Below are 72089 nucleotides of genomic sequence, written 5' to 3'. Positions count from 1 at the left end.
CAGGTGAGTGCTAGCTCACCCCAGAGATCTGCATAAATAACGCCTCCAGCTACAGGCTGAGAGCAGCAGGCAGGCAAGCCACAGTTGCAGATACCACTCTCAGAACTGCCTCCAGACGCTTTTTTTTCTTTTTCTCCCTACCTTTGATGAGAGAACAACCGAATTACACCTGCAAGCCGAAAAACTTACTGAAATTATTGCATTTGAACTGGGGACACTTGGTGGGGCTTTTTTTTTATTTTTTCTTCTGTGTGTGTGTGAGTGTAGTTTTGTTCTACTTTATGCATCCCCTTTGATGAGACAACTACAGAACAACATCTGAGGCACCAACTCCAGGACTGGAGATTAAGACGGACATCCAAATTATTAAGACTGAAATTGCACTGCATATAAACTTGGAAGTTTTTTGGTTTTTTTTTTTTTTTTTTAATTTCCTATTTTCCATTTTATTTTAATTCATTTTTATAAATAGATATTACTTTCATATACTTATTTTTTATTTTTTTTATCTTTGATTTTCAATCCTCTCTCTGTCTCTCTATTGTCTGTTCAGCTTACTGTCGATTAGTACACTAACACTCCCTGTTTATACCTTTGAAACTCTCTTGTCTGAAACCTTGTTCTGCTTTCTCCCTCTTGTCTGTATATTTGTTTTCCCCTTTTCTTTAACTTCTTGCTTTCCATCTCAGCTCACTCTTCCATTCTCAATATTACCATTGTTATTATTACAAGCTAGAAAATACTTAATTACACACAGTACAGGGACAGTAACAACACCAAGGACAATGACTGGAAGACAGAAAAAACAAGGAAACCAGTTTCCCCACAGCAAAAAATTAGTACAGGAACCAGAGGGGAATGAAGAGAACAGAAAAACATAGCCAGACTCCAACAAAATGAAGATAAACTATGCCAAAGGACCCAATGAAGCCTACAAGAATAATTTAAAAGAAGACATACTACAAGTACTCAATGAGAATTTTATAGAGATGATACTGGATAGGGTCAACCAAAATGTACAGGAGACACTCAAGAAATTCCAAGACAATAAAAATAGAGAATTTGAAAAAGCAAAAGAAGAAATAAAGGAAACCATAGAAGCACTGTATAAACACCAAAATGAAAGAGAGAACACAATGAATAAATGGATAAATGAACTCAGGACAAAAATAGACAACAATAAAGAAGAAAACAGCCAGGATATGGAAAACCTCAGAAAAAAGAACGAAACAGAACTACAAAACAAAACGGAAGGCCAATCCAGCAGAATAGAACAAACAGAAGACAGAATCTCAGAACTTGAAGATGAAATGGTAATTAAAGGAAAAACTGAAGAACTACTAATTAAACAACTCAAGACCTGTGAAAAGAAAATGCAAGAACTCACCGACTCCATCAAAAGACCAAACTTGAGAATCATGGGCATCGAAGAAGGAGAAGAGGTGCAAGCGAAGGGAATGCGTAATATATTCAACAAAATAATAATGGAAAATTTCCCAAATCTAGAGAAAGATATTCCCATACAAATGCAAGAGGCCTCTAGGACACCAAACAGACCAGATCAAAATAGAACTACTCCACGACATATCATCATTAAAACAACAAGTTCAGAAACTAAGGAAAGAATATTGAAGGCTGCAAGAGAGAAAAAACAAGTAACATACAAAGGTAAACCCATCAAAATCACAGCAGACTTCTCAACAGAAACATTAAAAGCAAGAAGAGCGTGGGGTGAGATCTTCCGGGCACTGAATGAAAATAACTTCAACCCCAGGATACTCTACCCAGCAAAGCTATCATTCAAAATAGATGGAGCAATAAAAGTCTTCCATGATAAGCAGAAACTAAAACAATATGTGACCACAAAGCCACCATTACAAAAGATTCTGCAAGGGATCCTGCACACAGAAAGTGACACCCAACTTAACCATGAAAAGGCAGGCAGCACCAAACCACAGGATAAGAAAAAGCAAGACAGTAGAGAGTAACATCACGTTAGGTACACACAATCAAACCTTCAAACAACTAAGATAACTAAATGGCAGGAATCACCACATACCTATCAGTACTAACACTTAATGTTAATGGACTTAATTCACCCATCAAAAGACACCGTTTGACAAAATGGATTAAAAAAGAAGACCCAACAATTTGTTGCTTACAGGAGACTCATCTCACCGACAGAAATAAGCATATGCTTAGGATGAAAGGCTGGAAGAAGATTTACCAAGCCAATGGCCCCCGAAAACAAGCAGGAGTAGCAATACTTATCTCTGACAAAGTAGACTTCAAACCTACATTGATCAAACGAGATAAAGAAGGACATTCCATACTAATAAAAGGGGAAATAGACCAAAAGGAAATAATAATCATCAATCTGTACGCACCCAATGTCAACGCACCCAATTTCATCAAACATACCCTGAAAGACCTAAAAGCATATATAAACGCCAACACAGTGGTTGTGGGAGACTTTAACACTCCATTATCATCAATAGATAGGTCATCCAAACAAAAACTCAATAAAGAAATCCAAGATCTAAAATATGCAATAGATCAAGTGGACCTAGTAGATGTCTACAGAACATTTCATCCAACCTCTACACAATATACATTCTTCTCAGCAGCCCATGGAACCTTCTCCAAAATAGATCATATCCTAGGGCACAAAGCAAGCCTCAGCAAATATAAGAAAATAGAAATAATACCATGCACACTATCTGACCACAATGCAGTAAAAGTAGAACTCAACAACAAAAGTAAAGACAAAAAACATGCAAACAGCTGGAAACTAAATAACTCATTACTTAATGAAGAATGGATCATCGATGCAATAAAAGAGGAAATTAAAAAGTTCCTAGAAGTCAATGAAAATGAAAACACAACCTACCGGAACCTATGGGACACAGCTAAGGCAGTCTTGAGAGGAAAGTTTATAGCCATGAGTGCATATATTAAAAAGATTGAAAGATCCCAAATCAATGACCTAATGATACATCTCAAACTCCTAGAAAAACAAGAACAAGCAAATCCCAAAACAAATAGAAGGAGAGAAATAATAAAAATAAGAGCTGAAATCAACGAAATAGAAACCAAAAAAACCATACAAAGAATTAATGAAACAAAAAGTTGGTTCTTTGAAAAAATAAACAAGATCAATAGACCCCTGGCAAACCTGACTAAAATGAGGAGAGAAAAAGCCCAAATTAGTAGAATCAGGAATGCAAAAGGGGAGATAACAACAAACACCATGGAAGTCCAGGAAATCATCAGAGACTACTTTGAGAACCTATATTCAAATAAATTTGAAAATCTAAAAGAAATGGACAGATTTCTAGATACATATGATCATCCAAAACTGAACCAAGAGGAAATTAATCACCTGAATAGACCTATAACACAAAATGAAATTGAAGCAGCAATCAAGAGTCTCCCCAAAAAGAAAAGTCCAGGACCTGATGGATTCTCTGCTGAATTCTATCAGACCTTTAAAGAAGAACTGATACCAACCCTCCTTAAACTGTTCCATGAAATAGAAAGGGAAGGAAAACTGCCAAACATATTTTATGAAGCCACTATTACACTTATCCCAAAACCAGGCAAAGACACCTCCAAAAAGGAGAACTATAGGCCAATCTCCTTAATGAACATTGATGCAAAAATCCTCAACAAAATAATGGCAAATCGAATTCAGCAACACATCAAAAAGATTATTCACCACGACCAGGTAGGCTTCATCCCAGGGATGCAGGGGTGGTTCAACATACGAAAATCAATAAACGTAATAAACCACATTAACAGAAGCAAAGACAAAAACCACTTGATCATCTCAATAGATGCAGAAAAAGCCTTTGATAAGATCCAACATCATTTCATGATAAAAGCTCTAAGAAAACTAGGAATAGAAGGAAAGTTCCTCAACATTATAAAAGCTATATATGACAAACCTACAGCCAGCATTATACTTAACGGAGAAAAATTAAAACCATTCCCTCTAAAATCAGGAACCAGACAAGGATGCCCACTATCTCCACTCCTATTCAACATAGTACTGGAATTCCTAGCCAGAGCAATTAGGCAAGAAGAAGGAATAAAAGGAATACAAATAGGTAAAGAAACTGTCAAAATATCCCTATTTGCAGACGACATGATCCTATACCTTAAAGACCCAAAAAACTCTACTCAGAAGCTTCTAGACATCATCAATAGCTATAGCAAGGTAGCAGGATATAAAATCAACATAGAAAAATCGTTAGCATTTCTATACACTAACAATGAGCAAACGGAAAAAGAATGTATGAAAACAATTCGATTTACAATAGCCTCAAAAAAAATCAAATACCTAGGTGTAAACCTAACAAAAGATGTGAAAGACCTCTACAAGGAAAACTATACACTTCTGAAGAAAGAGATTGAGGAAGACTATAGAAAGTGGAGAGATCTCCCATGCTCATGGATTGGTAGAATCAACATAGTAAAAATGTCTATACTCCCAAAAGTAATCTACATGTTTAATGCAATTCCCATCAAAATTCCAATGACATTCATTAAAGAGATTGAAAAATCTACTGTGAAATTTATATGGAAACACAAGAGGCCACGAATAGCCAAGGCAATACTCAGTCAAAAGAACAATGCAGGAGGTATCACAATACCTGACTTCAAACTATATTACAAAGCAATAATAATAAAAACAGCATGGTACTGGCACAAAAACAGACATGAAGACCAGTGGAACAGAATAGAGGATCCAGATATGAAGCCACACAACTATAAGCAACTTATCTTTGACAAAGGAGCTAAAAATATACGATGGAGAAATAGCAGCCTCTTCAACAAAAACTGCTGGGAAAACTGGTTAGCAGTCTGCAAAAAACTGAAACTAGATCCATGTATATCACCCTATACCAAGATTAACTCAAAATAGATCAAGGATCGGAATATCAGACCCCAAACTCTTAAGTTGATACAAGAAAGAGTAGGAAATACTCTGGAGTTAGTAGGTATAGGTAAGAACTTTCTCAATGAAACCCCAGCAGCACAGCAACTAAGAGATAGCATAGATAAATGGGACCTCATAAAACTAAAAAGCTTCTGTTCATCAAAAGAAATGGTCTCTAAACTGAAGAGAACACCCACAGAGTGGGAGAAAATATTTGCCAACTATACATCAGACAAAGGACTGATAACCAGAATATACAGGGAACTTAAAAAACTAAATTCTCCCAAAACTAATGAACCAATAAAGAAATGGGCAGGTGAACTAAAAAGAACTTTCTCAAAAGAAGAAATTCAAATGGCCAGAAAACACATGAAAAAATGCTCACCATCTCTAGCAATAAAGGAAATGCAAATTAAAACCACACTAAGATTCCACCTCACCCCTGTTAGAATAGCCATCATCAGCAACACCACCAACAACAGGTGTTGGCGAGGATGCGGGGAAAAAGGAACCCTCTTACACTGTTGGTGGGAATGTAGACTAGTACAACCACTCTGGAAAAAAATTTGGAGGCTACTTAAAAAGCTGGACATCGATCTACCATTTGATCCAGCAATACCACTCTTGGGGATATACCCAAAAGACTGTTACTCCAGAGGCACCTGCACATCCATGTTTATTGCGGCACTATTCACAATAGCCAAGTTATGGAAACAGCCAAGATGCCCCAGCACTGACGAATGGATTAAGAAAATGTGGTACCTATACACAATGGAATTTTATGCAGCCATGAAGAAGAATGAAATGTTATCATTCGCTGGTAAATGGATGGAATTGGAGAACATCATTCTGAGTGAGGTTAGCCTGGCTCAAAAGACCAAAAATCGTATGTTCTCCCTCATATGTGGACATTAAATCAAGGGCAAACACAACAAGGGGATTGGACTATGAGCACATGATAAAAGCGAGAGCACACAAGGGAGGGGTGAGGATAGGTAAGACACCTAAAAAACTAGCTAGCATTTGTTGCCCTTAATGCAGAGAAACTAAAGCAGATACCTTAAAGCAACTGAGGCCAATAGGAAAAGGAGACCAGGAACTAGAGAAAAGGTTAGATTAAAAACAATTAACCTAGAAGGTAACACCCACGCACAGGAAATCAATGTGAGTCAATGCCCTGTATAGCTATCCTTATCTCAACCAGCAAAACCCCTTGTTCCTTCCTATTATTGCTTATACTCTCTCTTCAACAAAATTAGAGATAAGGGCAAAATAGTTTCTGCTGGGTATTGAGGGGGGGGAGCGGGAGGGGGTGGAGTGGGTGGTAAGGGAGGGGGTGGGGTCGGGGGGAGAAATAAACCAAGCCTTGTATGCACATATGAATAATAAAAGAAAAATGAAAAAAAATAAATAAAAAAAAATAATAATAAAAAATAAAAATAAACTCAAAGGGCTGGAAAAAAAAATAAAAAAAAAAATAAAAATACAATTAAAAAAAAAAAAAAAAAAAAAAAAAGACCTGTGAAAAGAAAATGCAAGAACTCACTGACTCCATCAAAAGACCAAACTTGAGAATCATGGGCATCGAAGAAGGAGAAGAGGTGCAAGTGAAGGGAATGCGTAATATATTCAACAAAATAATAATGGAAAATTTCCCAAATCTAGAGAAAGATATTCCCATACAAATGCAAGAGGCCTCCAGGACACCAAACAGACCAGATCAAAATAGAACTACTCCACGACATATCATCATTAAAACAACAAGTTCAGAAACTAAGGAAAGAATATTGAAGGCTGCAAGAGAGAAAAAACAAGTAACATACAAAGGTAAACCCATCAAAATCACAGCAGACTTCTCAACAGAAACATTAAAAGCAAGAAGAGCGTGGGGTGAGATCTTCCGGGCACTGAATGAAAATAACTTCAACCCCAGGATACTCTACCCAGCAAAGCTATCATTCAAAATAGATGGAGCAATAAAAGTCTTCCATGATAAGCAGAAACTAAAACAATATGTGACCACAAAGCCACCATTACAAAAGATTCTGCAAGGGATCCTGCACACAGAAAGTGACACCCAACTTAACCATGAAAAGGCAGGCAGCACCAAACCACAGGATAAGAAAAAGCAAGACAGTAGAGAGTAACATCAAGTTAGGTACACACAATCAAACCTTCAAACAACTAAGATAACTAAATGGCAGGAATCACCACATACCTATCAGTACTAACACTTAATGTCAATGGACTTAATTCACCCATCAAAAGACACCGTTTGACAAAATGGATTAAAAAAGAAGATCCAACAATTTGTTGCTTACAGGAGACTCATCTCACCGACAGAAATAAGCATATGCTTAGGATGAAAGGCTGGAAGAAGATTTACCAAGCTAATGGCCCCCGAAAACAAGCAGGAGTAGCAATACTTATCTCTGACAAAGTAGACTTCAAACCTACATTGATCAAACGAGACAAAGAAGGACATTCCATACTAATAAAAGGGGAAATAGACCAAAAGGAAATAATAATCATCAATCTGTACGCACCCAATGTCAACGCACCCAATTTCATCAAACATACCCTAAAAGACCTAAAAGCATATATAAACGCCAACACAGTGGTTGTGGGAGACTTTAACACTCCATTATCATCAATAGATAGGTCATCCAAACAAAAACTCAATAAAGAAATCCAAGATCTAAAATATGCAATAGATCAAGTGGACCTAGTAGATGTCTATAGAACATTTCATCCAACCTCTACACAATATACATTCTTCTCAGCAGCCCATGGAACCTTCTCCAAAATAGATCATATCCTAGGGCACAAAGCAAGCCTCAGCAAATATAAGAAAATAGAAATAATACCGTGCATACTATCTGACCACAATGCAGTAAAAGTAGAACTCAACAACAAAAGTAAAGACAAAAAACATGCAAACAGCTGGAAACTAAATAACTCATTACTTAATGAAGAATGGATCATCGATGCAATAAAAGAGGAAATTAAAAAGTTCCTAGAAGTCAATGAAAATGAAAACACAACCTACCAGAACCTATGGGACACAGCTAAGGCAGTCTTGAGAGCAAAGTTTATAGCCATGAGTGCATATATTAAAAAGATTGAAAGATCCCAAATCAATGACCTAATGATACATCTCAAACTCCTAGAAAAACAAGAACAAGCAAATCCCAAAACAAATAGAAGGAGAGAAATAATAAAAATAAGAGCTGAAATCAACGAAATAGAAACCAAAAAAACCATACAAAGAATTAATGAAACAAAAAGTTGGTTCTTTGAAAAAATAAACAAGATCGATAGACCCCTGGCAAACCTGACTAAAATGAGGAGAGAAAAAACCCAAATTAGTAGAATCAGGAATGCAAAAGGGGAGATAACAACAAACACCATGGATATCCAGGAAATCATCAGAGACTACTTTGAGAACCTATATTCAAATAAATTTGAAAATCTTAAAGAAATGGACAAATTTCTAGATACATATGATCATCCAAAACTGAACCAAGAGGAAATTAATCACCTGAATAGACCTATAACACAAAATGAAATTGAAGCAGCAATCAAGAGTCTCCCCAAAAAGAAAAGTCCAGGACCTGATGGATTCTCTGCTGAATTCTATCAGACCTTTAAAGAAGAACTGATACCAACCCTCCTTAAACTGTTCCATGAAATAGAAAGGGAAGGAAAACTGCCAAACACATTTTATGAAGCCACTATTACACTTATCCCAAAACCAGGCAAAGACACCTCCAAAAAGGAGAACTATAGGCCAATCTCCTTAATGAACATTGATGCAAAAATCCTCAACAAAATAATGGCGAACCGAATTCAGCAACACATCAAAAAGATTATCCACCACGACCAGGTAGGCTTCATCCCAGGGATGCAGGGGTGGTTCAACATACAAGAATCAATAAACGTAATAAACCACATTAACAGAAGCAAAGACAAAAACCACTTGATCATCTCAATAGACGCAGAAAAAGCCTTTGATAAGATCCAACATCATTTCATGATAAAAGCTCTAAGAAAACTAGGAATAGAAGGAAAGTTCCTCAACATTATAAAAGCTATATATGACAAACCTACAGCCAGCATTATACTTAACGGAGAAAAATTAAAACCGTTCCCTCTAAAATCAGGAACCAGACAAGGATGCCCACTATCTCCACTCCTATTCAACATAGTACTGGAATTCCTAGCCAGAGCAATTAGGCAAGAAGAAGGAATAAAAGGAATACAAATAGGTAAAGAAACTGTCAAAATATCCCTATTTGCAGATGACATGATCCTATACCTTAAAGACCCAAAAAACTCTACTCAGAAGCTTCTAGACATCATCAATAGCTATAGCAAAGTAGCAGGATATAAAATCAACATAGAAAAATCATTAGCACTTCTATACACTAACAATGAGCAAACGGAAAAAGAATGTATGAAAACAATTCCATTTACAATAGCCTCAAAAAAAATCAAATACCTAGGTGTAAACCTAACAAAAGATGTGAAAGACCTCTACAAGGAAAACTACACACTTCTGAAGAAAGAGATTGAGGAAGACTATAGAAAGTGGAGAGATCTCCCATGCTCATGGATTGGTAGAATCAACATAGTAAAAATGTCGATACTCCCCAAAGTAATCTACATGTTTAATGCAATTCCCATCAAAATTCCAATGACATTCATTAAAGAGATTGAAAAATCTACTGTGAAATTTATATGGAAACACAAGAGGCCACGAATAGCCAAGGCAATACTCAGTCAAAAGAACAATGCAGGAGGTATCACAATACCTGACTTCAAACTATATTACAAAGCAATAACAATAAAAACAGCATGGTACTGGCACAAAAACAGACATGAAGACCAGTGGAACAGAATAGAGGACCCAGATATGAAGCCACACAACTATGAGCAACTTATCTTTGACAAAGGAGCTAAAAATATACGATGGAGAAATAGCAGCCTCTTCAACAAAAACTGCTGGGAAAACTGGTTAGCAGTCTGCAAAAAACTGAAACTAGATCCATGTATATCACCCTATACCAAGATTAACTCAAAATGGATCAAGGATCTTAATATCAGACCCCAAACTCTTAAGTTGATACAAGAAAGAGTAGGAAATACTCTGGAGTTAGTAGGTATAGGTAAAAACTTTCTCAATGAAACCCCAGCAGCACAGCAACTAAGAGATAGCATAGATAAATGGGACCTCATAAAACTAAAAAGCTTCTGTTCATCAAAAGAAATGGTCTCTAAACTGAAGAGAACACCCACAGAGTGGGAGAAAATATTTGCCAACTATACATCAGACAAAGGACTGATAACCAGAATATACAGGGAACTTAAAAAACTAAATTCTCCCAAAACTAATGAACCAATAAAGAAATGGGCATGTGAACTAAACAGAACTTTCTCAAAAGAAGAAATTCAAATGGCCAGAAAACACATGAAAAAATGCTCACCATCTCTAGCAATAAAGGAAATGCAAATTAAAACCACACTAAGATTCCACCTCACCCCTGTTAGAATAGCCATCATCAGCAACACCACCAACAACAGGTGTTGGCGAGGATGTGGGGAAAAAGGAACCCTCTTACACTGTTGGTGGGAATGTAGACTAGTACAACCACTCTGGAATAAAATTTGGAGGCTACTTAAAAAGATGGACATCGATCTACCATTTGATCCAGCAATACCACTCTTGGGGATATACCCAAAAGACTGTTACTCCAGAGGCACCTGCACATCCATGTTTATTGCGGCACTATTCACAATAGCCAAGTTATGGAAACAGCCAAGATGTCCCAGCACTGACGAATGGATTAAGAAAATGTGGTATCTATACACAATGGAATTTTATGCAGCCATGAAGAAGAATGAAATGTTATCATTCGCTGGTAAATGGATGGAATTGGAGAACATCATTCTGAGTGAGGTTAGCCTGGCTCAAAAGACCAAAAATCATATGTTCTCCCTCATATGTGGATATTAGATCAAGGGCAAACACAACAAGGGGATTGGACTATGAGCACATGATAAAAGCGAGAACACACAAGGGAGGGGTGAGGATAGGTAAGACACCTAAAAAACTAGCTAGCATTTGTTGCCCTTAACGCAGAGAAACTAAAGCAGATACCTTAAAGCAACTGAGGCCAATAGGAAAAGGGGACCAGGAACCAGAGAAAAGGTTAGATTAAAAAGAATTAACCTAGAAGGTAACACCCACACACAGGAAATCAATGTGAGTCAATGCCCTGTATAGCTATCCTTATCTCAACCAGCAAAACCCCTTGTTCCTTCCTATTATTGCTCATAGTCTCTCTACAACAAAATTAGAGATAAGGGCAAAATAGTTTCTGGTGGGTATTGAGGGGGGGAGCGGGAGGGGGTGGAGTGGGTGGTAAGGGAGGGGGTGGGGGCAGGGGGGAGAAATGAACCAAGCCTTGTATGCACATATGAATAATAAAAGAAAAATGAAAAAAAAAAAAAAAAGGAATGTACCTCAACATTATAAAGCCTGTATATGACAATCCTATAGCCAGCATCATACTTAATTGAGAAAAACTGAAACCATTTCCCCTAAAATCAGGAACAAGACAAGGGTACCCTCTCTCCCCACTCCTATTCAACATAGTTCTGGAATTCCTAACCAGAGCAATTAGGCAAGAAGAAGTAATAAAAGGAATACAAATAGGTAAAGAAATGAAAAAGTGTCTCTATTTGTAGAAGACATGATCCTATACGTCAAAGACCCAAAAACTGCTAGACACCATAAACAACTACAACAATGTGGCAGGATACAAAATCAACTTACAAAAATCATTTTTTACTGTACACCATCAATGAACAAATTGAGAAAGAATATATGAAAAGAATTCCATTTACAATAGCTTCAAAAAAATCAAATACCTAGGAGCAGACCTAATAAAGGATGTGAATGACCTCTATAAGAAAACTACAAACCTCTGAAGAAAGAGATCAAGGAAGACTACAGAAGGTGGCGAGATCTCCCATGCTCATGGATTGGTAGAATCAACGTAGTAAAAATGGATATACTATCAAAAGCAATCTACATGTTTAATGCAATTCCCATCAAAATCCCAATGACATTCATCAAAGATATTGAAAAATCTACCCTAAAGTTCATTTGGAAACACAAAAGACCACAAATAGCCAAGACAATACTGGGCAAAAAGAGTAATGCTGCAGATACCACAATACCGGACTTCAAATTATATTACAAAACAATAGCAATAAAAACAGCATGGTACTGACACAAAAACAGACATGAAGACCAGTGGAACAGAATAGAGGACCTGGATATGAATCCACACAGCTCTGCCCACCTTATTTTTGACAAGGCACCAAAAACATACCATGGAAAATAAATGGCCTCTTCAACAAATGTTGCTGGGAAAAGTGGTTATCTGCCTGCAGAAAACTGAAACTAGATCCATGTCTATCACCCTGTACTAGTATCACTCAAAATGGATCAAGGACTTTAATATCAGACTTGAAACTCTGACGTTAGTACAGAAAAGTGCAGGGAATCCTCTGGAAGCAATCGGTATAGGCAAGGACTTCCTCAGTAGAACTTTTCAGTCCAGCAATTAACAGAAAGCATGGACAAACGGGACTACATGAAATTTACAATAGCTTCTGCACAACAAAAGAAATTGTCTCTAAACTGAAAAGACCACCCTCAGAGTGGGAGAAAACTTTTGCCAGCTACACATTAGACAAAGGACTGATAACCAGGATGTACAGGGAGCTTCAAAAACTAAACTCCCCCCAAATGAATGAACTAGTAAAGAAATGTGCAACTGAACTAAACAGAACTTTTTCAAAGGAAGAAATCCAAATGACCAAAAAACATGAAAAAATGCTCACCATCCCTGGCCATAAAGGAAATGCAAATCAAAACCACACTATGATTCTACCTCACCCGTGTTAGAATAGCTAGCACCAAGAACACCACCAACAACGAATGTTGATGAGTATCTGGGGAAAAAGGAAGCCTCATACACTTCTGGTGGGAATGTAAGCTAGTACAACCACTTTGGAAAACAATGTGGAGGCTTCTTAAAAAACTGACCATAGATCTGTCATATGATCCATCAATACCACTCTTGGGGATATACCCAAAGGAATGCAACTCAGGTTACTCCAGAGGCACCTGCACACCCATGTTTATTGCAGCACTATTCACAATAGCCAAGTTATGGAAATAGCCAAGGTGCCCCACTACTAATGAATGGATTAAGAAAATGTGGTATCTATACACAGTGGAATTTTACTCAGCCACAAAGAAGAATGAAATTTTGTTACTCGCAAGTAAATGAATGGAACTGGGGAACATCATTTTAAGCAAAGTTAACCAGTCTCAGAAGACCAAAAATTGTATGTTCTCCCACATATGAAGAATTTAGACTTAAACAATTGTAGTAATATTATTGGAAATAGGTCAGACACTAAGGGGAGAAAGCGTACAGAAGGAATAGGTAAAGGGAAGAGAACATAAAATTTGAAAGTTTTTGATGTGCCCACTGTAGAGGAGCAAGTAAAGTAATCTTAAACTGACAGAAGCCACTATGGGAAGGTGACTGGCAAGTAGTGAAGAGGTCTGGTAGAGATGAACCAATTCAGTTGAAATACACATGTACATGGAAGCAACGCTAGGAATCTCTCTGTATAGCTATCTTTGTCTCAAGCTAGCAAAAATGTTATTATTTTCTCATTATCGCTTATGTCTTCTCTTCAGCAAAGTTGGAGAAGGGAGTTCTGCTTGAAAGAGAGGAAATTAGGGTAGAGAGGTAGGGGGTGGTGGGCAAGTGGGAGAGATGGCCCAAACAATGTATACACATATGAATAAATGAATAACAATAAAAATGATAAATGTATGAGGAAGTAGATATATTTAACCTGATTTAAACATTACACAATATCTACACATATCAAAGCATCATATGTTAACTCAATAATATACACAATTTTCACATTTTTGTGGCAATTACAATTTAATTCAATAATTTAAATTTAAAAATAAAAGCTGTAAAAACAACCAGGATGAGAATTAAATATTGTAATTCAATATCTAAACTTTAGAGGGTAGGAGATGGGAAACAACTGTGGTAAACTTGACCATTTCTTATCTTTCATGTCAAGAAATCTCCCATGGAGATTCAAGAATTAGAATAGCCAGATTGCTGCCCAAACTTTAACAGTAAACAATATTTGATATGCTATAAAGAAAAGCATGAAGTATTGCACAAAATTCAAATAAACCTCACTTAAATTACTGATATCTTTGTATCCTGCTGCTTTGCTGAAAGTGTTTATGATATCTAAGAGTTTTCTGGTAGGGTCTTTTGGGCCTCTTAAGTATAGGATCATATCATAAGCAAACAGGGATCATTGACTTCTTCCTTTCCTGTTTGTAACCCTTTCATTTCATTTTCTTGCCCCTTTTCTCTGGCTAAGGTTTCAAGAACTGTGTTGAATAAGAGTAATGAATGTGCACAATCTTGCCTCATTCCTTATGTTTGAGGGAATGATTTCAATTTTCTCCCATTCAGTATAATGTTAGGTATAGGACTGTTTTATATATAGCTTTCACTATCCTTCTAGCCCTAGTTTACTTGGGGTTCCTATCATGATGGGATGCTGAATTTTATCAGATGCCTTTTCTATAGCAATTGATATGACGATGTGATATTTGTCCTTGATTCTGTTTGTATGCTCATTTGATCTTATCAGTTTGCATATGTTGAATCCAACTTGTTTATGCTGCGTGATCTTTTTAATGTGATGTTGAATTCAGTTTTCAAGTAACCTACCATTTTCATTTTTTGTTATTTCCTTATCAGGTTTTGTTATCAGGGTAATACTGGCTTCATAAAATAAATCTGAATGCATTATTCCCTTTCTAATTTGTGGAATATATTGAGGAGAAATGGTATTCTTTTATTGTTGTTTGGGTCTGGTAGTAGAGAATTGAACTCAGAGCCTCACACTTGCTAAGCAATTACTATACCACTTTAGCTATATCATTAACACTTCTGTTTTTATTTTGATTTGAGGTAGGGTCTCACTAACTTTACCCATCGGGCATTGAACTCATGATCCTGCTGTCTCCAACTCCTGAGTAGCTGGATTTATAGGCATGTACCACCATATCCAGCATTGTGTTACTTCTTTAAAGGTCTATTAGAATTCAGCAGTGGATCCATTTGGTCCTGAGTTTTTCTTTCTTGGATAGTCTTGTTTGAATTTTGGTAGACCATATATATCTAGAAAATCAACATACAAATCAGTAGCTCTTCTATACAACAACAAATTTGATGAGAAAGAAACCATGAAAATGATTCCATTCACAATAGACTCTCCTAAAATAAAAGACCTAGGAATTAACCTAGCTAAAGATGTGAAAAATTATAAAGTGTTGGAGAAAGAAACTGAAGAATGTATTAAAAGATAGAAAGATGTCCCATGTTCATTGATGGAAGAATTAAAATTGTTCATCAATTCATTTGTTTATTGTTAATTAATTTGTTAGTACCAAAACCATCCACAGATTCAAATGCATTCCCCAACAAAATTCCAATAGCATTCTTCACAGGACTAGAAAACCAACTGCAAAATTTATGTGGAAACACAAAAGATGTCAAATGCCTAAGCAAATTTTGAGCAAAGAAGTAATGTAATAAGATATCACAATATCCAAGTTCTTATTATGCTATGGAGCCAAAATTCTAAAAAGTGTATGTTACTTGCAAAAAAGACAGACACATGGATCAATGGGAAAGAAAAGAGGACCCAGAAATAAACTTACAGAGATACAGCCATCTGATTCTCAACAAAGTTGTCAAAAAATAAATTGGAAGATGGGATGTCTCTTTAAGAAGTGATGCTAGGATAACTGAATATCCAGTAGAAGAATGAAACTAGATCCCTACCACTCACCCTGTACAAAAATCAATTCAAAATAGATCAAAGACTTTAACGTAAGACCTGAAACTTTGGAACTATGAGAAGAAACATAAGGAAAATACAGGACTCCAGGAACTGAGGAATTAATAACAAGAATTGACAAGGTATTGCATCAAATTAAAAAGCTTCTGCAACAGCAATGGAAACAATTAACAGTGAAGAAACAGCTTACAGAATAGGATACAATCTTTTCCAGCTATATTTCTGATGGGGGACTAATAGCCAGAATATTTTTTAAAACTTAAAAATTAAACATGAATGTATAGATAATCCAATCAAATCAGAAAATGAACTGAACATTTTTCATATGAACAAATACAAATGACCAATAAATATGTGTAAAAATGTTCAACATCTTTAGCCAATAGGGAAATGACTATCAATACTACATTGAGTCAGACACTTGCAACTCACATCTGTAATCCTAGCTACTTGGGAGGCTGAGATCAGGAAGATCACCATTTGAGACCAGACTGGGCAAATAGTTCATTAGACCCCCATCTCCAAAATAACCAGAGAAAAATGGACTGGAGGTATGGCTCAAGAAGTAGAATACCTTCTTTGCAAGCCTGAAGCCATGAGTTCAAACCCCAGTACTGCCAAAAAAAAAAAAAAAAAAGACTACATCAAGATTTCATATCATTGTAGTCAAAATGGCTATCATCAAGGAAACAAACAACAAAGATATTGAGGAAAAGGAGCACTTATACACTTTTGGAGGGAATGTAAATTAGTGCAGCCACTATGGAAGTCGGTATGGAAGTTCCTGAAAAAACTACAAATGTAGCTATCAGTTTACTACTCCTGGATATACCCAAAGGAATCAAAGCCAGCACACAATATCCATTTTTAATTTTTCCATTATTCACAATAGCCAAATTCTAGAAACAGACTATAAGTCCATCAGGGATGAATAGGTAAAGAAAACGCAGTGTATATGCATAACAGAGTATTATTTAAACCATAAAGAATAACAAAAGCATGTCATTTGCGGGAAAATTGATGGACCATCATGTTAAGCAAAATAAGTCGGACTCAGAAAGACAAGTATTGCATGTTTTCGCCTATATATGGAAGCTTAAAAAAAAAAGCATGAGAAAAGCAGGGGGACCATTTGAGAAAAGGAAAGGAACCAGAGCAAGAGAGAGGAGGAATAAATATAGGTAGTAGGGGGGTAGATAATATGATCAAGTTACCTTTCTTACATGTATGAATATGTCATAACAAAATCCACTGCTTTGTAAAATTAATATATATTAATTTTTTTTAAAAAGGCCATAACTGAAGTCCAGGAATTTTGAATAAAATTTGGGCTGGTAACAAAAATCTAACTTGCAAAGATATTTTTTTCAATTGCTGCAATTAAATGATATCTTTTAAGGGGTTAAGCACATGTAGCATGTTTATAAAGATTAACTATAAAGTCAAGCTAAATAGGTCTTTTTTTTGCAACTGTCCAACTCCTTAGTTTTGGATGTCTCATCACCTTCCTAATTTTTAAATGCATTGATTAACAAATGTGGGTAGATGTAAGCGAGACACAATGATATTGCTTATAATTTTCATTGGTGAATTTAGGATAGTGAATTTATGAGCACCTGACCTGCTAGGCAAGCATTCTTCCTCTGAGCTACACCCCCAATCTGTGCCTCCTTCATTCCTAAGGATTAATAAGAAGATTCTATAAGAAATTTTGTAATTGAACAATAAGTATCATGATATTGAATTAATAACTTATATTAAAGTAGAATTTAGTGTTGAAGACAAAAGGAAATGTATCTGCAGGGTAAAAGAAGGTGGTACATTTCTTGCTGTGATTCTCATATAAAGGATAAACACCTTGCAGATATCTTGGACAGGCATATGTAGTGACAAGTGGTCTCAGTGATAGAAGACTGATCTTGACAAGTTCCTGAAGCTTCTTGAGCTCCATTTCCATTTTGAATAGAATCATACTGTGCAACTTTAAATCTGTTGTGCTGGGTCTTCTCTTGACAGTGTTTAGTCTTCTTTATTGGCCCTGAGTCATTTCAAGTACCAGATTGATTCTTCTTGGTCCCACTTAAGGAATTAAATAGCTACTTGGGAGGTTTGGTTGGTGATAGGAGGGAAGGGGTGTTCAGAGGGCACCCAAAACTCAAAAACTTTCACCATAATAGGTATTGTAATTCGAAGCATTTTAAATGTAACAATATATATTGGATATACAAAAACAATGTAATAAAATTTTTAAATTCATTCTTAGCCATACTGGAATCTCTAAGGAAAATCTAGGTGTGCAAAATGTATATAAATAAGTTAACCCAGTGGATATAGAATGATTTATGATAGATATACTTTATGTTAAACAATTTCATCTTAAAATTTTCCTTATGTTTGTCTAGCAAAGTATGTGGGCATTATTTTATTAAAAGACTGAACAGCCCATTAATATAACTTCAGTTGTTGCCAAGGAACAACAGATACACCAAAGGAGAGTAGAAAATATGATTTCCTTTATTTATATTTCAGAGGAATCAGAAGTACAGACTTATGGGCACTAGGAAAGTATTCAAAAATGGAATCAGGCGAAATTAGGCACACAACTTGAGTTCAATGAATTGAGACTTTTTTCCAACTATGACTCATATAATATAATGCTGGTGACTCAGTCTCTTAGTGTTCACTAACCTCAAATCACACCTGTGCATCTATTACTGAATTTAGACTGAGTTAGAGCATTATGTACCCAAGAATGTAAAGGTTTCTGGCAGAGTGTGTTTCCTTACTGAATGTCACAGCAGGTACTGATGCAATAAGAGAGCATCAGCAGTGGCCTCTAAAAATCAAATTCCCTTTTGCATCTCATCTTGCTTTCAGGTGAGCAGACTACACTCATAGTTCCAAAATATATCTGTGCTATCAGGGTATTTGCTGGAATGCAGACTCCCAGTGGAGACCTCATAGGAACAATTGGCCTCTAAGGTCTCCTTCATTTTGGCTCCTCATCAATTTAATATGGATCCATCTACTTTTATCAAGTATTACTTTCATCCAGGTAGGATTTAGTGATGCTGTTGGTAAGACATTAGCACATGAGGGAAATGCTAAATATTAGAAAAAATTATCATGGTAACAGAAATAAAATTTGAAATAATGAATTTGAGTATCTTCTTACACTGTCTTTTAAAGAAGCTGAGATTCACACCTGTCTTATAATTATCAAAGGAAATTTGAAGAGCTCCTGAGAGCTCAGCATGAATTTAAAAGTTTGCTCCTTGGCCATTCCTTTGTTGTATGAATATAGTTTAAAGAGATAAAATAGAAAATGTGTTTTACACATATTAATGAGAAATTATGTCTTCTTTAAAAGACTGAAAGTTACAGGGCTTTCTTTAATTAAGTCCATAACACTAAATTGCAAAAACATAAAGATTCAAATTCTCACACATTTAATGAAGCAAATTATTCAAAATTAATAAGAAGACTTTGAGTAGTAACTACAAATGTAATGGTCTTGTTTTATATGTCTTTGGAGTCATTTGGCTAACTTCACAAAGAATATGAGGCAACTTACAGCACCTGATACAAAACATCACAGAATCTCATTTATCCAGAAGTTTCTTTCCTGGATTCCTATACTTATTCAGCAAAAAAATTGAGAACATGAAAATAAGCAACACCATCTATTGATAGCCAAAGTATACATCTCAAAGTTTATTAATTTACTTGTGGAATGACTGTTGAGGGCATATGGAAAAGGAGAGTGCTTTACTTTTTTGCATAGATTTCATAAACTTTGATCGTAACAGAAACAAACTGACAGCATGAAATTGCATCAAGTGAAACCTGAAATGAACAAGATACATAAATAATATGAAAGCCAACCCAAGAACTCATAAACAGAATAGTCTGGAAAGTTATAAAGCAAACAAGATCTGAGATTTTCTCAGGGTGTCATAGACCACACAGTATATCTCAATTCTGGGTTATGTAAAGAAATATAAATTTATATTTGATATACACTGCTAAAGGAACCTGAGGGTTTTTTCATGTTTGGGGGGAATAATTGGAAAGACAATTAAAACCAGAATTATCAATTGTCCAGAAAATTGGTATCTGCCAATTAAGGATAATTAGGCACTCTATTATCATGTAGATGATCTTTATCCCTAAAATGTTAATTCGTAAAGGAACATATTAATATACTTATTTTTAATTTCTCAAGAGTCTAAAACAGAAACTGAGAAAAGAACGAGTGAGAAAAACATATTTAAAAAGTTTTTTGGTGAGTTTGGATTCAGCCCCAACATATAAATGCTTAGAAGTCATCACTCCCATCTTTACCAGAGGAGAAAAGGCAGAACAAAGTGAAAATCAGTGACTTTTCTTGATCCCATTAGATTACCTAGGCTGCAGGGAAAACTGCCATCTGAAGGTCTAGAGAGCCAGGTAGCTCTGGAGCCACAGCTGAGATGTGCTTACCTAGATCAAATGCTGTTAACATATTAAATTGCTAAGAACAGTTGAATGGTATTTTGAGAAACTGCTTGAAGCTAAGTATGGATTCTTATGAGTGTCAGGAACTCCTGCAGGAAGGTCACATTCTTGTGGAGACCCCCACAAATTCATAGACTTTCCTTCCAGCCCAGCAAGTACTATTGGCGAATCTAAGAAAGATCCCTCTGGAGCTCTAGCAAAAAGAGTTATCTTTGTAAGATAGACTAACTGACATCTCTACAACAAAATTCTACTAATCAAGGAAAGACTTGCCCAGAGTCTTATCCCGTAAGAGGAATGACCATTCTTCCCAAACCAGCGACTTCTAGTCTTTCTCTCTCACCAAAAAGAGAAAAATAGTCAATAGGGTTCAAAAACCATGCAGCCAGAGAAAGAAGTAGAAGAAAAAATGCTAAACTTGACTGAAGAAGCATTCACAAAGATCACCGTTCAGAGTCATAAGACTTCTAAGTGACTGAAATTTCAGAAAGATGTAGAATGACCCCCTTCCCAATAACTTTCCACCAGAACAATAGATCTTCAAAAGAATAACACCTGAAAGAGGTGCAAAGAATTTCTAGAAAGAACTTTGGAAAACCCAAAGTCAAAAGGAGAAGTGAAAACAAGTGAACCAGAGTAGTTTGGAGCCTCTGGCTTCTGTAGCTACAGAAGATGATAAACATAACCAAACTGCTAGGCAGAGTGACATAAATGCTCTCACTGAAGACCTATTAATTTCAGTCAGTTCCTAGTGGGCAATAAAATATGTCCAGCTTTCAATAAAAAGGGGAAAAATTCTTTTTAAGAGAAAAAATATCATTGCATATAGATAAGTGAAATAAATGACAGTGACATCTCAAGAGATATGAGAGAGAAATTGGGAGCAATGCCAGAACGTACCTACTCAATACACAAGACACAATGGTGTTACTGAAAGACTTAAATCAGTTATAAATGTATATGGCAAACTCTAGTATAATAACTATTTTTTAAAGATGATTAATTGATTTTCTAAGAGCAAATCAAATCAAATCATAAAATATTCAATTAAAACCAGAGAGGGCAATGGTAGAGTACCTGCTTTGTAAGTGTGAGGCTCTGAGTTCAAACCCCAGTTCTACCAAAAAAAAAAATCTCTAAAATCAGAGGGCAGAAAAGGGGAATGTAAGAACACAAACGCAATGAATATGAAACATTTACAATCAGGATAGGTAGTATTGCAACTTCACTAATATCGCTTTAGAAGTGTGTGGTTTAAAGGCATTCCTTAACAGATAGAGACTGTCAAGATGGATGAAAATGAAACGAACAAGAAGGACTTGGGACAATGCTCAAGTGGTAGAGTACTTGCCATGGGAACACAAGGCCCTGAGTTCAAACCCCAGTACTGCCAAAGGAAACAAGCAAGAAAACAAAACAGATCTCACTGTATACCACCTAGAAGAAACCTACTTTAACTATGAAGAATCACATTAGTTAAAAATAAAAAAGATAAGCTGGGTGCCAGTGGCTTATACCTGTAATCCTAGCTACTTAGGAGTCTGAGATCAAGAGGATCATAGTCCAGTCCCAGCCCAACCCAAAAAGTTTGTAAGACCCCATTTCAACCAAGTAATCAAGCAAATGTACTCTTTTTGTACATTTTTGTACAAAATTTATTCAATTGACTTGAAAAATTACATCTATACAAGGCCTTGCACCTAGACAATTGTAGCATCTTATTTATAATTGCCAAAGCCAGGAAGCAACCAGATGTCCTTCAGTAGGTGAATGGATAAACCCGCATAGCCATGCAATGATGTACTACTCAGTGATACAAAGAAATAAGCTACCAAACCTTCAAAAGACATGGATAAAACTTACATGCATAATGCTGGTGAGAAAAGCTAATTTGAAAAGGCTGTATTATTACAGCTATTCCATTATGGTATGTTATTCCAATTATATGATGCTATTGAGAAGGCAAAAGTATAGAAATAGTAAACAGAGCACTGGTTGCCGGGGGGCTCACTGGAGGGGAGATGACAAATGAAACATAATAAAATTTTAAGATAGTAAATTATTCTGTATAATAATATTGCAGTGATAAATGACACTATGCTTTAGCCAAAGTCAGAACTTAATAATTGTGCTAGTCAGTTTGTCAGACTTTCATCACTGTGAGAAAATACCTGTCATAAACAACTTAAATGAAGGAAAGATTAATTTTCACTGGTGGTTTCAGAGGTTTCAGTCCATGGTCATTTAGCTCAGTGTTTCCTCATGCCAGCAGGAGGGTGTGGCAGAGGCTGTTCATTTCATGTCACCAGAAAGCAATGAGAAAAAGAGAGAGAGACATCAGAGACAAGATACAACCCTCAAGGGTATGCCCCCCAACACACACACACACTTTCTCTAGAAACTAGGCCCACCTCTTAAAGTTTTCAGAACCCTCCAAAATAGTGCCACCAACTTGACATCAAGCCCTCAACAATGAGCCTATGGGAGACATTTCATATTTAAACCATAACAATGCAAAGAGTAAATCTTAATGTGTGTAAAGTTTTTTTTTTAACCACAGGAGCTGAGGATCCCATTAAAGATAATGTAAGAAAAGAATCTGTCTTACAAATGTGTGAATAATCTCACTGAATGGGGTGTGGAAAAAAGGCGGTGGCCTCAGTAACTTTGGAAATGAATGAAGTCTGTAAGAGTAAAGGAAGAATGGAATTGTAGGTAAGACTTTACTCAAATAACCAAGTTATTTCCCATGAGTGCATAGGTTAACAATTATGAAACCACATGTGTATGCCGTAGTTAAACAATTCAGAGAATGGATGATGAGCGGGTGGCCATGGCTCACTCCTTTAATCCTAACTACTTAGGAGTCAGAAATCAGGAAGATCACGATTCAAGGCCAGCCCAGGCAAAGAGTTCACCAGACCCTATCTGGAAAATATGCAACACAAAACAGGGCTGGCAGAGTGGCTCAAGTGGTAGAGCATCTGTTTAGCAAGCATGAGACTGTGAATTCAAGCCCCAGTCCCACGAAGAAGAAGAAGAAGAAGAAAGAAAATGGGTGATGGAAGGAAGAAGTCAGATTTCTCACTGGAGAAAGGAGTTACAAACAAGCAAAGAAAGGAAGCTAGAATGGCCAGAATGGTGATGGTTATGAATCAACATGAACTCATGTTACCTTCAAAAACCCAGATGGCTATATATGAAAATATTTATAGATTAATGTATGTACATGGGTTAGTATATGTACACATATAGAAGAAATGGCACTCCAGTAGCAATGAAAACAATATTTAGAAAATGGCTGAATTTAGAGCTGGGGCAGAGAAATTTTGAGGTGAATTTGAATCATTTTATGGTGCTAAAAATGTAAGGAATTCCTAAAAAAAAAAAGGTAGGAAGGGGAAGGGAGGGAACAGCAGGGAAAGGGAAGGAGAAAGGGAAAGAAAAGTAAAGGGAAAAAAAGAAAAATATAATAAAAGGGTGTCAAGAGAGATGCATGTAAAAACATTTTCAAAGACCATGCTTTAAAAATTTGAGCAAAATAACTGAAGAAATTTTGTATTATAATCTAAAGTATAAAATAGGCATCAATAAATCCATTCTGATAAAAACAAATAATTGAATAAACAAATGAGGAATGGAAGACAAATATAAATAATTTATGTAGCTACTCCACTCTAGAGTATAAGTCCCCAATCTTTAAGGTGGGCCTGTGTATAATGACTTTCTTTTAAAGAACTCACTGTGAAAATAGGGGAAGGCAAGTATAACTGGACAAACATAACTTAACTATAAAACATCATATTGACAGTATGTACTTTTAATATGGTGGAATAAAAATGACACTTTACCTTTCTGGTCTTTTCCCTCAAAACCCATTACTTCAGTGTAATCATAAAGGGAAAAACCAGACAAATATCAATCAAGGGAAGAGTTTGCTCAAAACTGTCAATGTTATCAAAAACAATGTCTCAGAAATAGCCACAGCCAAGAGTATCTTTTAGCATCATGACTGAATCTAAAATAGTGTCATGGATGGGATTCAGAAACAGAAACAAAAAATCAGGATGTTAGATTTAAAAAAGTGTTGAACTTTTGGTTCATAAAATAGGTAAAAATTAAAAATGAAATACCCTGCTCCTTTGCTACACAGTATTTAGACAGTCCCCCTTTTCTCTGAGAGCAGCTGCCCATCTTCACCTTCCTTCATACACATTAGGAAGTCTTCTTTTCAGACTGCACTTTTCTCGGTTGAACAACCAAATATTGGTTGAGCTTGAATCAGCTGTCCAGTGAGTCCAGTTGCTAACTCTAAACTCTATTCTTTTTATGTTTACTCAAGCTTGTTTCCTGATAGCTTTAACTCAAGTCTACACATAGGAATTTAGTGCTGTCCCTACCTTTCTACTTCTACTGAACAGCAGGTACCTGGTGAGTAACACCTCCTGCCATTGAACCCTCCTTTCTAGAACCTTGCCTCAAGACTAATTATCTGACTTTAACTCTTCCTGTTGCCCTCCCACAGGAGAAAGTAGCAGTCAGTCCCCAGTCATCAGCTTGCCATGGACCCTCACAATATGCTCAGTCTCCTTATGTGTCCGTCCCTGTGTGTAAATAAGGGTAACAGGAGTTTCTGTGCTATAGGTTCAAGAGTAGAATAAGGGATTATGTCTCAACACGTTGTCTGGAATATAGTAAATTCACAATACATTTAGCAGTCATTAACAGTAATATTGCTACATTTAGGTAGCAAACAACTTGGAAATGTAAAATGGTAATTTTCCTAGATTTGTCAGAGACCACTAGCTTGTGATGCCAGTCAGTACTGCAGAGCCCACCTGCCTTCCCAGCCTTGCTTCTGACCATATCACACCATCCTACTTCTCTCACTGAGCTTTGCAATAGATACGGGGTTTGAAGTTAAAACCTATGTATTTATATGAGTGTCTTATTCTTTGTAAACAAGGCTTTCATATCTATCCTCTTAAATCATATGGGTTATGATTCAGAAATGGGGTCAAAATGGAACAGAGTGAGAATGTCTTTGAGTTTACCATTCCAATATTTGTGTCTTATCCATGATTAAGTGGAAACTTGTTTTCTGTGGTGCTAGAATGTGCTATATGATTTTCTTTCTCTATGTATACATAGAGCATCGTTCTTATCATTATTTAGGGATTTGGCAAGGTTTTGTGATAATGGGAGTATTGTCCTTGAGGAGCCTACATATGTTTTGTATCATGTAGACTAAAAGGTGGGTAGAATTTTGCCCTGCATTTTTGTTTGGGTCTTGACATCACATAGTCATGTTGAAAACTGGAGCAAACACTTTCTACTTTTTGTTGCACATGAAAGATATTAAATAACCAGGAAGGAATTGACACTGACCATTTCAGAATATGTGCTTTCTATAGTCTACCAATGTGTGTCCCCTGGCAATAGGTGTTTTGAGAATAGCATGAAGAAAAAGAATAACATGGTGCCAACTCAACCTCGTTGAAGTTTTCCTTTGGTCATCAGGGTCACTCTTTTAATAACTAATACATACTAGTATCTACAGGTGGGAATAAGTGAGCAAATAACTTGGGAACATCATTAACACAGTGTCCTTTGGCAATGAAAGTGTTGAAAGTGTTTCCCGAAGTCATGTCCAGATTCAGCCATCTGTTCATTTGCTTATGAAGCAGAATTGTTTTATTTTTAAAAATTCAAGGAATCAAGTATCTTATGGTTGAATTACAGAGCTTCATTCTCCATTCAAAGCAGATGAATGGGCTTGGTTGCTCACATTCCGATTGGTCACAGATTGGCAGGATGTCCACAGAGACCTCACTTCTCCTCTTACTCAGGCAAGCAGCTCATTTGACCCCAAAGGGCTTCTGGTCCCTGTGTCCCATCCCTCTAGCTAATCACCTTGACTAGATTTTAGAGTTTAGTTGCTATTGCTCAGATGGTATACTCAAATTTTTAAGTTTTTTTAATTGATAAGTAATAATTTATATATTTATGGGGTACAATGTGATATCTTGCATGCATTGTGAAGTGACTAAGCCAAGCTATTTAACATGTCTTATCTGACCTATTTATCATTTTTGTGTGTTGAGAACAAAAAGGTACTCAGTAATTTTGAAATATGTAATATACTTTTGTTAACTCTAATCACCATGCTAAGCAATAACAGATCACTGGAACTTGGGCCTCCTACCCAGCTGAAATATTGAACACTTTAACCAACATGTCCACTTCCCCCCTCTCTAGCCTCTGGTTATCACATTCTAGTCTCTACCCCTTTGAGTTTGACTTTTTAAAATTCCACACAGGTGAGATCATGCCCTATTTATCTTTCTGAGTCTGACTTATTTAACTTAGCAACATGTCCTCTAGTTTCATCTGTGTCGAAGAACATGACAGAATATCATTCTTTTTTAGAGACTGAATAAATTTCTATTGTATGTATATATATATATATATGTTTCTTTATCCATTCATTTGCTGATGGACACTTCAGTTGCTTTCATATTTTGACTATTGCAAATAATGCTGCAGTGAACACAGGAGTGCCAACATCACTTAACATACTGATTTCAAGCCCTTTGGATATATACCCAGAATTAGAAATTCTGGGATCATCTGGTAATTCTCATTTTAGTTTCTGGAAGAGTCTCCATAGTGTTTTCCATACTGGTTATAATAATTTACATCCCCATCAGCAAGACTTTTCCATTCTTCACAAAAATTTAACAGATAAAATGTGTTTAAATTATACAACCTTGAAATTTATGGCACTTTTCTTCTTCCTGGATCAAAATTATGAATTTCTGAGTTCCAGTCTAAGAACTTATGCATCTTCTCTTAATGAAATATATTTAATGAGCTCCTTTTATTTTATCAGACTATTTCTTCTCCATACCAATGCAAACAAATTCTCCTCCTCCAGAGAAATATGGGTAATTAATAATGACAACAAATCCAGAAAGTATTTGAAGTTGCACCACATAACATTTTAACTGTAAAATTATAATTCTTAAGTTTTTCAAATGTTTATAATGTCTTGAGCTCATTCAAGAAGAGGAAAATTATCTATCTCTGCCAACTCATTTTGGTGGCTCATCTCCTTTCTCAGGAATCTCTAAGGATTACCTAATTAGAGGAATTTACAGGAAAGAGCAAACATTCTAAATAACTGATGTGCTCTAATTAAGGTCTCAGCAATCGAGCAAATTAACCTTTACAGTTTTACAATATCAAACTATATGGCAATTTCCAGAAAGTTTATAAGCAATTGAGAGAATTGTCAAAAACTAGGGAACAGAGGAGAAAGGCATTTCTGTGTTGTTACTACAATATTGTAAATATGCAATTGAACTGATAGTAGTAATATTCCCTCAAATTGAAAGTAATGAAAAGTTTATTGTAAAATATAAGGCACTAAAATATTTCAATTAATATGTTGTATGTTGAAGGCAATATGCATATATATAATTCTAATTATTAATACTATAGCAAAAATTTCAAGTAGCAATTTATGCTATTATATTAATAATATTCTTTTTTTATGTAGATTTACTTTTTATTTCTTAACATTTTTATTAACTTATGTTAGTTGTACAGGGGGATTTCATTGTGATATTTCCATAGATGCTTACCAAGTACCTTGGTTAGATTCACTCCAGCCATCATTATTCCTCACTTATTACAATGATTTCAATAGTTTTCATATAATTACATAAAGCACATTAACAATATCCACCCTCCTTTGCCCTCTCCATTCATCCTTCCCCTCCCACTAGTATGTACCCCTGAGCAGGACCTGTTTTACATTCCGTCCTTCATTTATTAACTGCATATTCATTTTTCAAGGGAGTTTTGGTATGGTGTTTCAACCATGACTATATTATACTTTAATCAGATTAACCACTTTTATTCTCTCTTTTATTTTCCCCCAATGCACCTATTATTCAACAGCTTTTAGTGAATTTTGTTGCTATCTTCACACACAGATGTATTTTGATATGATCCACTCTCTAGCATTCTCTTTTCCTCTCTTGTCTCCCCATAATCCCCTCAAATAGTCCCACTACCACATACATGTAGTATAGTATGTATTTATGTTTATGTTGATCTTTTAGGTCTAGCTTCCGTATATGAGAGAAAATATGTGACCTTTGTCTTTCTTCCCCTGGCTTACTTCACTTAACTTGAAGATTTCAATTCTATCCATTTACCTGCAAACGAAATAATTTCATTCCACTTTAGGGCCGAATAATACTACATTGCATATATAAACACCACATTTTCTTGATCCATTCATTAGTTGTAGGGCATCTGGACTGGTTTCATAGCTTGGTTATTGTGAATAGTACTGCAATAACACATGGGTGTGCAGTTGTCTCTACTGTATACTGATTTACATTCTTTCTGATATATGTCCAGGAGTGGTATAGCTTGACCATATGGTATTTATATTTTTAGTTTTTTGAGGAGCCTCCATACTGCTTTCTATAGTGGTTACACTAACTTACATTCCCACCAACAGTGGATTATGATTCCTTTTTCCCCACATCCTCATCAGCATTTGTTGCTGCTTGTGTTATGATGATAGCCATTCTGACTGGGGTGAGGTAAGAATACAATGGCACTTTGATTTGTTTTTCCTTTATGACCAGAGATGTTGAATATTTCTTCATGTCTACATTGGCCATTTGCACTCTGTCTTTTGAGAATTGTCTATTCAGGTTATTTGCTCATTTATTTATCAGGTTGTTGATTCTTTTGAAGTTTAGTTTTTTGAGCTCCCTATAAATTCTGAATATTAATTCCTTGTCAGATTTATAGCTGGTAAAGACTTTTTCCCATGCACCATTTGTTGAAAAGGCTGTCGTTTTCCCGAATGTATGTTTTGGGCTCTTTTGTCAAAAATCAAATGGCTATCGCTTCATGAATTGATTTCTGAGGCTTCTGTTCCATTGGTCTTCATATCTGTTTTTGTGCCAGTACTGTACTGTTTTTTATTGATATGCCTCTCCTCTGTAGTATATTTTGAAGTCATGTATTGTGGCATGTATTCAAGTTCTTTTGTGCTTCCATATGAATTTTGGAGATGATTCTTCTATCTCTGTGAAGATTCCATAGAAATTTTGATGGGGATTGCATTGAACATGTAGATTACTTTTGGTGGTACAGCCATTTTGAGAATCTTGCTTCTGCCCATCCATGAGCATGAAAAGTCTTTCCATCTTCTGATATCTTCTTTGATTTCTTTCTTTGCTGATTTATAGTTTTTGTTGTAGAGGTCCTTCACTTCCTTCATTAAATTTATTCCTTAATATTATTTTAGGCTACTGTGAAGAAAATTATTGTCTTCATTTCTTTCTCAGTCTGTTCAATGTTAGTGCATAAAAAAGCTACTGAGTTTTGCATATTGATTTTCTATTCTACTACTTTCTGAAAGTATTTATGAGCTCTTAGAGGTTTTTGGTGAAGTTCTTAGGTTATTTGTTATCTCTCTGTTTTTTGACAGAGGTGTTCCATGCTATGTACTTTTCTCTCAGCACTGCATTTGCTAGTTCAGGTTAGTTATATTTTCATTTTCATTATATTCTAGGAATTTTCTGATTTTTCCCCTGATTTCTTCAATGACCACTGGCTGTTCAACAATGTGCTGTTCAGCCTCCACATGTTTGAATATTTTCAATGGTTTCTTTTGCTATTGAGTTCTAGTCTTATTCCTTTATTATTTGATAGAATATAGGGAGTTATTTCAACTTTCTCACATTTGCTAAGACTTGCTTTGTGTCATAAAATATCATCTATGCTAAAGAAAGTTTCATGGGTTACTGAGAAGAATGTTTTTTATTGTGCATCTAAATGAAATAATCTTTAAATGTCTGCTAAGTCCATTTGGTCTACAATGTAAATTAATTCTGGGGTTTCTTTGTGGATTTTTTTTGTCTGGATGACTTATTTATTAGTGAGAGTTGAGTATTGAAGTCTCCCACTACTATTATCTTAAAGACTATCTGTGCTTTAAGTATTAAGTAACTCTCCATTCTACTTCTTTTGATTGGGAAATTGAGCCATTAACATTCAGTGTTAATATTGAAAGGTATGTAGTGTTTCTAGTCATTTTGCTTTTTGTTTTTTCCCTATTTCTTATTTGTTAATTTACTTGGTGTTTATTCTTTCTTGCATTTCCTGGCTGTGTCTATCTTCTTTATCTGTGTGCAAGTTTCCTTAAGCATTAAGAATTCCTTTAAACTAATGCAGAAACTTTAAAGTGACAGAGGTCAATAGGAGAAGGGGATCAGGAACTAGAGAAAAGGTCAGTTTGAGAACAATCAACTTAGAATGTAACACATTTGTACATGGAAGCAATGCTAGGAATCTACCTGTATAGCTATCCTTATCTCAACTAGCAAAAGTGCTTTGTCTTTCTTTTTATTGTTTATACTCTCTCTTCAACAAAATCAGAGATAAGGGCAGAACGGTTTCTGTCTGGAAGGGAGGGGGTGTGGTGTATGGGGGAGAAATGACCCAAACATTGTATGCACATATGAATAAATGGAAAAAAGAAGCATTCCTTTAAATAATAAGTGCTGGTTCAGTAGTCACAAATTCCTTTAGTTTTTGCTTGGTGTGGGAGGTTTTTATTTTTCTTTCAATTATAAAGGATAGCTGGCAGTTGTTTTCTTTCAGTGCTTAAAATACCTCATCCATGCCATCCTTGCATTTAGTTTGTGTTGAAAAATCTCATATTGTGATGGATTTGCCATTATATGCAACTTGTCACTTCTCTTTTGCAGATTTCAATATTTTTACTTTGTTTTGTATATTTAATGTTTTCATTTTAATATGCCTGGTGGTGTTTCTTTTCTAATTCTGCCTGTTTGGTGTTCTGAAAGCCTCTTATACCTAGATGTCTCTCCCTTTCTCAAGATTGGGGAAGTTTAAGCCATTATGTTATTGAAAAATTTATCTATGCCTTGAGGTTATATCTCTTCTCTTTCTTCTATACCCATGATTCATAGGTTTGGACTTCTGATGGTGTCCCAAAGGTCTTGCATGTTCCATTCATGTTTTCTTAGTATTTTTTCATGATCTTTGACTGATTGGTCTAATTCTTCAAATTTATTTTTAATCCCTTATACTCTATTTTCAACCTGCTCCACTTGTTATCAAGACTTTCAATTGAGGTTTTTATTTGCAGTATTAAGCTTTTTATTTCTGAGATTTCAATTTGATATTTTTCAGGATTTTTATATCTTTATTGAATTCATATGTATATTGTCTTCTTTATTTCTTTCAGCTAGTTGAATTCTCTTTGAGTTCAGTTAGTTGTTTATTTGTGTACTCTGAATTCACTCAGCTGCTTATGAATCTCATTGACTTCATTGATCAATTTTGTCCTTGTCCTTTTTCTTTGAATTTGCTGTTTGAAATTTCTTCCTCTTCACTATTGTCAGATCCTCTGTTGTGAAGTCATTGGCTTTTGAAGGGCATCATTACCTTGCTGCTTCATGTTTCTGTGTTGGGATTTACATTGGTTGGAAGTTCCAATCCCCTGTGTCCCTTTAGTTTGGTATTTCTCAAAGACTAATTAGGAGTGGGCAACAGCTCAGTAATGCTGTATTTTCTTTTCACTTGAATGGGGCATGTGGCTCAGTAGTCAATAATTCAGCTTCAGTTCTCAAGATGCTGGGTGCCATCAACCTATTCCACACAGGTAGAGGAAGCTTAATTGCTAAAGCTATCACAGTTGATGAACCACAACCTTGAGATTACAGTAATCCTTAAAGAAGATCGATCACTGATATGACTGCAGTATCTTTTCTTTTTTTGTTTACTTGGTTTTTTGCAGTACTGGGGTTTGAACTCAGGTCATAGAGCCACTCCACCAGTCCTTCTTTATAAAGGTTTCTTTTTGAGACAGGGTCTCATGAACTATTTGCCCAGACTGGCTTTGAACCACAATCTTTTTGATTTCTGCATCTGAGTAGCTAGGATTACAGGCATGAGCCACCAGTGCCCAGCTGCTGTAGTACCGTTAGAGGTTTATAGGAGAAAAGATGAATCTTTGTGGTGTAGAAAGACCTAAAGTAATAAGGGGAGGTGATAGGGAGGATTCCTCTAATGAATAATACAGGATGTATGGTTTACTGACCAAAAAGAGGTGGGGACTCAGCTTAATAAAAGAGATCTTGTTTATATTGTGTTGAGGAAGAAAGGAGGAAGAGAAATAGAGAAAGTTGAGTAAACAAAAATAAACATCCCCCAAAAAACAAACAAAGCAAACAAACAAAAATGATCTGACAATCTATTAACCAGGCTAGAGTACAGGCAATAAAGGAGGATTGTGGGCAAGTAAACAAAGAGAAAAAAATATGAGCTACAGAGCAGTTCTGGTTGTAGAGAGGAAGAAAGTATAAATGAGGAAGGATAATAAGAAAGAAAAGGAGAAGATATGGTTTAAGATTGAATAGTGAAAGGCAGGTTTTGTGACTCACATATGATATTTGTAGAGAAAAGAAAGGAGGGAAAAGCAGACCTAAAAAGTAAAGAAGAAGAGGGTACAAAATTACCCAACTCAGCTGTACAGAAAAATAATAGTACAAACAAATGAGTTTAAAAAAATCAAAATACATGAAAAAAAAGTAGCATTAAAAAAACAAAACAGAATTTTCTGATGCTCTCCTGAGCAGGTATTTTTACTCCCTCAGTGACCAAGTCTTTCAATCCACTAGATGGCAGTCTGGTCAGAAACCCAACTCTGGAATGATGTGTGTTCACAACCTTGTACAACTTTTTCAGTGTAGGCAAAGAGAATTTGGAGATCTAAATACAATCTCCATTGAAGGCTTCTAGGGTTTGGGCCTTCAACTTGACAGCCTCACACCACACCCAAGCTCCCGACAAAAACACATGCTGCTGTGAATATCTTAGATGGCTTACAGCAATGTCCCACTGGTCCTTAGCTTCTGTCCTTTGTTGGGCAGGGGTTTATATTCAAATGAGTCCACTTCGGTTTCTCTGACTCATTAGAGACCATGTACTGGACCTTCTGCAGCTTCTGAGCCACTTGCCACAGCAACTTTTCTGTCTTGGGCCACTTACCGTGGTTTCTTTGTCCCAGGCCCCATGCCATAGTTTTTCTGCTCTGGCTACTTGCCACTGCTTTTCTATGTGGGCCATGAGCTTTTCTAAGTTTCAGCCACCACAGTTTCTTTATTCAGGACCATGGATCCTTGTTATTGGCATTTATTGACACATTCATAAAATGTTGATGGATTCAAAACTATTTTTCCACTAGCACCAATCTTCTCTGTAGTCATGCAGAGAATCAGATATAATAAAAGGTGTTCAATATGATGTGTCCATGAAGATAGACATTAGTATACCTCCATAGCCATCATGTAGTCCTCCTTCTGAGAAGTCCACACGAATCTTGGAAAGGCAGACAGTTGGTCAATCAAGCCTTGAGGTTTGATTGGTCTTTGGAACAGTAACCTTGTCCTGAAACAAAGGTGCCAAAGCAGCACTACCACACTCTCTCAACTACTGAAGTTTGTTTTCAATTATCTACTCCAGTTAATACTTCTGCTGTCAGCTACTGGCTTTCCTTAAGGTAGCTTCTGGAAGCAATACCAACGTGTAATGCTCCCATGAGGAAAATACACCACCTCAAACCCAGTCTGCAGACCAAGACATAATGGTCCACAATATATTATTTTAAATGACAGTAAAAGAAGATAGATATTGAAAAGATGAGTTGTGGAATTATCATGAAGTTGCTTTTATATAAAACTTAGAATACTCAGATAATTCCATAATTAAATACAAAGAAACATGATTTTGTGTTTCAGTTTATTTTTTCATTCAGTTCATTTACAAGTCATATCTTAAAATCACATTAATTTTAATTAAGCTAAATAAGTAAAATTACTGAAAGTAACACATCAGCAATATAAGTATGTAAATAAACACATTGACAGAAATTTTCTCATGCCTTTAGCAAACTCCAGCAACTAAGAAAATGTCTAAAAAATGTTGTGTTAATAAATGGCCAATAAAGAGCTGATTATTTACAATTGAATTCTCCTGGTTATGTGTCTACTATAATAAGATGATCTTAATTTTATATATTATAGTATGCATTGAAAATTTTACAGATAACTTATTAGAAGATAACTTATCAACTTCTAATAAGTTATTTGCAAAATAATTTCAAAATTTGTTATGACATCTATCTTTTTAATTGCTTGGAATTTATATAAAAGGCAGGAAAAATTGAAGTTAATGTGATATATGTCTTTTTTTTTAAACCTCCATCTGAGAAGAGACTCAAAGTCCATACTGTTAGTGTAAATTTAAGGAAAGAAGTTGGTAAGGTGGCAAGGCTCTCTCAAATAGTGTATATGAAGCTTCCAATAGCATATATCTTAAGAATTTTTTTGGTCTGAAAAGCATCTAAGTTGGCTTACTTACTCTACCTGAATACCTATATTTATCATGGCACTAGTTACAGAGTTACAGAGTCACCTAGGTACCCATCAACAGATGTGTAGATAAAACAAATGTGGTATATATGAATAATGGAGCTTTATTCAGCTATAAAGAAGAATGAAATTATATTGCTTTCAGGAATACAGATAGAACTGGATATCAGTATGTTAAGCTAAATTGGACAGTCCCACAAAGCAAATATTGGAGGTTTTCTCCAATGTGTGGAATTTAGGAATAAATGCATAAATAGATAAATATATAAATAAATAGCATGAAAATAAAAGGGAGACTATTAGGTATATGGAAGGGGAAGAAGGAGAAATAAAGGCTAATAAAGGAAGTGAAAAAAGAAAAACAGGATTTCTTGGTTTGATCATAAATCTGAAGAAAAATATTTTCTTTCTAGTTATTTATACATAAAACACTATGTACTACTTTTATGTAATTCCAGACAACTCTATATATGTTCTAAAAATAACTTTAAACTCATAAATATTTTTAAAACCTCAAAAATTTTAATTTCAAACATATCTGTCCAGAATGGGCAATATTTCCATGTCCAAAAGTTGTGTGCCTTAGCAAGCTGTGAGGAAATAGCAATGAACATTATTCACAAAATGTGGATCCAAGATGGCAACTAGAGGGAGGAAGCAAACAGCATGAGCTCCATAAATCAAAAATTTTGCTGAGATGCTGGAGCCACACTTGGCAAAGAAAACCACCAAGAATAAGAAAAACTCCAACACCCCGAATGCCCAGCCCATACAAATCCTCTCCATGCCACGTTACAATAAGAAAACTGGAGGGCTCCCTCACCACCAGATGCCAGCTCCAAACCTGCTTGGGAGACACAGACCAACAGGTGAGTAAGTAAGCAGCACGTGGTACTCCCACAGCCACTCCAGGATAAACCAGCATAGCCCCCTGGACAGACTGACCTACACCCTGAAAAAAAAAAAACTGAATAATAAATAAGGAATTGAAAAGGACACCCAGCAGAGAGGGCGGGGTGCTTCGAGCACACCAGAGAAAGGGGGAAATGCAAGGATCTGCTCTCCACACGATCTTTCAGTAAGCAAAGCCTGCAAAAGTAGATGTGACAAGCTTCTTCACTGGAAAAGAGGGGGAGGGGAAGCTCTCCAAGTGAACTTTCAGTACACAGAGCCTGCAACAGTAGCTGGCTGGCAGTAGGTGGCAAATGAGCCTCTTCCTGAAATAGGGCAGATAGTGGTTCACAAAGCTCATTTCCTGACCCAACCACCTGGCGAGACTACTACAGAGCTACTGTTTAAATACCAACACCAGGACTGGATGCTGAAGGAGTAACACCAGAAAACTAAGACTGAAACTCCATTGTTCCTGAACCTGAATTTTTTTTCTTTTCTTTTTCTCTCTAATTGCTTGTCTTGTTAGTCCACCATCCCTCTTTGTTGATTTCCTTGATTCTCTATTTTTTCTGCTTTTTCTTTCCTCTTTTTCTCTCTGTTTGTCTTCTTCACTGTTGTTTAGTCTACCACCTCTCCATACTGATTTTTTGGTTCTCTAGTTTTATTTATTTTTTCCTTTCTTTCTTTTCTTTTTTCTCTTTCTTTCTTGGTTTCATTACTTTTATTATTGTAAGTTAGCTAATACTAAATTACACACAGAACAGGGACATAAACAGGACCAAATGGAATGATAGGAAGATGAAAAAGGGATGGAAACCATTCTTCCCCCCAAAATAAATTAGTACAGGATTCAGAAAGAAATGAAGAAAATGGATACCCATTTCCAGACCCACAAAAACAAAGATAGACTATTGCAAAGAACCCAATGAAGCCCAAAAGAATACTCTGAAAGAAGAAATCCTGCAAGAAATTACTGAGAATTTCATGGAGCTGTTACTAGACAAGGTCAACCAAAATGTTCAGGAGGCACTCAAGAAATTCCAAGACAATAAAAATAAAGATTATGAGAAGACACAAAAACAAATAAGTGAACTCAAAGGAGCCCTAAATAAACACCAAAGTGAAACAGAGAACACCATAAATAGAGATAAATGAATTAAGGACAAAAATTGACAATATTAAAGAGGAAGTGACCCATGATATGGAAAACCTCAGAAAAAAAAATGAAACAGAAATACAAAACACAATGGAAGGCCACTACAGCAGACTAGAACAAGCAGAAGACAGAATCTCAGAACTTGAAGATGAAATGGTAATTAAAGGAAAAACTGAAGAACTATTAGTCAGACAACTCAAGTCCTGTGAAAGGAATATGCAAGAACTCACCAACTCCATCAAAAGAACAAACCTGAGAATCATAACCATTGAAGAAGGAGAAGAAGTGTAAGCAAAAGGAATTTGTAATATATTCAACAAAATAATAACAGAAAATTTCCCAAATCTAGAGGAAACTATGCCCATTCAGGTACAGGAAAGCTCCAAGACACCAAACACACTTGACCAAAATAGAACTACCTCATGACATATTATCATTAAAACAACAAGCACAGAGGATAGAGAAAGAATATTGAAGGCTGTAAGAGAGAAAAAATAAATAACATACAAATATAAACCCATCAAAATCACAGCAGATTTCTCAATGAAAACATTAAAAGCAAGAAGAGCATGGAGTGAAGTATTCCAGGAAGTAAATGAAAATAACTTCAATGGTAGGATACTCTACCCAGAAAAACTATCATTCAAAATAGATGGAGCAATAAAAGTCTTCCAAGAGAAGCAGAAACAAAAACAATATATGACCATCAAGATACCACTACAAAAGATTCTTCAAAGAATTCTGCACACAGAAAATGAAAGTAAACAAAACCATGAAAGAGTAGGAAATACCAAAACACAGGAAAAGAAAAGCCAAGACAGTAGAGAGTAACATTGATTCACCTGCACACAATCAAACCCTTAAACAACAAAGCCAACTACATGACAGGAATCACCACATACCTATCAGTACTAACACTGAATGTTAATGGACTTAACTCCCCCATCAAAAGACACCATTTGGCAAACTGGAATAAAAAGGAAGATCCAACAATCTGTTGTTTACAGGAGACCCATCTCATCAACAGAAACAAGCACTGGCTGAGGGTGAAAAGGTGGAAGAAGATTTACCAAGCCAATGGCCCCTGAAAACAGGCAGGGGTAACAATACTTACATCAGACAAAGTAAACTTCAAATTTACATTGATCAAATGAGATAAAGAAAGACACTCCATATTAATAAAAGGGAAAATACACCAAAAGAAAATAACAATTATCAAACTATATATGAAACCAACATCAATGCACCCAATTTAATCAAACATATACTGAAGGACCTAAAAACATATATAAACTCCAACACAGCGGTAGTGGGAGACTTTAATACCCCTCTATCTCCAAAAGATAGGTCATCCAAACAAAAGATCAATAATGAAATTCTAGAACTAAATTACATCATAGATCAAATGGACCTAGCTGATGTCTACAGAATATTTCATCCAACTTCTGCACAACATACATTCTTCTAGCAGCCCATGGAATTTTCTCTAAAATTGATCATATCTTTGGGCAAAAACCAAGACTCAGCAAATATATAAGAAAATAGAAATAATCCCATGCATTCTATCTGATCACAATGCATTAAAACTAGAACTCAACAACAAAAACAACACTAAAACCATGCAAAGAGTTGGAAGCTGAACAACACATTGCTCAATTATCAATGGGTCATTGATTAAATAAAAGAGGACATTAAAAGTTTCCTGGAAGTTAATGAAAATGAAAACATGACCTACTGGAACCTATGGAACACAGCAAAGGAAGTCCTGAGAGGAAAGTTTATAGCCATGAGTGCATATATTAAAAGGAAAGAAAGATCTCAAACCAACAACTTAATGCTTCATCTCAAACTCCTAGAAAAACAAGAACAAGCAAATCCCAAAACAAGCAGAAGAAGAGAAATAATAAAAATAAGGGTCAAAATCAATGAAATAGAAACAAAAAAATAAAATAAAATAAAAAGAATCAATGAAACAAAAAGTTCATCCTTTGAAAAAATAAATATAATTGACAGACTCCTGGCAAAACTGACTAAAATGAGGAGAGAAAAAACCCAAATCAGTAAAATCAGAAATGAAAAAGGGAGATAACAACAAACACCACAGAAAACCAGGAAATCATCACAGACTACTTTGAGAACCCATATTATAATAAATTCGAAAATCTTGAAGAAATGGACAGATTTCTAGATTCTTATGACTATCCAAAATTGAACCAAGAAGATATTAATCACTTGAATAGATCTATAACACAAAATGAAATTGAAGCAGCAATAAAGAATCTCCCAAAAAAGAAAAGTCCAGGACCTGATGGATTCTCTGCTGAATTCTATAGACCTTTAAAGAAAAACTAATACCAACCCTCTTTAAACTGTTCCATGAAATACCAAGGGAAGGAATACTGCCTAACTCATTTTAAGAAGCCAGTATTACACTCATCCCCAAACCAGACAAAGACACCTCCAAAAAGGAGAACTATCGGTCAATCTCCTTAATGAACATACATGCAAAAATCTTCGATAAAATAATGGCAAACCGAATCCAAAAACATATCAGAAAGATCATTCACCATGACCAAGTTGGCTTCATCCCAGTGATGCAGGGGTGGTTCAACATACACAAAACTATAAATGTAATACAGCACATCAATAGAAGCAAAGACAAAAACCACTTGATCATCTCAATAAATGCAGAAAAAGCCTTCGACAAGATCCAACACCATTTCATGATAAAAGCTCTAAGAAAAGTAGGAATAGAAGGAAAGTATGTCAACATTATAAAGGTTATATGTGAAAACCTACAGCCGACATCATACTTAAGGGAGAAAAACTGAAACCATTTTCCCTAAAATTAGGAACGAGACAAGGATGCCCACTATCCCCACTCCTATTCAACATAGTACTGGAATTCCTAGCCAGAGCAATTAGGCAAGAAGAAAAAATAAAAGGAATACAAACAGGTAAAGAAACTGTCATATCCCTATTTGCAGATGATATGATCCTATACCTCAAAGACCCAAAATACTCTACCCAAAAACTACTAGACACCATAAACAGCTAAGCAAGGTGGCAGGATACAAAATCAACTTACAAAAATCATTAGCTTTTCTATACACCAATAATGAACAAACCAAGATAGAATATATGGAAACAATTCCAGTCACAATAGCCTCAAAAAAAAAATCAAATACCTAGGAGTAAACTTAACGAAGGATGTGAATGACCTCTACAAGGAGAATTACAAACTCCTGAAGAAAGAGATCAAGGAAGACTACAGAAGGTGGAGAGATCTCCTGTGCTCATGGATTGATAGAATCAACATAGTAAAAATGGCTATACTATCAAAAGCAATCTACATGTTTAATGCAATTCCCAACAACATACCAATGACATTCATCACAGAGATTGAAAATCTACCCTAAAATTCATTTGGAAACACAAGAGACCATGAATAGTCAAGGCATTACTCAGCAAAAAGAGCAATGATGGAGGTATCACAATACCCAACTTCAAACTATATTACAAAGCCATAGCAATAAAAACAGCATGGTACTGGCACAAAAACAGACATGAAGACCAGTGGAACAGAATAGAGGACCCAGATATGAAGCCACACAACTATGCCCACCTTATTTTTGACAAAGGTGCTAAAAAGAGAGAAAAGACAGCCTCTTCAACAAATGTTGTTGGGAAAGGTGGTTTTCCATTCTGCAAAAAACTGAAACTAGATCCATGTTTATCACCCTGTACCACTACCAACTCAAAATGGATCAAGGACCTTACTATCAGACCCAAAACTCTGAAGTTGGTATAGGAAATAGCAGGAAACACTCTGGAAGTAATAGGTATAGACAAGGACTTCCTCAATAGAACCTCAGCAACTCAGCACCTAAGAGAAAGTATGAACAGATGGGACTTCATAAAACTAAAAATCTTCTGCAGAATAAACGAAATGGTCTCTAAACTGAAGAGACCACACACAGAGTGGGAGAAAGTATTTTCCAGCTATACATCAGACAAAGGACTGATAACCAAAATATATAGGGAACTCAAAAAACAAATTCTCCCAAAATTAATGAACCAATAATGAAATGGGCAATTGTACTAAACAGAACTTTCTCAAAAGAAGAAATTCAAATGGCCAAAAAACACATGAAAAAAATGCTCTCCATCTCTAGCCATAAAGGAAATGGAAATCAAAACCACACTAAGATTCCATCTCACCCTGTTAGAATAGCCATCATCAAAAACACCACTAACAACAGGTGTTGGTGAGGATGTGGGGAAAAGAAACCCTGTACACTGCTGTTGGGAATGCAAGCTGGTGCAACTACTCTGGAAAAAAACTTGGAGGCTTCTTAAAAATCTAAACACAGATCTGCCATATGATCCAGCAATACCACTCTTGGGGATATAACCAAAGGAATGCAACACAGGTTACTCCAGAGGCACCTGCACACCCATGTTTATTGCAGCACTATTCACAATAGCCAAGTTATGGAAACAACCAAGATGCTCCACCACTGACGAATGGATTAAGGAAATCCATAAATTTATATACATTGGAATTTTACTTAGCCATGAAGAAGAATGAAATATCATTCTCAAGTAAATGGTTGAAACTGGAGAACATAATTCTGAGTGAGGTTAGCCAGACTGAAAAGACCAAAAATCATTATGTTCTCCCTCATATGCGGACTTTAGACCTAGGGCAAATGCAGCAATGTGGTTGGACTTGGGTCACTTGATAAGGGGAGAGCATATACGGGAGGTATGGGGATAGGTAAGAAATCCAAAACATGGTAGTATTTTATGTCCCCACTGCAGAGGAACTAATATAGAAACCTTAAAGCGACAGAGGTTAATATGAGAAGGGGATCAAGAACTTTTCAAAAAGTCAATTGGATATGAATCAACTTTGGATATAACACATTTGTACATGGAAGCAATGCTAAGAATCTCTCTGTATAGCTATCCTTATCTCAACTAACAAAAATGCTTTGTCTTTCTTATCATTGCTTATACTTTCTCTTCAACAAAATTTGAGATAAGGGCAGAACAGATTCTGCTCGGAAGTGAGGGGGGTAGGGGAGAGAGGGAGGAAGTGGGGGGGGGAGAAATGGCCCAAACAATGTATGCACATATGAATAAACGAATTTAAAAAAAGAAAAAGAAAACAACATGTAACATGTTGTGTTAAATTCAATTTGTCTTTTACAAAGCAATTTCTTGAAAGATGGTAACTTTTATTAGTATTTTGGGATTTTTGGATAAAATGATATATTTCAGAACATAGCTAAATCAATGTTTCATAACAGTTTATGGTAGATTACCCTTGGACTTTCTTGGGTTTCCCTGATGGAGAGCATCATATCATTTACAAATAGACTCCTTTCTGATTCTTATGCCCCTGTTTTGCTCTCATTTAATTACATTGGATAATTCTTCCAACATCATGTCCAAACTAGTAGTAATAATTAGTATTTTTAACCTTATTTCTGACTTTATTGGCAAGCAAAATTAGTCACTTAGAATTCATTATTTAGTACATTCGTGTTTGTGTGTGACATTTGTTTCTGTATCCTAAATTACCTGGTTGTCTCTACAATACTGCTGCCGACAAAGAGTCAGGGTGTGAAGAAGACTGAATACATTTCCCTGAGTTTACCATTTCTGAGTTTTCACTCTTTATCTTAACTTAGTTTCTTTTTGTGGATCTCAAGGCTTGCTTACAATTACCAGATACAAATTCAGTGATTTTAAATAAAAACTTCTGCTGAAGTTTGACATGGGTTTAAACTGACAACCAGTGAGAGTTACATCCCCTTCTGGCACTCAAATCTATCAGATGCCAACTTGTCACTATTTCTCTGTTGATTTCAGTGCAAATAAATGACACTGTTTATTGATAGTTACTTTGATATGGATGCTGACAATGTGGACTTTAAGTAATAGCATTAATATTGATAATAGCGACATAAATTCAATGGATGTCTTATAATAAAATGTGGATTTGAAATTTATTTTAAATACAGACAATGAGGGAATTTTTGACCTGGGTTCCTTGAGAGATTAAGATAGACAAGGAATAAATAATGGCAAGCATTCCAAAGTGAAATTTTTCCAAAATGGATAAGAGAATTCTAGAGAAGTGTTGTGGAGGGTTATTTTAAGTTAAACAAGACCAAGATGCAAGCTAAGAATAATAAAAAAAGGGGGGGGGGGAGTGAATGATAAGAAAAAAAGTAAGAAAAGGCATAGCAACAGGCAAAGTAGTGTAGAAACTATACTATCTTAGTTTATTTTTCACTTGTTAATTTTAACATCTAAATGGAAAAAGGACAGCAATTTCCCTTGTTTCATGTGCTAGCAAAGGTTCATTTTATGTATCTCATCAAACAGTAACTACACTACATCTTCCCAGAACTGGCAAAGTATTTCCAGTATTTTTCTTCTGTAGAATGGGTAAATGATGCTGCTTCTGTTAGAAACCTAACGGAAATCATCACTAGTTGTAGACATATACATAAAACATCACAAAGCAATTGCACCCCAAAAAATTCAAAGTTCTGTACTCCCTGCCACAAAAGTTGGATAGAGTTGAAAGAGGTCCAGATAACACAAAGAACCTTTCATTCATTATATGGATGAACTCTATGCAAATGCCCCATTCATTAAGCAGACTATATTTAGATATTATGATAGGAAGAATAATACCTACTTCCAAAGATGTCTGTATCATAATTCCAAGAACATATGAATTGTTACCTTGAGTAGCAGTCTTGGCAGATATAATTAAGGATTGTGAGAGAGGAAATTACCCTGGATTATGTAATAATGAGGATACTTATGAGTGAAAAAGGTAGAGAAAGATTTGAAGAGTCTGCACTCGCTCTGAAGATGAAGAAAGGGGCCATGAGCAAAGGAATGTGGACAGGTCTAGGAATTAGGCAAGGCAAGAAAAGGATGTTTACCTGGACCCTCAAGAAGAAATGCCTCCCTGATAACACTGATTTTTAGCCCAGTGTGATAGTTAATCTTGGTTGTCATCTTGACAGGACTGAGAGACACCAAGAAAATTGGTAAAGAACACGTCTGTGTGTATCTCTGAGGGTGTTTTCAGAGTCTCTTGGCATTTGAGTCATCAAAGTGAGTTGGGAAGACACACCCTCAATTTGGCAGCACTACCCAACTTGCTTAAGGGCTGGAGGCTCCTGTGAGACAAAATTAGAAAAAGGGGAAGCCAATAGGTGCTCTACTCTTTTGGTCTAGGTTTGTGTTTTGCTGCTGTCATTATCCACATATATCAAGCTCTAGATTCATTATCCTCTGAACACTGACTTGTACAAGCAACTCTCTAAGAGGCATCCAGGCCTTCAGCCTCAGATGGGCGGCATCACTGGTTCCCCTTGTCCTAAGGCTTCCAGCTTCTTGGACTAAGAAGCTATTGGTTTCCTTGGCTCTCCATACTGCAGACAGTGATTGTGCGATTCTTTCACCTCTGATCATGTAAACCAATGTAATAAATCCCCTCTTGTAATCATATATAAGTTCTATTGGTTTTGTTCCTCTGGAGAACACTAATATACCCAGTGAGATCCATTTCAAACTTCTGGAGTCCAGAACTAGAAAAGAATATATATATATACACACACACACATATACACACATATATATACACATAGCTGGGGTTTCAACTCAGGGCTTATACTTTGAGCCATTCCACCAGCCCTTTTTTGTGTTTTTTTTTTTTTTTTCGAAATAGTGTCACACAAACTATTTTGCCCAGGTTAGCTTTGAACCATCATCCTCCTGATCTCTGTCTCCTGAGTAGCTAGGATTACAGGCATGAGCCACCAGTGCCCAGCTTAGAAAAGAATAAATTTTAGTGGCTTTTTTAGCTACTAGAGATGGAGTTATTTGTTATAGTAACAATAAGAGCAATATAGGGGACTGTAGTAATATTAGCACTGGAGACACATGGATAAACCAGACACTGTCCCTAAATGAAGGCGATGGAGCAGTATACAGTGGAGGAGTTGTTAACAGCATGAAATACCCACCAGTGTGACACAGGTGACTTCAATATGCTCCACAGTAGGGTTGCATAATGAGGGAAATATTCTGGCTGGGAGTCACTAAACTGCTCCCAGTGTATTGCCCTTTGGTTCTACAACCACATCTATCTATAACTATTCACTTTTTTTTATGATTTTTACATTTACTCACATGTGTTTACACTGTTTGGGCAACCTCCCCACACCCCACACCCCCCAGCCCTGCTCCCAGCAGAACCTGTTCTGTCCTCTTATTATCCATGTCTTCATCAAACTTAGCATAAAAATACAAAAGTTTTGCTTTTTTTGGGGGGTGGGGAGAGGTGGGGCTTAATTTCTGAAGGCTCCAATGTCATATAAAATTTAAGTAAATGTGTATGATTTTTTTTCCTTGTTAACCTGTTTCAAGCTAGGAATGAAAGGGAACAGAAATCTCTTACGCTTAGTTTGACCTTGCCAGACAGACCAGGGAGAGAAGTTCATTAGAGGCAGAGAGAACATATGCCTGCAAAAGTAGAAACACTCCACCAAGAAAATTCATATCCAAATAAATATAAATTTATTTAGCAAAAAAAGAAATCAAAGGTTTTTTAAATGTAATGTTACTGGATTTTCCTTTATCCTAGCTAAACAATCCGACCTTTGGTTGATTTAGTCCACTCACACTTATTGTGACTATCACTATATTGACCTGATTGTCTTGTGTTCCTCTGCATATTTCTGTGTCCTATTTTTCCTATATTTTTCATTTCTTCTTTCTTGACTTTTTCAGAGTCAGTTCATGGTTTTTCTTTGTTTGAAGGTTTGTTTATATTTTAAATTTAAATGTTATTGTTGTTTTGTCCACTGGTTTTCTTGTGTCATGGAAGTAGGATCCATGTGCTTTGGTTACTAAAATATCTCCAGAGCCTGGAACACTGCCTATCACTTGAAGTTTGAAATAAGTATTTACAGACAGAGTGGTATCTAGAAAGCACTTTGCTAGGCTAGTCAATTGGTTCTCTCTCTCTTTAAAAGGCAATGATAGTTTGGGGCAGTGCTTATCAGGAACTGTTTGAGGATCAATATGCAGGATCTCATGAAATCAAGAAGAAAGAGAGGAAGGAAGGAAGAGAATACAGAGAAAAGTAAAGAGGGAGAGGGAAATAAATATGCATTTCCTTAGTATTTTATGAATTAGTGCATCTGTATTTTACAGAATCCTTAAAATACAGGATACTTAAAGAAATAATCATAAATTTAATTACTTCACCAAGTCCTTTTTACATGTTAAATAAAGTTAGGATTTGCAGGCCTTCTGAAAATCATATATTGCATCCAATTCGTATCTGTGATGGTTAGTATTACCTTTCTCTTTGACTAAGTTGTTCCTTTTTTACTTCAAAATAAAATAAAAATCAACAAATTGTAGGTTATCTTTCCTGTCTGATCACTGGCAAATATCACTTTCCAAACGTGACCGTGCCAATGATTCATGTGACTGGACTGTGGGTGCTCACCATGATAAAAGATCTGGCATCTGTTAAAAGAGCAAATATGGATCTAAGAAAAAGAAGGAAAACACCTACTATGTAATTTTCTGTTTGTGCACTCCTGACTTCATTAAAATTGCATACTGATCCAATCACTTGGTTTTGTTAATAGCTCCACAGAGGAATTATCATTGCTAGAGCGTGAACACTGTGATCCATTTTCCCTGATTATTGTTTTGCAATGTTGCTAATTTGACAGCTCCTGCTGAACATGGGCTCATTATTTTGTGTCATTGTTTTGGGAGAAGGAATATCAAACAAACAGCAAATAACTTACAAGGAAGTACATTGGGGGCTAGGCTGAGTAGTTTGTATTTTTTTCCAGACACAGTGAGAGAACAGTCAAATTAAAATAGTAAGTAATGAACTGTTTGACCCCTATAAGATACCTACTCATCTTCTAAGACTCAAATCAGAATGGCCATCCTCATCCCAAACAAGGAGAACATGTCTACTTTCTCTTCTATGTTATAGATACATGTCTCTGTTTCTGAATCTACATTATCTACCTATCTATAATCTAGATAGGTTTCTAAAACCTCACATATATAATACTCTTACTTGTCTATTTATTTGTAACTCTGTTCTATACTCTGTCCCTAGTTGCTTTTAAGGAAAATAACCAAAAACCATCTCCCATTATCTATGAGGCCTTGGAAAATCAGGCCCCTACCTGCCTCTTTATTTCTCATTTGTTGCTCTCCCCTCAAACAGGCTACTTAGGTTTCTCAAATGTGCTCCATTCTTCCTGCTTCATGGCTCTGTGGATGCTCTAACCTGCTCAGCAAACAATTACATTGATTTCACTCTATTTCTTTTTCCTGACTTCTCAAGAATAGCCATTTATCATCTATTTCAACTTAAAATCATTTTGTCAGAGAATCTCTTGTCACATCTCACCCTAATGACACAGATGAAGTCTCATTCATACCATTAGCTATATTGTCTCTCTGATAAGTGTCTAGTACCCCCTAGATCCTAGGCTTGAGGAAGCATTTCTACTTTCCTCACCCCCACATCCCACTGTCTCTTCAGCACCTGACTCCTGGTGACCCTTCATATCTGTTTTAATTAATTGGTAACCATGACATATTTCCTGTCAACTATGTGCCTCTGTTTGTCTCCTCTGCTTGAATGGCCTTCACCTGCATTTTGGTTTATTTTTCTCTTCTTCAAGATCCAGCCCTAGCTTCCCTTCCAGACTTCATTGGAAGTCCTTTCTCCTCCACCCACTTTCCTACCCCAGCTTGTGTACCTCTTCTGTATTCTTATGCAATACTGTACAAATAGTTCTCCCAAGGCCCTGCTGCATGGGAATATAGCTCTAAGATTTATACAACCCTTTGCAGAACCCTGGCATAACATGGACAAGGAATATATTTTCTTGTTCTCCATTATATGGCCAGAAAAAAATGCATAATACCGGAGCATAACATAGATGACCCAAAATACTGAGGCAAGAAAAAAGAGAGAGAGATTTGAACTGCAATAGAGATTGCTCCACTTAATATTAAAGTTTGCCATTGTCACTCAGAACTAAGAGGAAAAGGGGAGGTATGATAAATAATGTACATTAAGCAGAGGCTGTTAGGATCTTCCTGATAAATATTGTGTAGAAATAGATGAATTTTCTTCTTTCCAATATCATTTGCCCAGTTGAGCTACCTGGGGATATTTATCACTAAATGTTTTCTTATAAAATATAATTAAAGTATCCTTCAAGAGCTGTATATGTGAAATTAATTTTCGAGAACAAGTAGCTGCCAGTCTTGGTCGCCTGGTAACCGTCTGTTGCATGTAAATATCTCACCCTGAGCTCCACACTTTTCCATCTGATTTGCACATGTCTTGCAAGTTCTGCATCTCAGATGACAGTGTTATCAGGGGATATGGAAAGTAAGACTCCTGGAGTCATTCTTCCTGCCCCTTATGGAGCTGACAGTGGCTTGGTTTCCTCTCGCCATTGTGGTCTAACATTGCTTTAAGGTCTTGAGGACTTTATAGCAGCTCTAATCTATGTGCTGTGACTTTACCCTTTCTAATCATTACATTCTGCATGTTCTTTGTGGTTTCTAAGAGTCTTAATTATTACAACAAAAAAAGTAGAATAAAACATTCACAAACATATTGGATGGTTTGGCTTTTTTTCATTTACTTTCCTTTGTATTAGTCCATTGGTTGAAGGGTTTTCAAATAATGAAATTCAAAATTTTCAAATCTCATTCTTCAGTATGTTATGTAATCTCCAGCCGGCAGTTAGAAGAAAGAGCGCACTTGTATGGTAATGTCAGCAGCCAAACCTGACAAAGAAATGAATTTCATTGGCCTTTGATAAATAAGACAGGTTTAAGGCATTAAAAGAAAAAAATCATAGCATGAGAATTTTGCCGTTTTAAATCTCCATTTCCAAATCTTCATTTTTTAAAAAAAAGATACCTTCAGCTGAAGGAAAATAAATATGTGGAGAAGAAGCAAGTCACATATTAAGAGTAGGGCCCAGGTTAGAACAGAGGGCCTGTTGGGACCACTTACTCTTGCATTGGTTTCCTCAGAGCAGCTATGGCCCTGACTCCTGGACAGATCCTCAGTCATTGTGAAGTGGAGCTGTGGGATTCAACATCTTCTGACCATGACTGAGTCCTTGTGTGTGGAAGGCAAGAGCTTATTCTGAGAGCAGGGTATTCACTGAGATAAGAAGGTAGATAGGCACCCATGGCTCCATCTCCACAGATCACCCTTATGGAGGTTCACTGAGATCCAGTCATGTGATTTCAGCTGGACCAGCCAGCCAGGGTAGGTTCATTGTCATAAGCAGATAACCTTTCTTCTGAATGCTGGGTTAGAGTCTGTGAAAGTATGGGGAGCTTTCCCCTTAGAAGGGGATTTGACTTGAGTCAAATCATTACATTTGACTCAAATCATTACATTTGACTCAATGTAACAAAAAAATGATGAGAATAAAGTTTACTTCATACAGAGTGAGACTCAAGATGGGAAGTACACAAGGGAAAACAAAGCTGAATTTCTGCACACTTGAATTTATGCAGTTTTAAATCCATATTCACTAATTGGAACCTGAAGCAAAGTTCATTGGGTAACCATGATTCCTCTTGCTACAGACCCTGAGAGGAGCTGAGGAGGGATTGAGCCTTGTCTGCTAACATTATGGCATTGTAGAGAACAGTACAAATTCAGCAGAGCAGAGAAAGGTGAGAGATTAGTGAGGTGGGGAAAAAACCAAGAGAATGTGGTATCTGTGAAGTGTATAGGGCCATACATAACTTTTATTTTATTTTACTTTATTTATTTCTATATTGCAATTTATAGTTTGAGTTTTTTATATTGTTTCAAAAGATCTTTTATATACCTAGATGTTATAAAATCATTTTTATAATTTTTCTTTTAAAGTTTTGCAGTTTTACTATTTAAATTAAGATATGCCATCTGGAATTTATTTCTGTATATAGTGTAAGATAAGGTTTTCATTCTATTTTTTTCCAGATGGATAGTCAAATATGCCAAACTAGTTTTATTTAAAATCAATCATTTTACCACTAAATTAAAATGACATATTCATTATGTATTAAATTTCCATATATAAAGGAAGCTTCATTTGGACACAAATTTCCATTGATTTTTTTTTAAGTTTTTTGTTAATATCAGACTTTCGAACAAACTACTTTATAGTTATTTTAATTTTCACACCGAACTTTAAAATCCAGAATCGAGACCTCCCAAATATTTAATGTTTTGAGGTTTTATTAATTCTTATGTAAATTCTAGAAAGGTTGTTTTTATTAAATGATTCATTTGGGGAGAAAAGAGGGACTAGGGTTTGACCTCAGAGCTTCACACTTGCAAAGCAATCACTCTGTCACTTGAGCCACAGCTTCAGTCTCATGAACTGGATAGAGAAGAGGTCTTATATTTGTCCTGACTGGCATGAAACTGTGATCCTCTTGAGCTCAGCCTCCCAAGCACCTAGAATGCCAGGTGTGAGCCTACAATGTTTTTATTTACCTAGGTTATATATAGCTGTTAACTAAATGTTGCAGTTCTATTTACATATAAATTTATTTTTATTTAGTAATGTTACTTAACATAAATAATAATGATTTAATTTAAATATTCAACATTATAATTTGAATAGAGTACTTTAGCTCATAACCCCCGTTTTCCTTCATTTTTTTTTTAGTTATCTATGTTGATAGTTTACAACATGATGTTTTGATATACATATGTGTGGTAAAAAGCAATCAAACTAATTAATCTACCCATCCCTTTCTTTAGTTGCTTTTTTTTGTGTGGGAAAGTTCCTAAAACTACTGTGTGCAAAGATTTGTATACAATATTATTACTAAAGTCCTTGAGTGTACTCCAGAACTCTAGCTTTCCTTCCATACGTGCATGTTTGTTTTATTGTTTATAACAGAACATAAAGCAAGAATTATTAAGCAAGATTATTATCACACATATATACAAAATATATTTGATTCAAAGTATGGTATGTTATGTTCTCCCTAGGAAAATCCAAACAGAAAGAGCATACTCTAAAAAATTTAAGCTCCTCATAATATACTTCAATGTTGTAAATATTCAACATTTCATTTACTCCTTCTTATCCCCTGAGTTAGAGTGTAATTCCCACCTCTCTTTGGAATTAACCATGTGATATGTTTTGGCTAAATGAGTATATGAACATAGACAAGGCTTTAAAACATATGTGGACAGTTTGGTTTGCCCATTTCCTTCTGCCATTTCTATAACATCATGTCTCAAATAACTGTGGATCTGGAGTAATATGTAGCAAATCTGAGCCTAATCTTTAATCTGGACCCAAACCCAACCTGAAAACTACAAACTACATCCTGAAGCACAGTGAACCAACCATCCCAACCAAGATTAGAAAAACCTTAGCTGACCTAAAGACCTAAGGGTGAAGAATAAATGCCCATCGCTATAAGTTAGTAAGTTTAGCTTCTTAAACAGCAATATTTTTGTAATATTTAAATCATATAATGCCAAAATAAATGAACAAGTTCATTGATAACAGCAAAAATGGTGAACATTTTAACATCATTCCACTACACCTGGCTATTATTTCAGTCTTTCATTTTACTCTCTCTGTATAATTCTCTAAGATGAGGGAGAAATAAAGTACTAAACACTTAGATGACCTATCTCTATCTTTGTGGATTCATTTAATTTTAGGTTAAGAATTTGGCTTGTGAAAAGATTACATTACCTAAGCAAAAGCAAAAAATCCATATTCTTGGAGAAGATACTTTCATGTGTCACAGAATGTGTGCCATTTACATAGAATAATAACTGGAATGTATTAAGAACTTCTATGAGGCAATAAGAAAAATGGAAACTATCCAAGAGAATATGGGCAAAAGATAACAAAATACAATGCATAGACAGGGAAACATATGCAATTCACATATATAAACATGTTTAATTTTATTAAGTGTCTGTAAAATAAGATTAAACCATTATATTAACAAAGCTTAAGTGATCAGACAATGCTGTTTGTGGATAAGTGTTCAGAGTGATGAAACCTTTCTACTTACCTTTTAGGAATACTAAATTCTAATGGTGGAGAACAATCTAGCAATTTCTAGAAATCCAAATACATACAATTTTGTTTCTTCTAGTCTACAGTATCTTCTGCATGTACACTCATGGAAACATATTCAACATTTTATATATTTTAAAAAAAGAAACATGAAGAAAACTCAGGCATTAAACAATCAGTAAAGTTATAATACATTGAAATACAATAGCACTCAAATTTAAAGAACTAGAGCTGTGTGTTTCAGCACAGATAAAGTCTCTGAGTATTTACTAATGTGTTTTCATCGAATCTGAGCTAAGCTTCCAGAGTTTCTGATCCTGGTAGCAGGATCACAAAAAGGCATTTCACTTTTCCCTCAACGAGCCTGGAAATTCTGCTTTGTCTGTCAGAATGAAATCTGGAGCAGCACTTCTTTTAATTGCTTCTTCTACCTTCTAAGGATGTAAGAGAGGCTGGGGATGGTTTGTGTCAGATGGACTGTTTTTAGTAAAACTAACAAGACACTTAGAAGCATTCGATGTAATTGGAATCTCTCATTGCTTCTGCATTTCCCATTTATGCCAATCTTGTATTGTGCACCATGTAGGTGGTAACAAAAAAAAAAATCCCACAATTACATAACTGCTCTTTCTGTCACCATTTGTGCTGAGCCATGTTCTTTCATCATTCTTGTGTCATTGAGTACAAGTAGGACACACCTTGTCATCCTAGATGCATCTGCTCATAGTCTTATAGATGCCTCTTAGATATTATTTTAATAACTCTTTTGAAATATGCTTTTTAAAATACTGTGCTGCTCATGTGTACCTGAGAATTTGAGATATTTTCTGTTTCTTTTGTTTGCAAATGTCCATCAATTCCTATGTTAGTTTCTGTTCTGTATTCTTCTTGTCCTGGACATTTCTCTCTCTCATTCCCCAGTCTTCGGTTTGAAACCTAGAGTCTGCTAGCTTCCAGGCAATATATTCTTTCTTGTCATTAAGAAATATAATCCATCTCTATGCAAGAGATGATCCTTCTGTAATCTTAGGACACAATTGAGTTTATCATTATATTTTACATAATAATCCTTTTCTCTCCCAAAAGTCCAAGCACTGGTTATAAGAAGCAATGAAAGGAGCAATGATCCTGCTTCTTCTGAAGATAAATCCTTACTTATCTTAAAAGAATCACCAATTTGAATATAAAAGACCAGGAGCAGATAGCAATATTTGGGATAAATCTTGTCAGATTCCCCAGCACACACCAAGTTCATTACTCAGAGCAGATATCATTTCCTGACTAAGTAAGCACGTATAGATAGCCATTTTTTAACGTGTTACATTGGTGGGGAAAACATGAAGGCATAATTTCATGATAGCCATGCTAAGGAAGAGAGGAAAATAAGTGAGGATAGTGGCTCAGTAGTAAACCAGTCTGTTGACTACTTCCGATCACAGTATTATCACTGTATAAGATTTAGTTTTTTCTACCACTAGGAATATGTCCTTTTAAGGTGATAGATGGCAAGTGAAATCTTGTAATGAGAGGGTCAGGGAAAGATCTCACTTAGCAAGAATGTGTGATTAATTTGCCTTCTATAATTTAGGAGACAGTGCAGTCAAGGCAGTTCTAAAATAGCCACAGGGTGATTACAAGCGACTGAGCAAACAATGTAATAACTGTGGGTGGAATTTAATGTCTTCATATGTCCTGCTAAAAATTCTTGGTTCTTGAAAGAATACTATGAACACAAAGAAAGTATCCCTTACTGCCATAAGGGCTACTGCAAGGGTGGGAGAGCAAAGGGAGATGGATGACATTTCTTCTATCTTCTAAGTACTCATCTGCCTGTAATTCCTAATATGTACAGTTTTTCAGGGACTCTGGGATGTGAAGCAAAAATTTGATTTCTCTATTTGTGGTATTCTAAAAATATTTAATGAAAATTTAAAATATGCTAATATATCTTATCTTTTCACAAAACTTTAAGATACTAATGTCTACTGTTTAATTTGTATCCTATGTCTCAGACTTTATATAGTAGTTTTATTTATACACGATAGTACTAAGAGATGGTTATTGATTCTTTATGCTTTAAGCATTTGAAAAAGTAAGGTTCAGAGATTTAATATCTTGTTCAGAGTTCCATAAGCCAGTGCTGGTGTTAGAATTTTGATGCAAGTGAATTGCAAAATGTGTTTTGTTTTTTGCAGTACTGGGGTTTGAACTCAGGGCCTACACCTTAAGCCACTCCAACAGCCCTTTGTTGTGAAGGGTTTTGTTCGAGATAAGGTCTCATGAACTATTTGCCCAGGCTGGATTCGAATTGCAATCCTCCTGATCTCTGCCTCCTGAGTAGCTAAGATTACAGGTGTGAGCCCCTGGCACCCAGCACAAAATGTGTTTTCTAAGCAAAGTCCAGGGTCTTGCTATGAAGAAGGGCCTAGGGGTCTACTATAAGTTGGTACTACATAGGACTACTCGTGATAAGCCAGGCTAGCGGACATGATGGAGACAGGTAGACCAGAAGGCTGATTAATATTATCAATGTGGCCTGGGCTCAGTGGCTGTGGATTCAGGAAAGGTTGCATTAATGTCATTTATGAACCAAAACAATGTCTTTTGAAGAACAAATGTTAATGTCCTTTAAGGTCTACACTATAGAATGAAGAATTTTTTTTCTGATGGAGTTGGAGATGTGGCCAGATGCCTGGAACCCTGCACTTACGATTAGCCACTAGGTGGCGCTGAATCTACAGAGCTAGGATAAATACAAGTTAAACTCCAGTGGACAAACTGACATGCTTCTTAGCTGGGCATGAATGAGCATCACTTTTTTTGTCCACATCTTCTAATACAAATTTATTACAAATGTGCTTGTTAGCACATTCCTCCAACTACTCAGGAGATAGAGATAGGAGGATTGCTGTTTAAAGCCAGCCCAAAAGTTAGTGAGACCCTATCTCAAAAATCAAGCTGTTGTGTGGTGGCAAATATCTGTAATCCCAGCTATTCAGGAGGAGCAGTCTGAGACTGGCCTACGCAGAAGCATGAGTCCTTATCTGAAAAACAAGCTAAAAGCAAAAGTTCTGAGAGAGAGACTCAAGCGGTAGAGCACTTGCGTAGCAAACACAAGTTCCTGAGTTCAATTTCCAGTACTGCACCCCTCCAAAAAAAAATTACCACAAATGTTTGTTTCTAAGCCATACATCATATCAGCTACTATTTATGTAATATTCCAAGCCTTCATCAACTTCTTTCTCTACGGTTGCCTGAATGGCACTTTTTAATTTGACAGAGTTTGGGTACACTGAGAAGGAAAATGTTATGCCAATGTGGCCCAGGTATACAGCTCTGATTAGAATATTCCTGTACATAGTTGCTGACTCTCCTGAAGAAAAGTACATCTGCAATAACTAACTCCTCGGTAAACCCATACAAAAACAGTTTGTCCTACTAAATGTCACTGAATCTCAAAATAAACCCTTTCCCTTTATTGCTAACACAAGTTTATTTCTTAACATTGCACTTTGGATGGAACCATGTTTCTAAACTAATCAAGTTTTCTGAAACAGAGGGAGCTTCTAGGAAGTGAGCTCTTTCTTTTCTTGCTCAAATAAATGACATAGAGAGAGCTTTAGAAAAAAGAGAATATGCTTATTAACATAGGAACACAGTATACAAATTAGATGCCAGCAAAATTTTAACTTTTCCTGAGAAGGTAAAATATGTTAACTTTAACACTGTTCACACATCAAACTGATAGAAATTAAATTTACTATTTATTTAATAATTGCCAGAATCCAGAGGTCAATTATGAAAAGAATATGATGTTTACTATTACCAAAGACCAGATTATATTCTCGATATATAAAAATATTAGGTAGCAATATAGTGGGAAATATATTTAACTAATTAAACATTTTATAGGAACTTACTATTTTTTCTAATAAATACTTTAATAGTATATGACATAGGGTTGGTGAATTTACAATCTCACAGTACAAATTAGGTAACATAGGAAACAAAATTTAATCATTCATCTAAATATTCAAGACTTTGTTTTATCAATGGCTATTCCAAAGAATTCTGTAGGTCTTAATTCACTTCATGTTAGCCTGGCATCTTTTCAGTCTCTCTTCCTTGGCTTTTGCAAGAGTCTGATGACCACTTAGAAGCCAGCCACTGCTATGTTTTGTTCACTGAACCAATGCACTTGAACCTTGCTCCATTCTCCAAGTTTTACCTTAGATAACCTTGGTACTCCTAAGCTACTCTAATGCAGACCTGTCTTCCAGCCACTTTAATAGAGAAATTTTAAGTTAAACTCTTCTCTTCCTGATGAAGATCTAGGTTTAGAATTATACAGAGCATATCAAGGCTATAGTTTCCTAAATAAATACCTTTACTGCAGTTGAAATGTATTGCCAAAAGAAAGGTGGCACCAAGAGTCAATTAAGTTTTAGAAAATCATATTTTCGTCTTACATATTTATAATATCCTTTATATGAAGGACTCCTGGAAATGCTAAAGTAATGAAGCTCAAAGTTCACAAAACTTATTTCAACATTTTAAAATGACTATTTCTAGCATTTGGAGACTCAACAGACTAGACAATGAATTAGGCTGACCCTAGTGGTTCCAAGAACTTTTCATTGTTGATATATAAAGTACTATCTTTGGACTCTGCTGTTCTACCTGACCCAGGCTGTCCATGAGCTTATCTTGTTTGGAATGGGCAGATCTCCCTCTGGAATCCAGAGCTTCTCTTTCTGCCTTCATGGAGGAGAGGGCTTTTCCCTGTCTGTAATCACTCCCAATGCTGGCTTATTTGTGTGGAGTACAAGCCGTTCTTTCTTTGAGAAGAATATAATTGCAGGCACCCAAGCAGTGCAATGCTCACAGGGAAGTTACCACTCTTGTGAAAACTTTTATTTATTTATTTTTATACACGATGTAATAAATCTAAAGCAATGATCCCCATATGAGGTAATCTTACAAGGAACAAAGCATATGCTATGGTTCGTATGTGGATTGAGTGTGGCCTCCAAAGTTTCATGAGTTGCAAGTGTGGTCCCCAATGTGGCAATATTATGAGGTAGAGGAATTGTTAAGAGGTGGGAAGTTGTTAGGTTATTGAGGGTGCTGTAAGATGGTTCTTGTGAGACCCTGGTTAGCTACTATGACCATAAGTTATGATAAAAGAGTGAGACTGACCTCTGAATCTCTCTCTAGCTTCCTGGCCCACCATGTGATCTGTTCCACACCATGTGATACCATTGCCATGATGACCTCACTACAGACCAGATTAATAGGGCTGCCTGATCTTGACTTTCAGCCTCCAAAACTGTGAGTTAAATAAAGCACTTGCTGTTATGAAGAACCCAGCCTCAGGTGTTTTGACACAACAATGGGAAAAAAAAACTAATATGTCATTGGCATGTTTTAACTTATTGTCCTTAGCAGTCCCCTGTTGATTTAATAATTATTTTTATCTGTCACTAACTATACAAATAATACTTTATAAAATACAGAAAATGAATCTACTGTAATTCCAACACCTAAGAACAATTACAACAAACAAATTTAGTGCAGTTTCTTACTAAATATATTTTTTTCCATACTCTTTTATTAGCATATACTGATTGTATAAAATAATGGGTTTCCTGGTGACATTTTCAAATGCACATGTTCTTAAACCTTTGTCTCACGCTGTCTAATTTTATCTTTTGCAAGTTTCACTTAGCATATCATTATTACTTTCCCATATCACTCAACAGTTTTTGAAATTCATGATTTTAATGACTACATAATGTTGGATCCTAACATAATTTATTTAAACTCTTCACTATTGTTAAGCATTTAGGTGATTGTCATGTTTTTATTATTATTAAAAACCCAATGTGACTACATAGATAAATACTTAGTTGATGAGTTTTCTAAGGATAGATTCTAACAAAGAAAAAAATCACTATGTCAAAGGGTATGAATTCTCAAGACTTAGGCATTTCCAAAATTTTTAAAACATATATTTGTACATGTTTATGACTATGTATGTGCATATGCATATACTCACATATATAAGTACAAGGTTGAAAGGCCACATGTGGTAAGTTTCTTCTTACTGTGTCCTATTGTGCCAGAGAGCATGATAACATGAAAATGAAGCAAACAGGCCTTCAGGTCTCTCTTTCTCTTCTTATAAAGCCACTAATTCACTCTGGGATTATGACTTTATCTAACCCGAATTACCTCCCAAAGGCTTCACCTCCAAATACCATCAAATATGAATTTGGGGATTAAGTTTCCAATGCTTGAATTTGGAGGGAGGGGGACACTTTCTTTATGCTTTTGTTCTAATTTCAGGAGAATTACATTGAAAGTCTTCTAATTTTTAAAGAAAAATTAGATTATCATAATTTTAATTTCCATCAGTATTTTAAAAAATCACATCCTATTTTTATTTCATAGATATGCTATTCATTCTTATCAAACTAAGCATTTTAATTATAGCTTTCATGAAGTTTGCATTAGATTATGTTATCTTCTTGTTCTGAGTCATTTTTACTGTTTATTTTGGGCCTTACCCTTTGAATTTTTTAAACTATTATTGAGGCAGGTTAGAATTAGGGAAAGTTTGGAACTGAGAACCCTTCCTGACCCACCTTGAAAGCTCCATTTTAATTACAATAATTTAGAAAGAATGGGAACTTCTCCCTCTTGAGTGGGGGGGGGGGGGCAGAGAATTAACACAGGTGTATATGGGAGTGTGGCCATTTCCCAACCCCATCCCCCCCACCACCCAGCCTTCAAGTTTAAGGTGGTAAATCACCTCTAGCTCGCCCTCACCTGGCCGGGGACCACCCATGCCCCTCTCTATTCATTGTTTATTGGATGGGAACCACCCAGGCTCCTCTCTTCTCAATAATCTTTGAATGGGAATCACCTGATTCTTACCTTCCATAGGTTAGTGTAGGTTTAAAAGCACCTGGAGAAGAGAAGCACACTCTGCTTCCAGATTCCACCACACTCCCTTTTGTATTTCCCTTCCCTAAATTTTAATAAACTCCATTCACACCTATGTGTCCTGCCATGTATTATTCCCAGTAGGACGCATAGAATTGGGAAGTTTTCTGATCACAGACTCCACCACAGCCACCAACATTATGACATTTCCCTTTATTTAATTTTTTTGCAGGTACTGGAGTTTGAATTCAGGGTCTCTCTCTCGCTAGAGGATACTCTCCAGCCCTTTTTGTCTTGTTTTCAGAAAGGGTTTTGCTCTCTGCCAAAGGGTGACCTGAAGACCATCCTCCTACTCCCATAGTCCCGTGTAACACTAAAGGCCCTTGGGAGACCCAAGAGTTACTCTGAGATTTTTCAATCAATAGCTAGCATTGTAAAGCGATCTAACTAAATTGCTTCTTTTGTTAGAAGACCCCAAACATCAGATGATCTCAAAAGAAGAAAGAAGGCTCTTTTTCTAGAGAGCCTTCTCTCCAGAAAATAATCTCCCATCATTTTCTTGCTTTGGTTTCTGGAAGGACATATTCTTTTGTTTGTTTATTTGCTTGATTTTTGTTTTGAATTTACAGTATTCCTACAGCCTCAGCCTCCAGGATGAGGAATGGTTTGGGAGATTAATGATACATATGCAGATTTTTAGTATCTTCCATGAGCCTCAGCCCCACCCTCCAACATCTGGAGTAAAATTTCCTCAAAGAATTGATCTCCAAGAGTCAACTGATTGCCTATTTGATGAGATGATCTGAAGCTTCCCCTTCACTATAGGCAAGAAATCTCTCCTGAGGTTTTCATCTAAACCTCAGCCCACCTCCCAGACATCATGATGCATCCACATTCCTTTCTTTTCCAGGAGTCTGGAGTAAATCAAAATTTTACCATTATTCCTCTCTGCAGATACTAGGCTTTGTTTTTTGGGGTTTTGTCTTTTGTTTCTTTGTTTGTTAGTGTCTTTGCTCCATTACTTAGAGAAAAATTATTTAAAAATCTAATTACCATATAAATTATTTCTCTTTTCAAATAATTGGAGAAAGAGGGCAAAATTGTGTTTTAAAAAATAATTTATGAAATAAAAACAAAATTTAAAAAATAATAATTTATGTGCTGAACCACAGAAAGCATTTGCCCCAAAGTTCATAGGGATTTCTACTTATTATTGTATGTGTTGGTTGTTAAGGCAACCCTACCCATTCTCTAAACCACTTTTTGGCCAGGACTTTGGAAGAAAAAAAAAATACTCTGGTGAGAATTAACATTAAAATAATTTTATCATTGAGTAAGAAAAGCAAAACTGAAAACAGATGTAGGAAAGATACCAGGAATATATAACCATATTTCCTATTAAGACAGGATAGATGGATGAAGAGACAGGGAAATTATATTATTTTAATAAATATTTAAAGGGCCAGACTCTGACATTTGGAACAAGGAAGTAAAGGCTAAAGAGCAAGAACAGCTAACCTCCCCTATCTCCTTTTAGATGCTAAGTTTCAGGAATAGGGAGGCATAAAGGAGCTACCTGCTTCTGCTTTCCTCTTTGAGATGTTAACAAGCTGTAAGGATCCTTGGATGGATGGATAACACTCCTGTCTAGCAAAGGGAAATTCTAAAGCACACCTATCTTGTGTTTTGGGTGGGCCAGGATGGTCCCTCCCTGTTTTAACTGCCATCTCGGACACCCAGACCCATGATCTTTCACCACCTGTATTCCCCCAGCTCTCCAGTATAAGACTAAGAGATAGAGGCCACTATTTTGAGTCTTTGCTCCCATTTCTTGTGTGGGGAACAGGAAATGTTTCTCTTTTTCTCTCGTCTTCCCCAGTCTATACTTTACCCTGTTGCACTAAAATAAATCCTTGCTAAAACTTCCACCTTGTGAGACCGTTTGCTGTGAGACTCATTGACATGCTTTTCATGTTTGTACATCTCAAGGACCTGTGATTTTTGTATGGAAACTAGGAAGCTGTCCTCCAGTGACATTGTGTCTTTCTATAACATCTTTTATAGCAGAATGCATAGATGGCCCTTAACAACACTGGGGATTAGCCAAACATTATTCCACAACCAAATCTCTTCTCCCCCACTTTTTTCCAGGCCTGTTTTAAAGCAGATATTAAAGACTATCAAAGTCCAATGTTAGCCCCAACCAACTCTTGAAGAATTTCTTGGACTGTCAACTCTCAAACTATCACACAGTCAGGTATCTATCAGCACAGAAATCTTTCATAAGCAGGCAGAGAATCTATGTATTGCCATAAAAGACATTAAATGTCTGTGTTGCAATGCTTCGCTGACTAAACCATGTTACATAACAGCATTTCTCCAACATTACAATGAGTTACTTTTATGCCCCTGTGAAAATCATGTGTTTTGGAGTAATAAAATTGTACAAGGGGGCAAATTCTGCTGCCACCTAGAAATGCTGTGAGTCTGGAAAAGCCATAATTCCTAAACTTCAGTTTACCTCAACATGGATAAATAATCACTTTGAACTTCTTACAAAGTGAACATCACACTGAACATCTTACTCCATGATTAGGACACTCCTTTCTGAGTCTTTTCACTGAAAGCTCCCTCTACCTTCTTGCCCTCACTGGATGCTGGCTGTCCTCTGAGAACATTTGCTACCTAGTACAAGGTATTTGTTTTCACACATCTTAAAAGCTCACACTGGGAAGTGAAGTGGGCAGGTTCTTCCTTTCCAGAGGCAGTACCTCACAATTACCTCCTCCCTTACTGTGCTAGAAGCTCTTACTACTCTGACACCTATACCATTAGTGTTTTACACTTTGCTCTCTCTTCGTGGCTGGCTTTTACTAACCTCCTTGTCATTTCCCTTCTATTATTGATATTTTAAAGACCTGGGTCACAATCTCTTCATCACACCTTTCCTGACAGGATTTTAAGTAATTTTAATATTTATAAGAATTGATCTCCAATACCTGACTTCTCAGCCTGTTAAGCCCTGTCTTACTTCAATACCATTTAGATCAATAGTTCGAGATGTTTTTAATTGCTCTCTAGCTCAGCCAGAAAAGAGGCTAGCACTTGGGGAGACAAGGATGGAAGATAATGACAGTCACTTCTTTTTGACAAAATTTCATTGAATAAATGCAAAAGAATATTCCAAAAGTAGAATTTCAAATAATGACTACTTTCCCCAACTGTAATCTAGAGGCAGCATCAAGAAATGTGTGTATTTAAAAACAACAAAACACTGAACTGTGAAACACAGTGTCTTTCTAAGAGCCAAAACCATTTTCTGATGTTTTCTTTAGATCCAAATTTGTCCACTGAATTATTCATCAAATAACATTGTATAGGCTGCTTTAACATTGAATCAAAAATTGGTAAATTGGTATGCTGTCCTGTGAATTTATCAAAATGGACAGAATTCAGCTCTAACTATTAAATTGTTATGTGCTGATTTGAAGTGTTGCAGGCCAGTGTGGAGGGTCCTTGCCTTCACAGGCCAGAAAACTGGCTCGTGAGGCAGTTGGTTGACTTGTGAGCCAAGGCCAGTATACAAAGTTGGATTTATTAGAGAGAAAGGAAAGGCTAGAGCTAGAGCAATGCAGCGGAGTCTGGAAACCAGTGGCTGTCTGCTGAGGTGAAGTCTGGGGCTTTTATGGACATTTTAACTCTGGATTAGGTGGGCTCTTCTCATTGGCCATGGATTCGCAGACTCTCTTAGATGAATTGGTTTGTTTACCCCTTATTGGGGTGGAGACAATCTTGAGAGCATTTTGCTCATCAGCCCTGTGGCAGATCTTGAGACATTGTATCTCCCACTCGGGGTGCAGGAATGCAGATTTATACCTCCTTCTCAGGATACAGGAATCATAGTGCTCTCCACGGGGGATGAGATACTCACTCATCTGCCCTTTTGGTCTCCAGACCCAACATGTTCCCCCTCTGACACAAGTACCCAACTGCTGCTGGGGAGAGGGGCAATGACTCATCTAGCTGCTTTGTGCTGGCAATGTGGTGTTGGGGAGGGGGAATGCTGGAACTTGCCCTAGGGGTTGACCCATGTAGTCTTCAGAGGCCCCCAATAGAAATGGATGGAGGGCTCATGCATTGGCAGAGGTAAGTATTCCTTGGCTAAGAGCTGGAGTTTGATCCATTGAACCTGTTGAGATGTGAATCTGGAGAGAGCATTTATTATGCAAGCCCCAAGTAGGAGTATTAGAAGGAGCATAAAAAGGGGTCTGGAAAGCACTGCATATTTAGGGATCCAGATTCTGTAAAATCCTATAAATCCAAAGAAAGCTGTAAGTGCTTTATTGTCTGGGGGAGTGGGAAATGGAGGATTGGGTCAATCCACTCATGACTCAGGAGTCAGTCTGTCCCTTTAAGATTATGCTTAGGTAAGTGACCTGAGGGAGACATAATTGAGCTTCTTCCTTGGAGACTTTGTATTCTGGGGAGGCAAGAAAGTTTAAAAGGGACTCAGTTGCCCTGAAATGAGGGCCTCTGTGGCTCGCACAGAAGTAAGTCAGCAACATATTGAAGAAGGGTGGCCTCTGAGTAGTGCCAATCTAGTAAGTCTCTGGTTAGGGTCTGACTAAACAGATGAGGGCTGTCTCTAAACCCTTGTAGCAAAACTTCCCAAGTCAGTTGTTGTGCAGGGTTTGTGGGATCTTCAAACAGAGGCTGACTGTCAGGATGCAGATGAATGCAAAAGAAAGCATCCTTTAAATCTAGTACAGAGTAATATTGGGCTTTTGAGGGTATTTGAGTCAACAGGGTATAGGGATCGGGAACAATTGGGTGGAGGGGAATAACTGCTTCATTAGTGAGCCAGAGGTTTTGAACCAACCTCCATTTGTTTGGCCCCTTATGAACAGCAAGAATATTGTAGGGGCTGGAGCAACTAATTAGTAGCCCTTGTGTTTTTAAGGAATTTATGATAGGTAGGAGGCTTTGTCTTCCCTCAGGCTTGAGGGACAACTGTTTTTGATGTAGAAACTGTGAGGGATATTTGAGTTTTATTTGAATTGGGAGGGCCATTTTGGCTCACCCCACAGTCATTCCATCAGTCCACACTGTGGGATCTATTTGTTCCTGAAAAAGGGGGCAGCAGAGATAGTCACCTGGGGAGTAGAATTTGAGCCTTTAGTAGAGATAGTAAATCCAGTCCCGGCAGGGGCACTAGAGCCTCAGGGACTATGAGGAAAGAGTGACAGAGGTGGAGGTCTCCCCAAGAGCAGACCAGAAGCTGAGTAAAATAGTGCTCCAGAGGTTGGCCAGATATGTCCTGAATGATAACCTTGTTATTGGAGTGGGGACCTGGAGAGAATGGTAAGACAGAGAAACAAGTTCCACTGTCTAGGAGGAAAATGACCTTTCGCTCCTCAAGATTAATGTTAAGAAGTGGAGCCTGGACAGGAAGCCCTGAGACCTATCAATCCATAGGAGGTGGCACCCCCATCTTCCATCTGGAGATAGGACACTTAAGCCTCCAATGGTTACCTTTGCAAAGAGGGCAGGTTCCCAGTGGGGACATGGGCTGTCTCCCGGACTGTCCCCCTTTTGGGTATTCTCTATGGAAGTGCCCCTCCTGTCCACAGTGGTAGCAAGCTAGGCATGTAGGCCCCCGTCAGGTGGGGCACTCCCTGAGAGCTGCAATTAGGTCATTTTTTTTATCATTTTTCCCTCTTTTTAGTAATGTCCCGGTTATAGTGTACAAACAAAGCTAGGTGCATTAGTTGGTCCAATGATTTTTTTCCCCTTCAGTCACAGACTTTTGGAGTTTTCTATGGTATCTGGGGCTGATTGAGTTAAGACATTTTTCTTTGAGGAGAATCTCTCCCACCTGTGACTCTGGGTCCAATATGGTAAGCTTTTGGATGGCGTCCTTAAGACACTGTAGAAAGGTAAGGGGGTTTTCATCAGGGCCCTGTTGTATTACAGTCACCTGGGAATAGTTTAGAGGTTTAACTTTGGCCCTTTTTAGCCCTTCCACTATAAGATGGCTGACGTGGTGTCAATGCCATTCATCCTCCTCACCATTTTGATCCCAATGTGGATCCAAATGTGCCCCTGTGGACATAGGCATATTTGTTTCCTCATTTCCAAGTGCCACAGGTATTGGGGCTCATTGTAGATGGAAATCATCTCCAAACTGAGTGGCCTGGGCTAAGACCCATTGCTTTTCTAATGAGGAAAAAATCTGGTCTAGTAGAAGCATAACATCCTTCCACGCCAATTCAAAGGTTTGAATCACAGAGATAAAGGCTTGGATGTATTGGTCTGGGGCATCAGTATAGCTAACCAGATCTTTTTTTAATCTCCCTTAGATCTGATAACTGGAAGGCAACATAGACCTGCCCTCTTCCTACCACTGCCTGTTGAAGGGGGAAACACCCATTAGGAGGTTCTGAATATTGGGGTGGGTTAGAAGGTAGGGCAAAGGGTGGAACAGTAGGGATGGGGGCCTTGTTATTTGTAAAGGGCTTTTCTAGTCCCCCTTCCCCTTGTTTATCCTGTGGCTTACCAAGAATAGGCAGTGTTTGAATATCTAGATAGCAATTATGGAGCCATTCTGGGTGATAAAAGAAAAGCTATATATAGGGGACCTCAGTCCACTTTTCCTCCCTTTTACAGAAAAGGTCTAATTAGAGTATGGTATGCTTTTTTTATGCTGAGGCCAAAACTATAGGAATTTTTAAATGAGAAGTTTAGAGACCATAGCAATGCCCATTTTTTGCTGTTCCCAGGAGTTTACATTAGTGCTTTTTTGGGACCATACCTTGAGATTAGAATTGGTTCTAAGGGCTTGGTCAGTCAGGCTAGAGGCATGATGTGGGCTGGGATTGGGGCCTGCACAAAGTGCCACTGACCCCCATGCCTGGAATGAGTGATTCTGTCTGCCCCTGTGGCCTGTCACCCCTCCTCCACCGTGTACATGCAGCTGTGCACATTTATTTTTTTCTCACCCCTTTCTGGGGTCACAGTTGCCATTGGGTATGGCTGGTGGTTTTGGATGCATGCTGGGCCCTCTCTATGGATTGCCTTAGCTATGGCAATACCATTGCACCCAAGGAGTCTGGCAGGATGGGCTGGTATCCCTGTGCACCTATGTGCCTATTTGTTTTCCCTCCTCCCCTTGTGGGGCGAAGTTACAGTATGTGTGTGGCATGGCAGCAGTTTTCTGCAGGTACCTTTGCCTCTGCTGGTGCCTAGCAGCCGATTTAAAGTTGCTGTGGACCAAGGGGCATGACAAAGTAGATGGGGGAGTAACTTAAGAAAGTCATAAGGTACCATGGTACAAAAATCAATCAGGTCTCCTCCAACATAGCATGAGGTATACCCAAATAAACCCTGGGTTCAGTTTTGGACTGCAGGGAAGGAGCAAAACACCCCCAGAGCCAGAATCACCATGAGGCCAAAGTTAGCTAGGAGTTATTGGTTTTATACCATGATGGGAAAGTCCCTCAGGAAGATAGGAACAGAGACAGACAGGGGGAACAGCACAAGGAAGTCTGCCTTTGGCTAGTCCTCAGCAGAGGGTTTCCCCCAGGAGGAGAATCCAGCAGGGTACTGGAGACTCATGGCTGCATCTTAGGCATTCCCCCGTTGTTTTGGCTCTCAAATCATACTGACCTTGGTTCAGAAGAAATGTCCTTTCATGGTTGCCAAAATATTAATTGCTGGTGTGAAGTGTTGTGGACCAGTGTCAAGGGTCTTTGCCTTCACAGGCTAGGGAATTGGTTTGTGAGGCAGCTGGTTGACTTTGAGCCAAAGCTGGTATATGAAATTGAATTTGTTAGAGAGAAATGAAAGGCTACAGCTAGAGCAGTGCAGCAGAACCCGGAAGCCGGTGGCTCTCTGCTCAGGTGAAGGCTGGGCTTTTATGAATGTTTTAACTCTGGGTTTGGGTAAGGACTAGGTGGGCTCTTTTCATTGGCTGTGGATTCACAGGCTTTCTTAGATGAACTGGTTTGTTTGCCCCTTATTGGAGTTGTGGAAACAATCTTGACAGCATTTTGCTCATCAGCCCTGTGGCAGATCTATGAGACCCTGTATCTCCTCTTTAGGGTGCAGGAATGCAGATTTACAACTCCTTCTTGGGATGCAGGAATCATAGTGCTCTCCATGGGGATGGGATACTCACCCATCTGCCCTTTAGGTCTCCAGACCCAACAAAATCATATAAAGGTAAATAATAGAAAACAATACAACATTCCTTGGTATCTACAAATCTACTTTCTCTTATTTTAGCCCTTTCCAAGCCATCTACAAGATTCCTGATACTGTAATCATTGACACCTACCAATAGAACTATGTCAATGAGTATGTATAATTGAGGCAGTCTACATTAGGGCAAGACCAGGACTTATAGAAAAATATTACATTTTAGATTAGCCAGGTGAGGTAACTGCCCTCACTGGCATGGACCCACCCATGCCCCCTCCACTTATTGATTTTTGGATGAGAATCACCTGGTTCTCCCCTTCCCATAGGTTGTCATTGGTTTTAAAAGCACCTGAAGAGCAGAAAATTTCTCTCTCCACTGCCATGCTCCACTTTGTATTTCCTGTCCCTAACTTTTAATAAACTCCATTTATACCCACATGTCCTGTGATGGATTCTTCCTTGCTGGACACAAAGAATTTGGAAGTCTTCTGATCACAGACTGCACCAGTGCTGTTAACATAATCATAAATATAAAAGGAGTTACCAAATTTGGATTTCAAGTATGCCACAGTGCTGAACAAAAAAGGATGGAATAAGCTGAGCAAATCATCAGCCGTCATGTCTCAAACACTGCCACTCAAGAACCTGAAAATTCACACATTGTGCATTCAGATTATGACTGAATTCAACACTTTTTTCTTACATCCACCCTAATTGCCTTATATAGCGAATAACCTTATCTCCTTCCTGGGCCATTGCAGAAAATTCTTAGCTAGCCTCTTTTCCTGCTCACATCAGTTTTTTCTCCAGATTGTAGTCCTAGGGATTCATTGATGATGTAGATTTGATCACCCCTCCCCCACCCCCACACACATACACTTCAAAATCCTTCAGTCACATCCTACCACACTAAGGAAAAAATTTAAATTCTTGATCATGAGGCTTTCTATTGGATCAGGCCTCTGGCCACCTCTCTACTGTAATCCCTGCCACTAGTCATGCCTGACACTGTAATATGTCTTGGCTTGTCATCTCCCTTATCCAATAGAATGTAAAATCTGCTAGGGCCAGGAGGTTTTCCTGTAGTAAATTCATGACTTAAAAACAAAGCATGGCAAAACAACAACAACAAAAAGCATGGCACATAGGAAGACTCAAAACATAATTGTTAAATGAATGAATGAATCTTCTGAATCTATTTCTTTCCCCTCAGCTATACTTTCTCATGGTTATACTCTAGGTCTAGCTATCACCAGTAAAAATCTCACCTCAAAACACAAATATATATCCTATTGTTACAGTCATTTTCTCAAAGAATCTCATAAAAATTATTACTTCAGAGTCTTTAAGACCTTCAACCTATTGACCTCAGCATTTACTTCATTTTTTCTTAATCCAGCTTCAGAAAAAACTTGAAACTAACCAGATTAGTATCACCACAAATTTATGATCTCAAACCTCCAATGGGTTCTCAATACATCTTGGAAACCCTATGCTATTTTAGGAGGTAAGAGTATATCTTATTCTAAGGGAGAAATATTGTACACCTCTTCCTTCCTGTCAAGTCTTTTGCCCTTGTCATCCCCTCCCTTACACTTAGTTAATGAATTTGAAGCATATCTCACTGGAATATTGAAGGTCTCACAGAGAAATAAGGCATATTCTCATAACCAAATCTGTAAACCAAACCTGAATTTGCCCTCATCTTCTCTTTCCTCTTTTTTCAAAGGAGAAATAAACCCTCACAAGAGTTATATTTCCATATAGTCTTTGCATCATACATAAGCTTGCAATTTCAAGGGCTTTTTCCCTTGGCTCTCTCCTCTCCTTTATCACCATCCTGTTCCTGTTGCAAGTTGGAAATCCAGTCCAGAATTTCCCATGCTTAACATAGTTTCTTTGCCTCCACATTTTTTTTTAAGCTAGTCTGACATTTCTTTGTTTCTTCAAACTCTGGAAACATTTTCTACAAATTGTTCTACCACCTCACCTCCCATCCACTTTCTCACACTCACTAATTAAAATTTAATCTTCATTAGTCAGTGAAAGTTGTTCTGGTCAAGAGCACATCTACTTCTCTATTGCAAGTTCAAATGGATGCTTTCCAACACTCTTTTTGCTCAATACACTTGTCTGCTCTCTCATATTACACTCTTTTATAGTCTGTGAAAATCTTTTTTTTTTAATTGCTTTTCTACTTCTTTTCACTGTTTTAGCCTGTACTAAAATTCTTCCTATACTAATTCAACTCTAAGCATTGAGAGCCCTCAGAAGTTATTCTATACCTCCAATTCTTTGCAAGGTCTCCTTCAATTTATTTTTTTAATTTTAATATTTCTTATTGTGACTTTCAATTCTGATAATTCCAAACTTTCTATTTATAGCCCAGACATTTCCACAAAGTGCAAGTCTTACCTGTTAATTGCTTCCTTAATATCTGCAAACTCAGAGGCTTTACAAAACAAAACAGGTCTACCTCTTAGTTAATGTTCCCTTTTCTGCAAATGGGGGTAATACTGTTCACCAGACCAGTTGCCTAAGCCAAAACTCTGGGAGTAATCTCTGATTCTATTCTTTTCCTCACTCATTACAACATGTAGTCAACTTTACTTATAATACCTGTCCAGCTTCTGTGTTTTCCCATCTCCACTGCTATCCTTTTAGTCCAAATATAGTCATGTCTTTCTGAACTACTACCCATAGCTTCCTGTCTCATTGCTCCAGTGTCTGATCCTCACGGTCAGTTCTTAATGTAATAGCCAAAGTGATGTTTTAAACATGAAGGTTGAGTCACGTTGCGACTCCTGTGAAAATCTGTTTAATTAAGTCCAACCGAATTTACAAGAATATTGAGACACCTTTCCAGGTACAGGGGCCTGTGGAATCCTGTCTGACTGGTCTCACCATCCTCCTCTGACATAACCCTCCTCTGTGCTCACCATGCCCTGGCTGCATTTAGTTTACTCTAAAAAAGCTATGCTCATTTTAGTGTTTATATTTGCTCTTGCAGTCAGTCTATTCTCCCTGGATTACTCCTTTCCAAATCCTAATCTGGATGATTTGTTCTTGTCAATTCAGATATTAATCCATTAAAGAATATTCCCTAATTACTTAAATATTTTTAGTATTGAACTCTGAAAGTTTTAAGGGAGCAATGTCAGTGTCAGTATTTGCTTTTTTCTACATAATCTGAAGCTCAATTACTGGTTTTTGTTCACAATACAATAAATGCCAAAAGTTACTCAAACATTTGAAAACTATAGTCCTAAAATAATTCTGCTTATAATTGCCATTTCTAGCTTAACCAGTGAAACATAACTGAATCTTGACAACATGATCTTAATCAAATGATAGATACATAATTATTTTACCTAATCTTTCAGATAACCACATTCAGGAGATATTGATGAAAAACAACACAAGCTTGCTTGACCAACTTTAAGCAAATGTAAATTAGATGTCTTTTTGTCAATTTTTTTGAGCAGTTTGACTCCAATTGTACTAAAGGTGATCATCGATCACCTGAAGAACCATGGTGGATTGATAAATTAGTTTCAGCTAGTTGCTATTCTGTATATAAACAGACTAATTTGTAATGCCTTGGGCATCATAGATTGTGCATAGTGTTGTAGACTAGCTTAATTATCTTTTAAATTATCAATAAAAAACTCAAACCAATATGAAAATAGTGGAAAAATAAGGACTACAGTGACAGCAATTGTGATCTAACATAGAGCCCAATTGGACCAAATCTGTTTAACAAACAAAAGTGGTTTAAGTCAGGATGGAGAACAAAGTAATCATATATAAAGAAAGTGATCAGACACAAAATAGTACTTAATAGATGCTTCACTGGCCGAGAGATTGATTTTGTAGAGAAGAAAACTTATATAAGAATTTTTAATATGGAATCAGCCCAGAGGGGAAGGTTGTGACATAAACTGAGACTTGTCATATGACATTATTTGGCTATTTCGGACAGAAAGATTTCATTGGATACCTTGTAAAACTGTATTTTTATTAGCCTTACTAAAATCATGCTAAAAATTAAATCTTCAATGGTATTATTTAGAGCAATAAAATTAAAGACAGAATTGTTTTCCTTCTGTGCAACCAGGAAAAAGACTTTTAAAATTTTTGACACAGGATTGAAATTAAATCTCTCTCTCTCTCTCTCTCTCACACACACATACACACATACACACCCACATACATTGCTACTTCTAAAATTCTGTGAATATGTTTAAATATATTCACTTGTGTACAAGGACACCTGTTCATCATAGCATTGTGGTAATAGCACAAATTTGGAATAGAAATATCCATCTGAGAAGCAGGAGTTGAAAATAGTATCATCTACTCTGAAATCTTATAATCTCTGTTTTAAAAAAATGACATTAGTGAAAAAAAAAAGAAACAGAGTAATCCTTATAGTAAATTCCTATTTGTGTAAAAATAAAAGACAAAAATGATAAATAAATATTTGTATACATTTCCATGAAATGTAAATATGATACAAATGCATGGAAGGATTTTAAAATGCTGTCTATAAAACTATTTGAGGAAAGAATGGGTCAAAGGAAACTTCCTTATTTTGCTTTATAATAAAATTAAGTACATTTGTACTTGTATTCATTAAAAATAATAGTAAATAGGTCTATAAACATGCTTTTAAAATATAAAACTAGATCTGCAATATGAAGCAGAAGGTTAAATGAGAGCCTCAAAACATGGGCCACACAACTGACTGTCATGTGACTTTGTGAAAGTCATTTGTATACTTGTTTTAGTTAATGTTAAAA

The sequence above is a fragment of the Castor canadensis genome, chromosome 4 (genome assembly GCF_047511655.1).
Source record: "Castor canadensis chromosome 4, mCasCan1.hap1v2, whole genome shotgun sequence".
In the NCBI taxonomy this organism is placed as follows: Eukaryota; Metazoa; Chordata; class Mammalia; order Rodentia; family Castoridae; genus Castor; species Castor canadensis.
Note: the sequence above shows the minus strand (reverse complement) of the source record.